Source organism: Monodon monoceros, unplaced genomic scaffold, assembly GCF_005190385.1.
Source record: "Monodon monoceros isolate NGI ecotype Baffin Bay Population unplaced genomic scaffold, NGI_Narwhal_1 Super_Scaffold_18, whole genome shotgun sequence".
In the NCBI taxonomy this organism is placed as follows: Eukaryota; Metazoa; Chordata; class Mammalia; order Artiodactyla; family Monodontidae; genus Monodon; species Monodon monoceros.
In genome coordinates this window covers 65,792,563-65,862,625 of record NW_021703774.1, presented here as the reverse complement: position 1 = coordinate 65,862,625, position 70,063 = coordinate 65,792,563, and the positions used below count along the sequence as shown (strand labels likewise).

Genomic DNA, 70,063 nt, shown 5'->3' with positions numbered 1-70,063 from the left:
CATACACAGAGGAGATTGACAACAACTCACTAGAAAAGTAGGAAGAAAATTAAAGGAGGTCAGTAGGAAATTAAAGAATTTGAAGAACTGGGATATTAACAATGTCAAATACTGCAGAAATGAAATACAATAATGTTACAGGGATGTGTTCATTGCAGCAATTTATAGAATAAGAATAAGAAACTGCTTAACAAACATGAAAAATGCACATTCATTCTAGGAATCATAGAAATATAAATTAAACAGATATTGATAATATTGCCTATCAAATTGGAAAAAAATAATTGATAGATTCCAGTGATGACAAAATTAGAAGAAACCAGGCACATACACTGTTTATGGAAGTATAAATTGGTGCAGAGTTTTTGGAGAAAAAATTGGTGTTACCTGTCAAAATTTTAATTGTTTGATACCCTTGGTACTCTGTTCTATTTGTAACAATCTGTATACACACATACTAGCACAATTGCACAAGGATAAGTGAGACATAAAACAATGTTCATTACAACATAATTCACAATGAAAGAAGTTGGAAATAATTTACAAATACCAATCAATAAGAGCTTAGGTGAATAAATTATGGTATAAACATACTATGGAACAATATGGATCTGTAATACAGAATGAGACAAAACAGATGGTATTGATCTAAAAGAAATCTGTTATATATTGTTGAAGAAAAAAATTGTAGACAAATACACATGAGAGACTCCTATTTTTTTAATTTTATTTTATAGAAATATAGTTAATTTACAATGTTGTGTTAATTTCTGCTGTACAGCAAGGTGATTCAGTTATATATATATACTTTTTAATATTTTTTCCATTATGGCTTATCACAGGATATTAAATATAGTTCCCTGTGCTATACAGTAGGACCTTGTTTTTTATCCATTCTATATATAATAGTTTGCATCTGCTAATCCCAAACTCCACTCCTGTTTTATTTCTACCTCTCTGATTCTATTTCTTGTGTTCATTTTTATTACTGGCAGTTCCCAGAATTGTGTCCTTCATCCTTTCTCTTCTCACATATGGTCCCTGAATGATTCACTCTTTTTCTGTGGCTTCATCTATCCCCTTTCATGTTATTTATGATGGAATTTTTCTAATATCAAGAAGATAAAGTTGATAGCAGTATAAGCAATTGGCATACCAGTCTAAACATGCATTGACTCTAGCTCATTCAGTTAAAACTTCACAAGGGTGGCATATTTCTTGTGCATCTGAGAATGTTCCTTCTTTTCCCTTGTACTAAATGATGACTTGAAGTGGCAATAGAGTTCTTGGGTCATCATCTGCACCTTCCTCAACTCCGTAGATGTTATTCAAGTCTTTTATTACATTTTTGCAGCAGAAAGTAGAATTTTCAGGTCTGGTGGTGCTGGTGGTTCTCCCCAATCCAGCTACCTGGCTGTGGAAATCACCACCATTTACCTCCTGGATGTATAGTTCCCTCACAGGAGAGTGAGTCTCAAGGCAGGCCTCACTCTTCCCTCACTCTTGTCTGGTCTACACAGCTTTATCGCTCTAATAAACAAGCTCAGCCAAAGATGCTTTTCCTCCAAGTCTGAGAGGTAATCTCTAAACCCTTAGAATGTCAAGCCTGATAAGAGTGTCTTTGTTTGCCAGGGGAGCTTGCACCTGCCAGATAGTAACAATGTGATTTAGGTTAAGGGATTTAAGCCACATCAAAAATGTGATTCAACGTGGGGACTTTGGGTCATATATATCAACTCAACTTCCTGAAGGGTTGAAAATCGAGATCAGTAATATTGGAGCCTGAATGATGAACCAACACTGACTCTGGACACCAAGACTGGAGTAAGCATCCCTAACTGACAATACTTCATGTATATTGTCATTCATCACTGCCAGGAAGAGTTAATGCTGTTCATGACTCCATGGGAAGAGGACAATTGGAAGATCCATGTTTAAAACCCTCCTGGACTCTTCCACAAGCATCCCTTCCTTTGGCTATTTTAATCTGTATCCTTTCCCTATAATAAATCATAACCATGAGTATAGAAGATTTTGGTGAATTTTTTTTTTAACAAATGGAGAGAGAGACCCAGAGAGGTCAGCACAGCAAAGAGCTCACACAGTGGCCAAGTGGCAGAACCAGGATTCAAACCCAAGCCCTGCTGTGTGCACTAATCCCCTGGGCCAACTCTGTTCTTGTTCACAGGGGCCTGTGAGGGTGAGGCTCATTTTGCTGCTCTCCAGAACTTCCTGGAGAGCCTGGTATTTCCACCTGGTTACAAATCTCAAACCTTTCACATGTCAGGTGAATTCTAATGAGTTATCAAAATAGAGTGTGGTTTTGGGAAGCCCCCTGAGCTTGTAATTGGTGTCAGAAGTGAAGCGGTTTTTAGGGACTGCCCCTAACTTCAGTTGGCTAACCTTCACACAGAGACTTTCTGGAGGTTGAGAAAGTGTAGACTGAAGTACCAAGAACTTCTCCCCTTTTGGAGAAAGCAGTGGTTTTCTACTTTTCTACGAATGTTCTGGGAGGCATTAAATTCCATTCATTTATCACACTATTCTCTAGTCACCCTCCACTGCTCCCATTATTTGAGTAGAACGATTTATAACACTGATTGTGCTGTTATATTCTCAGTAGGTAAATTTCTTGCATGTTCCAGTAAACATGCCATCTCCTTTTAAGATAAAATTGACAAACTTTTATCTAGACTAAGAAAAAAAGAGAGAAGACTCAAATAAATAAAAGCAGAAATGAAGGAGGAGACGTTACAACTCACACCACAGAAATACAAAACATCACAAGAGACTACTATAAACTACTATATGCCAACAAACTAGATAACCCAGAAGAAATGGTTCAATTCCCAGAAATGTGCAACCTGTCAAGACTGTATAATGAAGAGATAGAAAATTTGAACAGACCAATGACAAGAAAGGAGATTGAATCAGTAATCAAAAACTTCTCAACAAAGAAAAAGCCAGGACCAGATGGTTTCACTGGTGAATTCTACCAAACATTTAAAAAAGAATTAGCACCAGTCCTTCTCAAACTCTTCCAAAAAATTTGAAGAGGAGAGAACATCCCTAAACTCATTTTATTACGCTAGCATTACCCTGATACCAAAGCCAAATAAGGAACTACAGGAAAAGAAAACTACAGGCCAATATCCTTGATGAATATAGATGCAAAGATTCTCAACCAAATACTAGCACACTAAATTCAACCACATATTCAAAGGATTATACATCGTGATCAAGAAGAATTTATCCCTGGGATTTCAACACAGGTGAATAAATAAATGTGATAAGCCATATTAATAGAATGAAAGATAAACATCATATGATCATCTTAATAGATGCAGAAAAAGCATTTTAAAAGATTCAGCATCTTTTATAATAAAAATTCAGCAAATGGGGTATAAAAAGAATGTACCTCAACATAGTAAAGGCCATATACGACAAAACCATAGCTAACGATATACTCAGTGGTGAAAGGTTGAAAGTTTTCCTTCTAACATTAAGAAAGTGGACACAAATGTGCCCACTCTCACCACTCTCATTCAACGTAGAGCTGAAAGTCCTAGCCAGAGCCATTAAACAAGAAGAAGAAATAAAGGCATCCAATTAGAAAGCAAGAAGTAAACTTGTCTAAATAGTCATAACGACTCCACCAAAAAACCGTTAGAACTAATAAAGGAATTTAGCAAATTTGCAGGATACAAAATCAACATAAAAAATCAATTGTATTTTTTTAACTAGCCACAAGATTTTATTGTAGGGATCTATATATATCTTTCTGAGAAATGGTTTGAGCTATTCACTTGATGGTTATGAACACAACAGGATCTGTTTCATTGGTATATTTTTGGTTTGCTTGGCAAGGGAAAATCATGAGTCATTTTTATATATTAACAATGAACTAGCTGAAAAATAAAGAAAACAATCTTATTTGTAATAGCATCAAAAATAGTAAACTATTTAGGAATAAATTTAACCAAGGAGTTGAAAGATTTGTATACTGAAAATCACAAGGCTTTGATGAAAGAAATTGAAGACATAAATAAGTGAAAAAATATCCTGTGTTCATGAATTGGAAGATTTAATATTGTTAAAATATTCATACTACCTAAAGCCATCTATAGATTCAGTAAAAACTCTACCAAATTTCCAATGGCATTTTTCATAGAAATAGAAAAATTTATATGGAACCACGAAAGACCAAATGTAGCCATAGCAATCCTGAGAAAGGAGAACAAACCTGGAGGCATCACATGTTCTGATTTGAAACTTTATTTCAAAGCTATAATAATCAAAATAGTGTGGTACTGGCATAAAGACAGACACATAGACCAATGGAACAGAATTGAGAGTCCAGGAATAAACACATGTATATACAGTCAACTAATATTTGACAAGGGAGCCAAGAATACTCAATGGGAAAAGTATAGTCTTCAATAAATGGTGCTGGGAAAACTGGTTATTTACATACAAAAGAGTGAAATTAGATCCCTATCTTATACCAGTCACAAAGACTATCAAAATGGATTAAAGATTTAAGTGTAAGACCCAAAACTGTGATACTCCTAGACGAAAACATAGCTGAAAAACTCCTTGACACTGGTGTTGGTAATGGTTTTTTGAATATGACATCAATAGCACAAAAAACAAAAATAAAGAAGTGGGGCTACATCAAACTAAAAAGCTTCTGCACAGCAAAAGAAACAATTGAAAAGGTGACCTACTGAATTGGAGAAAGTATTTGCAAACCATCTGATAAAGGGTTAACATCCAAAATATATAAGAAACTCATGCAACCTGCACCCCAATGTTCATTGCAGCACTATTTACAATAGCTCAGATATGGAAGCAACCTAAACGTTTATTGACAGGGGAAAGGATAAAGAAGATGTGGTACATATATACAATGGAATATTACTCAGCCCTAAAAAAGAATGAAATCATTCCATTTGCAGCAGCATGGATGGACCAAAGATTGTCATACTGAGTAAAGTATGAAGTAAGAAAGTCACAGAAGAACAAATGTCGTATGATATCACTTATATGTAGAATCTTAAAAAAATGGTACAAACGAACTAATTTACAAAACAAATAGAGTCACAGAAGTAGAAAACAATCTTATGGTTACCAGGAGGAAAGGGGAGAGGGTTAAACTGGGAAATTGGGATTGACATATACACACCACTATATATAAAACAGATAACTAATAAGGACCTACTGTATAGCACAGGGAACTCTACTCAATACTATGTAATGACCTACATGGGTAAAGAATCTAATAAAGAGTAAATATCTATATACATATAACTGATTCACTTTGCTTTACAGCAGAAAGTAACACAACATTGTAAATCAACTATACTTCAATTTAAAAATATATATGGAACTCATGCAACTTAATAGAAAGAAATATGATTTAAAAATGGGCAGAGGACATGAATAGACATTTTTCCCAAAGAAGACATAAATGACCAACATGTCCATGACTTATTAGCTCCATGAACTTGGATGTCAAAATCTCTTTTCAGATTTGGGAAATTCTCAGCCATTATTTCTTTTTGTTTTTTGTGGTTTTTTTAGAACTTACTTTTTTTTTTTAACATCTTTATTAGAGTATAATTGCTTTACAGTGGTGTGTTAGTTTCTGCTTTATAACAAAGTGAATCAGCTATACATATAAATATATCCCCATTACTCCTCCTTCTTGTGTTTCCCTCCCACCCTCCCTATCCCACCCCTCTAGGTGGACACAGAGCACCAGGTTGATCTCCCTCTTCTATGCAGCTGCTTCCCACTAGCTATCTATTTTACATTTGGTAGTGTATATATGTCCATGCCACTCTCTCACTTTGTCACAGCTTACCCTTCTCCCTCCCTGTGTCCTCAAGTCCATTCTCTACATCTGTGTCTTTATTCCTGCCCTGCCACTAGGTTCTTCGGAAGCTTTTTTTTTTTTTTAGATTCCATATATATGTGTTAGCATACAGTATTTATTTTTCTCTTTCTGACTTACTTCACTCTGTATGACAGACTCTAGGTCCATCTACCTCACTACAAATAACTCAATTTCTTTTCTTTTTATGGCTGAGTAATATTCCATTGCATATATGTGCCACATCTTCTTTATCCATTCATCTGTCAATGGACACTTAGGTTGCTTCCATGTCCTGGCTACTGTAAATAGAGCTGCAATGAACATTGTGGTACATGACTCTTTGAATTATGGTTTTCTCAGGGTATATGCCCAGTAATGGGATTGCTGGCTCATATGGTAGTTCTATTTGTAGTTTTTTAGGGAACTTCCATGCTGTTCTCCATAGTGACTGTATCAATTCACATTCCCACCAACACTGCAAGAGGGTTCCCTTTTCTCCACACCCTCTCCAGCATTTATTGTTTCTAGATTTTTTGAAGATGGTCATTCTGATCTGTGTCAGGTGATACCTCATTGTAGTCTTGATCTGCATTTCTCTAATGATTAGTGATGTTGAACATTCTCACATGTGTTTTTTGGCAATCTGTATATCTTCTTTGGAGAAATGTCTATTTAGGTCTTCTGCCCAGTTTTTTGGATTGAGTTGTTTGTTTTTTTGACATTGAGCTGCATGAGCTGCTTGTAAATTTTGGAGATTAATCCTTTGTCAGTTGCTTCATTTGCAAACATTTTCTCCCATTCTGAGGGTTGTCTTTTTGTCTTGCTTATGGTTTCCTTTGCCGTGCAAAATCTTTTAAGTTTCATTAGGTCCCATTTATTTATTTTTGTTTTTATTTCCATTTCTCTAGGAGGTGAGTCAAAAAGGATTTTGCTCAGTCATTATTTCTTTAAGTAAGCTTTTTGCTCCTTTTTCCTCCTCTTCTCCTTCTGGGTCTCCAAACATGTGTAGATTGTTTATTTTAATGTTAACCCATAATTCACATAGGCTTTCTTTGCTCTTTTTCATTGTTTTTTCTTCTCTAAGAGAATGATTCAAAGGACCTGTCTTCTAGTTCACTAATTCTTCTGTTTGGTTGAGTCTATTGTTGAAGCTCTCTATGGACTCTTTCAGTTTAGTTACTGTATTCTGCAACATAGGATTTCTGTTCTGGGTTTTTCTGTGTGTTTTTTTTTTAATGGTTTCTATTTCTTTGTTGAACTTTTCATTTTGTTCATGCCCTGCTTTCCTAATTTTATTTAGTTGTCTCTCTGTGTTTTCTTAGAGTTCACTGAATTTCAGAAGATTATTCTGAATTCTTTGTCAAACACTTTGTAAATCTCCATTTCTTTAGCATCAGCCTTTGGAGCTTTATTAGTTTCCTTTGATGGTGTCATGTTTCCTTGATTATTCATGATCCTTGTGGCCTTGAATTGGTGTCTGCACATTTGAGGAAGTAGGCACCTCTTCCAGTCTTTAAAGACTAGCTTCAGCAGGCAAAGCCCTTTACCAGTCAGCCCATCAGAGATCCAGAGATCCTGAGTGGGCTTACTTCTTGAGTCCTTGTACTGGCAAGTATGGTGCCTGGGTCAGCAGACTGGCAGGCCTGGTGCTTGGGTTCATTTGTGCCTGGGTCCATGGGTTGGGCCCAGAGCCTGTGTTCACTTGGGTGGGTCTGATGCATAAGTCTGTAGTGGGGAGCCTGGGATCTGTGTCCAAATGGGAAGACCTGTCTTCTAGGACCACAAGGGTCAACCAAGGCTACCAAGGCTAGTCTCATAATTTGCCTGCAGATTCCTTTGGATTTTCTACATCAGCAGTAATGTGATCTAAACCAAGGCTACCAAGGTACCAGTGAGATGAGCCTGACATCTAGGTCTAAAGGGGCCAGTCAGGTGTTGGAATGGGCCAGGAACCTGGTTTTGTGGGAGCCAGCCTGGAGGCTGTGGACATGGGGATTGGCCTGGACCTAGGGTGATCCTGGAGCCTGAGGCCACAGCTGCTGGTCTGAAGGTTGGGTCTGAGGGAAGTCATCTGGCACTACTAGGAGGGCAGACTAGGAGCCTGGGTCTGTAAGAGATTATCTAAAGTCTAGGTCTGCAGGGGCCAGCCTGGCACTGGGACAGGCTGGCAGCTTGGGGTGTGGTAGCATGGGCCCAGCTGGAGTCTGGGTTCATAGAAGCGTAGATTCATGGGAGCTGGTTGGGAGCTGGGGCCACAAGAGTCATGATCTAAGGGAGCTGGCTTGCTCTGGGGTGGTCCAGCAGGCTTGGTTCACTGGAGTCCACCAGGAGCCTGCTGTCACAGAAGCTGCCTGGAGCCACTGGAGTTGTTCAAATTGATGTTTCTAGGAGGGGACAGGCACTAAAAAATCCTACACCGCCATCTTGCTCATTTTACTCCTGTCTCTTCTAAGACTGAATTTTTCTACACACTTGCTAATCACAATATCTGTGTGTTCTTTCTGTGAGTTTTTACTAACTGTAACTGCATTCATTTGCCCAATTTAGCTGTGGAGTCAATACTGACTACTTACATGAGATCAGAGCTGGCCACAGCTTGTCAGGGGCACATGGTAGCAAGTTATTCCAGTGTGCTTTCTAGTCTTAGTATCAATTTGATGTGATTTTCATCTTAATGTGCTAACACAGTCTACCTTCTTTACATCAAAATATAGTATTTTATATAAAAATCACCCTTAATTTCCACAAAATGGCTCCCAGAGTGATTTTTAAATCTGTTTATACTAATTTGCACAGCTGCTAAGTAATTGAAATATGTTGAGATTCTACCAATTCCCCCCCTTCTTTTTTTGAAAAATATTTACATTACAGTCAGCCTTCCATATCCATGTTTCTAGAACCCACAGATACAGAGGATGATTGTAAAGGACTTGAGCATCCAGGGTATCTTGGTGTGGAGTGAGCAGTCCTAGACTCAATCTCCCATGGATACCAAGGGACTACTGTATATGATTATAATGTCAGAACTTACAATTGGTGTCATGAGCTCTGTGAAAACAGAGACTAGGTGTAACAGACATCTCCATGTTTGTCAACTTACACACACCCTCCATCTCCCACCTACCTCCCCCATCCCTCTTACCTAAGCCTGGCACATGGCACACATATCTGTGCCAACAGATAACAGCAAAGAGTCAGGGAATCAGAGATGAGGTATCAGTTAGGAGTGCTATAACCTACCTGAATGAGTCAAGTGGCTTTTCTGCAGTGGGGAGGGAGCTGGAACATCAACGCAGAGGACAGAGGGCAAGTGCAGATGCACAGCAGGCATACGGCTCACCAGCATTCCTCACATAAAGACTGGGACTAGGGGACTTCCCTGATGGTCCAGCAGTTAAGACTTTGCCTTCCAATGCAGGGGGTGTGGGTTTGATCCCTGGTCAGGGAGCTAAGATTCCATATGCCTCCCGGCCAAAAAACTAAAACATAAAAACAGAAGCAATATTGTAACAAATTCAATAAAGACTTTTAAAAAAAAAGACTGGGACTTCATCTGTTTATGCTTACAGCCCAAGGTCTGGCTCTTTATAACTGATTAGAAGCTATTTTAAATGAATTATAATTAAAATAATAGCTAATATTTACTGAGGACTTACTAGGAGGTAATCTTGAACTATGTCAAGATTAGTAAACAAGTGTTAACCTGTGAGCCAAGTTAGAAAAATATCTTGTATACGATATGGTTGTTTGCTGGAGTCCTGTTCACTCCTTTATTAGCTCTCATAATTTGCCTGCAGATTCCTTTGGATATTCTACATCAGCAGTAATGTGATCTAAAAATATGATAATTTGTGTCTCCTTTTCTAATCCACATACATTTTTATTTTTCTTGTCTCATTGCTTTGGCCAAGACACCAGTTAATTAATAGATAGTAGCAGTAACTGGAGAAATTCTTGCCTTATTCCTGACTTTGATAGTATTGCTTCTAAAGGCTCACTACCTAAATATGATGTTTGCTGTAGTTTTCTACAAGTTTTTGCAGTTATGAGTGAGTACTGAATTTTACCAAGTTTTTATTAAATCTTCTGAGATTTTACCAATTAACAAGAAGTCATTTTTAAAGGTTCCACCATTATTTCCATGAGAGAAAGATAGATAGATAGATAGATAGATAGATAGATTAGAAAGGCTATAAAAACACATGATCAGACTACTCATTCCAGAGAAAATGAAGTGGGCACATTTTTCTCTACTTTTCCAAGAATCCTGGACATTATATATAAAACACAAACACAAGAAGATTCTAAAAGGTGGAGAGAAGAAGTACTGGATAGGGACCTCAAGATCCAAGGAATGACATGGTGGTTAGTTCCCTGGGTTTCCTTTTTGTCATGTATATACCTTGGGCTGTGTGTTAAACAAGTCTGTAACACAGAAATGCCAATCCCAAGAGAACTCTTCTCTCTCTTGGCAAAGGATGAGAAAAGAGATGGCCTAGCAAGATAGAAGCCTTTAGGCAATAATCACCCTATTCTGGCCAAATGCCACTGGAAAAATGTGGGACCCCACACCATCAGCAAGGCCAAGAGGAAGGCCTAGACCTCCATCTCTCTTGGCAGTAAGGAGGAATCCCTCCTCTTCCCAACTGAGGTGACATCAGAAGAGGCTGAGTGGGAAGACTGAACTTCCATTCCCACCCTGAAGTAATGAGGCACTACTTCCCTCTCTTGCTTGGGGTGTTATTGAGCAAGGACAAGGGAAAATTTGGATTTTCACAACCACCCAGTGGTAATAATATCACCTACCCTACTGCCACAGTGTCAAAAATCACTCATCATACCAAAAACCAGGAAAATATCAACTTGAATGAAGAAAAGGCAATCAATAGGCACCAAAACCAAGATGACAGATGTTGGAATTATCTGACAAGGATTTTAAAGCAGCCATCATAAAAATGCTTCAACAAGTAATTATAAAACCCTGGAAATGAAAAAAAAGACAAAACCACTAGAAAGTCTCAGCAAAAGAACAGAATATATGAAGAAGAAACAAAGGGAAGTTTTAGAAGTGAATAATGCAGTAAATGAAATTTAAAAGTCACTTGATGAGCTTAATAGCAAAACGGAGATTATAAAGGAAAGAATCAGTGTACTTGAAGATAGAAAATGCCCAACCTGAACAACAGAAAGAAAATAGACTGAAAAAAATTAACAAGAGACTCAGAGCTCTATGGGGGCAATAATAGAAGATCTAACATTCTTGTTATCAAAGTCTCAGAATGAGAGGAGAAAAAATAAGAATGCTGGGCTAAAAAAAGAAAAACTATTCAAAAAGTATTGAAATTTCTCCAAACTTGGCAAAAAGCACGAATCTACAGATTCAAGAAACTGAATGAACCCCAAAGAAACTCAAAGAAATACATACCAAGACACATAATCAGCCAGCTGAAAACTAACAAAAAAGAAAAAAAAATCTTCATAACAGAGAGAAACTACACATTAACTACAAGGGAAAACAATTTAAATGACTGCTGATTTCTCATCAGAAACCAATGTGGGCAAGAGGAGTAGCATAACATTTTTCAAGTGCTGAAAGAGAAGAACTGTCAATCTAGAATTCTATACCCAGGGTCGGCAAGATTAAGTGCCTTACAAAAGGTGGTAAAAAGGGAGCCAAGAAGAAAGTGGTTGACCCATTTTCTAAGAAAGATTGGTATGATGTGAAAGCACCAGCTATGTTCAATGTAAGAAATATTGGGAAAACACTAGTCACGAGAACTCAAGGAACCAAAATCTCATCTGATGGCCTCAAGGGTCATATTTTTGAAGTGAGCCTTGCTGATCTGCAGAATGGTGAAGTTGTATTTAGAAAATTCATGCTAATTACTGAGGATGTTCAGGGCAAAAACTGCCTGACTAATTTCCATTGCATGGATCTGACCCATGATAAAATGTGCTCCATGGTCAAAAAATGTCAGACCATGATTGAAGGTCACACTGATGTCAAGACTACCTATGGTTATTTGCTTTGTCTATTCTGTACGGGTTTTACTAAAAAACGCAACAATCAGATTCGGAAGACCTCTTATGCCCGACACCAGCAGGTCCTCCAGATCCGCAAGAAGATGATGAAAATCATGACCCAAGAGGTGTAGACAAATGACTGGAAACAGGGTAAATAAATTCATTCCAGGCAGCATTGGGAAAGACAGAAAATGTCTTCCAATCTATTTATCCACTCCATGATGCCTTTGTTAGAAAAGTAAAAATGCTGAAGAAGCCCAAGTTTGAATTGGGAAAACTCATGGAGCTACATAGTGAAGGTAGTAGTTCTGGAAAAGCTACTGGGGATGCAGCAGGTGCTAAAGTTGAATGAACTGATGGATATGAGCCACCAGTCCAATCTGTTTAAAAATCAGACTTCTAATGGTGACAAATAAAAGATCTTATTTGTGAAAAAAAATAGAATTCTATGCCCAGGAAATGAAGGTGAAATCAAGACATCCTCACTGTGAAGGAAAACTAAAAGTATTTGTCACCATCAGACCTACCCTAAAAGAATGGCTAAAGGAATATCTTGAAACAGAAAGAAAAAAGAAGGAAACTTGGAACATCAGGAATAAAGAAAGAGCAATGGAAAGAGTAAAAATATGGGTTAAATATCATGGACTATCCTTCTCCCTTCTCCTCATTTCTTTCTTTTTATTGGCTGCACCAGGTGGCTTGCAGGATTTTAGTTCCCCCACCAGGGATTTAACCCAGGCCCTGGAAGTGAAAGTACTGAGTCCTAATCACTTGACCGCCAGGGAATTCCCTATCCTTCTCCTCTTGAGTTTTCTAAATTATATTTGACAATTGAAGCAAAAATTATAACATTACCTGATATGGTTCTCAATATGTGGAGAAGATATAGTTAAGATAAGTTATTAAGGAGCGATGGTAAAGGAATCTTGTAAGGGTAATGTTTCTACATGCTAGCTGAACTGGTAAAAAGCCAACATCAGTAAACCATAAGTTACGTATGTTTAATGTAATGCCTTGAGCAGCCATTTAAAAATCTATTCAAAGAGATATACTCAAGATATACTATAGTAAATCAAAATGGAATTATTAAAAAAATATTCAAATAACCTACAGAATGGCCAGGAAAGTAAAACAGAGGAATAAAAAACAGAAGAAACAAGAAGAAAATAAACAATAAAATGGCAGACTTAAGTCATAATATATCAATAATTACATTATATAAATCAATGGAACAGAATAGGTAGCCCAGAATATACCCACACAAGTATAGTCAACTGCTTTTTGACAGAGGTATAAAAGCAATTCAAAATAGACAACTAGTGAAAACATACTGTATAGCACAGGGAATTTTACTTAATGCACTGTGGTAACCTAAATGGGAAGGAAATCCAAAAAAGAGGGAATATATGTATATGTATAGCTAATTCATTTTGCTGTACAGTAGGAACTAACACAACATTGTAAAGCAACTATACTCCAATAAAAATTAATTTTAAAATAAAAAGCAATTCAATATAGAAAGGACAGTCTTTTCAACAAATGGTGCTGGAACAATTGGACAACAATATATTATGGATATAAGCCTCTTGTGGAATAAATGTATTACAAATATGTTCTCCCACTACGTGGTTTGCCTTTTTACTATTATAATGGTTACTTTTGATTAAAAGAACTTCTTAATTTTGCTGTACTATACTCTAAGCCTTCATTTTCTCATCTGTAAACTAGGCATTATGGTAGTATTTCACTCACAGGGTTGTTATGAGGAATAAATAAAAGAATGCAGGTACTCCTGGTACTTAGCAAAGCTCAAAAGATATTATTATTATCCCCAGTGCCACCCTTTTTTCTCTGTATAATCTTTTATTTCCTTCCAGGTTCTCTATTATGAATCTCTGAAAGGTCACATGTGTAACAGAAAATGCTGGCCATATGGAGAAAATTGAGATGACTCATTCTCAATCTCATGACCCCACCTACTTAAAATCCCAGCAGGGGAAAAGATATAAGAGGGTGACTACAAAAGGGAAGTGGGTTCATTTTAGTGACTGACATCCAAAGAGCAATATGCTTTCTTCCACAGCATGCTTCACCTTCATCTTTCTCCTCTGCCAGCTCACAGGTGAGTCCGGCAAGATCTTCCTGTTTTCTGGACTGCCTACCCCATCCTGCTTGTAGCTCCAGGCTTCTGGCTCCACTCTGGGCCTCTGGCTCAACTTAGGAGGCTCTGCTCCCTCATCTAATATTGCTTTTTCTTTTAAAAAAAAACATCTTTATTGGAGTATAATTGCTTTACAATGGTGTGTTAGTTTCTACTTTATTAACAAAGTGAATCAGTTATACATATACATATGTTCCCATATCTCTTCCCTCTTGCGTCTCCCTCCCTCCCACCCTCCCTATCCCACCCCTCTAGGTTGTCACAAAGCCATGATCTCCCTGTGCTATGCGGCTGCTTCCCACTAGCTATCTATTTTACGTTTGGTAGTGTATATATGTCCATGCCACTCTCTCACTTTGTCACAGCTTACCCTTCCCCCTCCCCATATCCTCAAGTCCATTCTCTAGTAGGCCTGTGTCTTTATTCCCGTCTTACCCCTAGGTTCTTCATGACCTTTTTTTTTCTTCTTAGATTCCATATATATGTGTTAGCATATGGTATTTGTTTTTCTCTTTCTGACTTACTTCACTCTGTATGACAGACTCTAGGTCCAGCCACCTCACTACAAATATCTCAATTTCCTTTCTTTTTATGGCTGAGTAATATTCCATTGTATATATGTGCCACATCTTCTTTATCCATTCATCTGATGATGGACGCTTAGGTTGCTTCCATCCCCCGGCTATTGTAAATAGAGCTGCAATGAATATTTTGGTACATGACTCTTTTTGAATTATGGTTTTCTCAGGGTATATGCCCAGTAGTGGGATTGCTGGGTCATATGGTAGTTCTATTTGTAGCTTTTTAAGGAACCTCCATACTGTTCTCCATAGTGGCGGTATCAATTTACATTCCCACCAGCAGTGCAAGAGTGTTCCCTTTTCTCCACACCCTCTCCAGCATTTATTGTTTCTAGATTTTTTGATGATGGCCATTCTGACTGGTGTGAGATTTGCATTTTGATTTTGCATTTGCATTTTGTAATTTTGATTTGCATTTCTCTAATGATTAATGATGTTGCATTTTGTAATTTTGATTTGCATTTCTCTAATGATTAATGATGTTGAGCATTCTTTCATGTGTTTGTTGGCAATCTGTATATCTGCTTTGGAGAAATGTCTATTTAGGTCTTCCGCCCATTTTTGGATTGGGTTCTTTGTTTTTTTGTTATTGAGCTGCATGAACTGCTTGTAAATTTTGGAGATTAATCCTTTGTCAGTTGCTTCATTTGCAAATATTTTCTCCCATTCTGAGGGTTGTATTTTGATCTTGTTTATGGTTTCCTTTGCTGTGCAAAAGCTTTTACATCCTGTGGTCTCTGACTCACAGAGGGTAGGAAGAGACTGGAGGGAGAGGAGAAGGAATGACTTTGGGAGTTGACTGCCCTTCTGACTGTCCCAAGGAACAAAGGGCTGAAAGAAGTGGTGTTGGGTATCAGGAAAACCTGTGTCCTTATCTGGATTCTGCCATGAAGTAGATGAAGAATGTCATCTTCCTCGGACCTCAGCCTTCCTTCATTTTGAGGGTAATTTTAAGAACAAAATGAGATGGTACAGGTGTATATTTATTTACTTAGAAATATATATTTTAAATATTTTAATTCAAATATATTTATAACATTTATACATATACTTCTATGTTTTATATTTATGTAAATATAAATATGTATTATTTAGAAAAATATTTTAAATTATTATGCATTTAACAATCATACTGATGGCAGAGAACATTTGAATTTTCCCTCTTAACCCAAGTAACCCAATCAGTCTCTACTTAGAAAACCAACTCATAGGTAGGCATTTTATATTTAATGCCATGAAGGACTGAGGACTTTTCTATGCCTGTCACAGGTATTCTAGTCTTTCAAGATGTTACTATCTTCAGGGCTCTCAGGAAGGACCAGGAACCCCATAAGTTAGGAATATCTCTCTGGTCATCAAACTCATGGAGAACCACCATGAGGTCTCCCTCTGAGGATTTGGTGTGGCTGGTTCATTTATGTGTGCCCCAGGCCTGCCAGAAGAGAACTGCCCAAGCCCACGTAGTAAGTCAGGCCTTGCTGTCCTCTCCTCCCCACCACCTGGTGTCTTGAGCTGTTCAGCATCAACAGACTCTCACCCTCTGTGAGTTCGTTAAAAGTTTGCATTTTTAGGAAGCACCTGGTCCTGGAACTGACCCTTACTTTAAAAATCACTCCTTGAACGGAAATGGTGATCAGAAGGGGAACTTGGGGATGGTGAAATAGGGGAGGACATGGCAGGACTTTTCAAAACCCAGGTGCCCACCTGAAACATGACCTGGGGCAGCAGGGTGCAAGTTGCAAGTGTGCGCCCTGCTCCAGGAGGCTGTGGCAGCCTGCGTGCTATACCTTCCGTGATTCAAAGAATAATCTGAGATTGTCATAGAGCCTCCAGTGGGCAGGACTGTGAAAGCAGTGCTGGCCCTGGAGAAGAACTCCTGGGCTTGACTTAGTAGCTATATTATTGTGGATAAATTTCTTAGCCTCTGAACCTCGGTCTTTACAAGTATGTAAGAGAAAATGAAACTTAACTTGCAAATTATTGTCATGTTTTAAATAAGATATCAAATGCAAAACAATATAATAATAATCACCATTTATTAAGCTCCTATTACATCCAAGGCATTTTTCATACAATCTCCTCACAAATCTACAAGATAGATATTATTATCCCCAAAACTTAGGCTCTGAGAGGTCAAGTGTCTTAGGCAAGATTACACAGCTATTAGCAGGTAGAACAGAAACTGAGTTTCCAAACCTAGTGCTCATTTCATCACACCAAACTAATGGCCTAATATTGTACCCTCAGAAATAGTGCTCAATGAATGTGTATTTGAGATGAATCTTCCCCAGAGATTCCTTCCCTCTCCAGGTACATGAGGCCAAGGTAGGCAGTGGAAATGCCCAAGAAGAGTAGGGAACTCCATTTCCAGGATGTGAATGCACCAAACAAAAGTCACCCTGGCCAAATTCAGAGGGACCAAGGAACAACTCTTGCAGCCTCAGTATTCTCATCTGGAAAATGGGCACAATTTTATGATGATTATAGGATACAGTAGGGTTGAGGAGACAGTTTATAAAAGGAAATCAGAAAAAGTGGGTGAGGAGGTATTGGGGAGGTGTTGAAAAAGACCAGAAGAGACAAACAAGAGGAACGTTTCGGAGATGAGTGAGGGGCAGAACAGTAGGGAACTTGAATATGAATGTTGCAGGTTAGAACTGGAGTGTTGGCAAAGGTGGCTGGTGAATTGGGAGGCTTGTCAGCCTCTGTTCCATGTACATCTTACATGGTACTGATTGTAAATGCCCTTTCCAAGTACATTAATTAAGGGGAATTTGGGTAAAGAACAGTAGTTTCCAAAGTCGTTTTTTTCTTTTTTAAGCAGTGGTTTCCTTTTATAAAAAGAAAACTTACACAGAAACAAACAACTCTGATGCATAGAATTGAAGCCTCCCTGATGGAGGGGGGTAGTTCCATAGCCTCCACCCCATCCCCTACCCCCTTGACCTCCATCTAAGCTCCCAAGAAATACACTGAGGCACTGCCACAGACCTCAAAGGTAGCAGGGACACAGCTTGGGAAACCCTGCCTTAGGAGCCCTTGTTACTAATCCTGGCCTTCCACTCACTTGGCACACATCACTATAACCTTCAGAGCACCAGACTCTTCATCTATAAAATGGGATTGGACTAAGTCCCTAAAATTCCTCCTAGCTTTGAGATGCTCTGATCCTTGGTTTCCATGGTGAGGGTGGCATGACACGGTGGTGCATTCTGATAGAGGCACCCAGTACTGGAAGAGGTGCTCGGGGACCGGGCTGGCAAGCAGGAGGTGGGCTTTACACACTCCGCTATGCTGAGGTCTTCCTCCTAGGTCACCATTCCTTGATTCTGGCTGTACTGGTGGTGCCCCTTCCTCCTAATTTGGCTCCTTCCCTCCACTCAACACATGAGCCTCGGGGGAACAGGTTAAGGGGAGGAGGTGACAGCCAAAAGGAAAGGCACGTGGCAAAAGGGAGGAGCTGTTGTCCGTTCTTGTTATGAAGAGCATCTTAGGGCTGAATCTTCTGGTGCCAAAAATACCTGAGACTTGGCCAGGGCAGAAAGCAGAGGGTTTCCTGCCCCAGCTTCCTCAACCTCCAGAAGTAGGTTGGTGGGGATGCTTGCTGTAGGAATTATCTCCCTGCGTGGTGATTGGACTTACTCTTTTGCTGTGAATTAGCCAGTAACTGATGTATAGGCGTTAGTGTGCAGACCACCTTCTAAGAAGCTTACCTTGCTGAGAAGCCATCCAAAGAAGTTTTGGGAAATCTCACTTTTAGCCATTCTTGCAGAAATGAGACCAAAAAGTGGGAAGCTTTCTCAAAGCCTGTCTCATAACACTACTGCCTGTCGTTTCCTCTTGCCTCCTACCATGTCTCAGACTGCTCTGTACTTCTCAAAGTGTTTTCACATTTGTATTCACCCTTCATCCTTCCCTAAATCTTGGTGAATAAAGATTATTCTTTTTCTCCTATGAGAGGTAAGAACACTGAAATTCAAATTTACGTTTAGGATGTAAACTGGGGATAAGCTGAAATTCAAAGTGGTAGTGGGAGGTAGCAGTGGAAAGAATGCAGGCCTCTAGAGGAGATGGGGGAACGAACTAGCTTCTCATGTCACTTCTGCCACTTTCCAGTTTGGGGCCTTGGGAAAGTCACTCAGCATCTTGGACCCCCAATGTCTTCATCTATAAAGTGCAGCTTAACCTTTATCACGTAGAGTTGACTTGAGGATCAAGAACGGGAATACCCATTAAACCAAGTATTCATTGCTGGAGTTATTATTACAGTGGAACCAGAATGGAACCCAGGTCTCCTGACCCCCATTTAGGCCATACCTCTAACTTTTTTACACTGCTGCATGTTGCCTGGGAGAAGAGACCATCTCCACATGTCCCTGGATGAGACTCCAGACCCCATCACCAGGTGATCTGGAACCTAATGCCTGTAGATCAGTGATCCGCTAACTCACAGCAAAATGGTATGTCCAGTCACCACCCATGGGAATAGCTCCTCATGGGGAATTTCAAGTGGAAAATGAAGTGACATTCATGGTGGAATTTCAGGGGGTAGGTGTGAGAAAGTGTTGAAGACTTCCTCAGGGAAGGGCTTTGAACTAGGATTTATGGGTCTTAAATAAGACTTAGATGGACAGAGAAAAGGATAAAGCACCAATAAAAGCGTGAGTTAGGACATAAACTGGGGATAAGCTGAGGAAGGAGCCCTGGCTGCTTATCTGGTGGTAGTAAGTGGGTGGCAGTCCAAGGCTTCATATCTTCCCACAACATCAACTATTGCTGGCCTAGGAACAAAAGCCCAGATACAATCTCAGATTGTATCTCAGATACAATCAGATACAATCAACCTGGGACATGTGATACCCCTGAACTAATTACTATGCAGAGGAAGGCTACCACTTGAGTTGAGTTACCCAAACCATATGGCTGCTACAAAATGAGGAAGGACTGAAATGAATGCAGAGGAGGCAAGTTACAACATTCACCACATTGATCCAGGTAGGAGGGTAGATGAGTCTCATGGGGCCCAATCCTCCCTGGCATTGTAGATAGGTGTTAGTAGCTACTCATTCTCTAGGGCCTTCTGATCACACAGGTCATGTTACATCCCCCACCCCCATCATGTGTTCCCTAAGTACTATCATTTCCCCTTTCACAGCACATGTTGTTACTCATTTAATGACTCTCTCCCAATTCCATGAGTGCAAGGATCATGACTATCTTGCTCCCCAGTTATACCCTCAGCTCCTAAACAGTGCCAGGCACAAGTATGGAACTAAACATATTTTAGTTAAAGGAAGGAATGACTGAATGAGCAGAGCATGACTTACCTAGACATGGTAAAACCCTATAGGGTCACACATCACAGGTGGAGAAGCCATCAGAGAAAGGGGAACTTCAGTTCAGTCTTAGAAGCTGAGAAGAGAAGTGTCTTGTTTCTGGACCCCCTTTCACAGTCAACTGGGAAGAGGAAACAAAACTGGTTAGGACTTAACCAACCCAGGCCCCTAACGTCTGAGCTCACATTTAGGGAATGGCATGGAACTACTTTCTTCTTTTATGACTCTTCTCCTCACCCTGAAGATACAATAAAGATAGACCAATATCTTCCACCTAGGTTCATGTTGGCAATTTGCACTGTATTGTCCTCCAATTTCATTCTAACAAGGAACAATGAATTTGGAGATATTTTCTTATATCTCCACACAATTAACATTTCTTAAAATGTACCCTAGGAAGATAGCACCATGTATATAAAGATGTAAAAAGAACAATTAATTATTCATGGCTTAAGTGCATGCACACATGCTAAAACACTAAAACCACATCCTTACAATTTTGTCACCTCCTTGATATATACATGTCCCCCAAACCTCGCATGAAAATTAAAATACTCAAAGGTGCCCTCATCCAAGAATTGAACCTACTTGGGTGCAAGTGATATCCAATCTTTATTTGACTGCAAAATATTCACCCCTTCCATCTCATGGTTGAAGTAACAGAATGAATACATTAATTGATAAATCAAAAATTCAAATAAAACTGGTTTTGTCTATAACATTTACTGGAAATATTTTGACACCCCATGAGATGATCAAAGAGAGAGTAATGAAAAACCATCCTCCCTTAGTATTAGAGTAGCAGGAAGGGTAGCTTTTTGGAAAATCAGCTTACTTAACAGGATGATTTGATAAAGGCTTGAGTGATCCAAAGTATATATGCATATATATAAATTATAGGGGAAAACTGTTTGAAAACAGGAATCAGCTCCTAAAAGGCATTTACTCAGGAAGAGAAACAAGTACTTTTAGAGATAAATTTAGCAAAAAATTTGGTCAAGACCCAAGACCTGTTATCAAGGGGCTAGGTCAACATTTGGTAGCACCAGATTCCCTTACTCTGGGGGCACTGGTAGAGCAGCTTGTACTTGAAGGAAGGTCACCAAAGGACTTGAATGGTAAATCGGGATTCCATGAGACCCCAGGGCTTCAGAGTTGACACCTGAGCCCTTGAGGGAACTGAAGAAGGGGACTAATGGAAAGGGCTGGAGCTGGTACAAATGCCAAGGGACCTTCAAACTGAGCCATAGTGGAAAGAGTCCAGACTCCAGGGCTGGAGTGACATTGGGTTAAATCCTCAAATTATCACCTGCTAGCTTTGTGCCCTTGGAAAAGTTACTTACTTTTTTTGAATCTCAGGTTTGTTTTTGTTTTTTTAATCAAATTCAGTTAACAAACTTTTGCTGTAAAGGGCCAAATAGTAAAATTTTAAGCTTTGCAGGCAGTATGATCTCTGTCACAACTATCCAACTCAGCCTTTGTAGTGGAAAAGCAACCATAGACAATGTGCAAAGGAAAGAACATGGCTGTGTTCCAATAAAACTTTATTTTCAAAAACAGGGGGCAGGCCAGGTTTGGCCCATGGGCTATTTATTAGGTTGCTGCTCAGCTGACCACTTCTGGAAGCTTTTTCAGCAGCCATTCTTAACTGTTTTTCACCTGGAGCCACAAAATCAGTGATGGTTGTTTGCAAGTCATGCTTTCTGAGGTGAATTAAGATTGCACTGAAACAGAAATTTGGGAGGCAGGGAGCTGTAAATCCCTACTACAATTCCTGATAGTTCAGGTTAAACATCACAAGGTAGCCTGGGCATATTCCAGAGCTCCCAGTCACTCACCCTTTTCCTTTCCACTCAAGGAAGGATATTGGAATTCAAGTGGATGAGAACCTCATTTGGGGATGAGCTTGAATTCACTCCCATCCACCATAAAATAGAAAGATAAATCATCCTCAAACTTCTAAGCTATCACTATCTTTAAAGACTTACAGCTTGCCTCCCAGTGCCCTGGTTTGTGCTTAAGAACCTCTGTCCCAGGTCAGATAGACTGTTACCTTCTTCATTTGCAGCAAAATCAGCTCTCCCAGGAGCAATCTGGGAGTCCTAAATGGAGCTTGGACAGTAACCTCCCCACTTATCACCCCACAGGAACCTGTCGAGGATGCAGCCGACCTCATGGTCTACCTCAGAGCTTGGTCTTTTCAGCCAGAGATCTCTGGGAATGGGGTGGGTTTGCCTGTAGTCACCCCTTTCAGGCAGAGAGTTCTGACCTCAGTGCCTTTGTGTGAGTGAGGTTCCAAAGGGTTTCCCAGGACTGGTTGGGTTAGACTGAGAGGGTTTCTTGGGACCTTTCCAGGACCCAAAGGGAGTGAGTAATTGGTGGCAAGGTCAGGAACTCAGGTTTATTTTATGGTTCTCTGTTTCTGCAGGGCCAGCAGCCTCTGGAGTACTGAAGAAGCTAGTTGGTGCCCTTGGTGGGTCTGTGAACTTCCCACTGAATCTCTCAGTAGATCCAATTGACAGCATTATCTGGGTCTTCAACACAACCACTCTCGTCACCATACAGCCAAAGTTGGCAGACAAAAAAGCCCTTATCATAGTGACCCAACATCGTAACAAGGAAAGGGTGAATTTCCCGCATGAAGGCTACTCCCTGAAGCTCAGCAAACTGAAGAAGAATGACTCAGGTGTCTACCGTGTGGAGATACACAGCTCAACCCTCCAGGATCCCCTAACCCAGGAGTATGAGCTGCGTGTCTATGGTGAGCAGAACCAGTTCCAAAGGTGGATGACTGCCTTCTTAAAATGGTGAACTCCCTGATATTGGAGCTGTTCAGACAAAGGCTGGATAAACCCTTGGCAATAAAGTGGAAGAGGGAACTCATGCATGGATGAAGTAGATATAGCCAACCCTTGAAGTCCCCTCTTAGATATTCAGTAAGAAGGATTGTGGTGCAACAGATAGGCTTTATGAGAAGTGACAATCACGCAGGTCAAACGTTGGCTTCTCTACTTACTAGTTACATGGCCTTAGACAAGTTACTTGATCTCTTTGAAACTTAGTTTCCATATCTGTAATGGGGAGTAAAGTGATACCTATCTTAGAAAGATTATCAGGTATAGCTATCAATCACACCTCTTCCTGTGAAGATTCTAACCAAATGAGAAATAGACACAAGAATCAGAAAGGAAGATAAAAATATCAGCTTTATTTTTTCTGGTAAACCTGGATAATAAAAATACTTTCCCCCAAGTCTAGACTTTGGTGCCTATTCAGGGAAAATGAACTTATGAAACAATTACTCAACCAGCTAAAAGAATAGCTGCCTTTCTCACTGAGCTGCAATATCAGGGATACCAGGAGATGGGCCTGCAGGTTTGCATGTAGGAGGTAGACCATGCACCTTGATCCAGGTGTGTCCTCCATATAGATATAGTTGAAAAGAATGGAAGACATGCATTCTGCAGGCAAACTAGCAGGGGTGGGGGGAGGGGGGAGGGCAAACCACATTTAAACAGCAATCATAACAGCCCAAACATGTAAATAGAGAAATGTAGATGAGGGATGTCAGACTCACCATCTCAGCAACGAAACAATTGCTCATCCTCTGAAAGAGTGAGCACAAGGTCGAGAGGGGAACCAGAAGTGTTGCTCCAATACCTTTGTTCTCTCCTAGAGAGTAAAGTGAGTCTCTTCAAGGAAGCCTGAGGACAGGGGAATAGGGAGCCTCCAAAAAAGATAAAACTAATGAACATCTAAAATGCTTTTAACACAGTGCTTACCATATGCTTACCATAGTGCTTACCACAGTGCTTACCATAAATGGCAGCTCATTCTTGTTGCATTGTAATTATTTCTATTACTACTGTTGTTGTTTTATGGCTGTGGGCAATCTGACCTAGATAGTTCTCTTCCCCAGATAAGAATGAGAATTCTGCTCTGAATTGCTACTTCCTCTCCACTCTGTAGCACACCAGGGAGATTCAGGTCCAAGGTTTACAAGAATAATGCAGAAAAAATGAGGGCTATGGGCATAGTTTCCACACTTGGTTGTCTATTTCTCTTTTACAGAGCACCTGTCAAAGCCCAAAGTCATCATAGGTCTGCAGAACAATAAGAATGGCACATGTGTAACCAATCTGACATGTTCCATGGAACAGGGAGGAGAGGATGTAACTTACAGCTGGAAGTCCCTGGGACAGGCGACCAATGAGTCCCATAGTGGCTCCACCCTCCCCATATCCTGGAGGCAGGAGAAAAGGGATATGACCTTCATTTGCATGGCCAGAAACCCCATCAGCAGCAACTCCTCAAACCCCATCTTTGCCTGGAAGCTCTGTGAAGGTGACTGTCTCTCCTCTTTCTCCAGGAGCCCCTGGTCTTAGGACCTATATCTTCTTCAGCTCCTGGTCCCCTATGGGAACAAGCCCTTTGTGAAAACTGGAAGCCCTGGGGAAGTCATCAGACTGGGAGGAAGGTTGCAATTGCTCCAAAAGTTGGGTCATTTTCCCTAGCTGACTCTTCTCCCTGCCCTGTGCCTCCACCCATTCTCTCTTTAAAGGTGCTGCTGGTGGCCTGGATACCACTGTGATCCTCAAACTCCTGTTGTCACTCACCCTGCTCTGTTTCATTGCACTGGTGCTAATTATTTTGATCATACGAAGAGAAAGAAGAAAAGGTAGAGCATGAACTATTTTTGTCTTCACCCTCAATCATGCATTTTCTCCTTCACTCATTCAACAGTATGTTGGACTGTGTGCCAAGCTTGGTGTTAGGCACTAAGGATGCAGAAATGAAGAAGCCATCATCTCTGTCCTAAAGGACAGCACCAGCCATCTGTACTCCTTAATTCTGGAGTGGAGAGAATACCTAAGCCCTTAACTTCTCTCCTAAGACAAAGGTTCTCCTAGTTCCTTCTCCAATGCCTGCCCTTCTCCTTCCCCTCAGAGGGACTTACTAGTGTATCCCTCCTGCTGACACAGGTCACACACTGTTGACTCTGCTCCCCTGACTGGGAGGCCATGGCCTTCAACTCTGAGGTCCACAAACCAGCACCGTCCGTTCAGCCCATCCCTGTCAGAGCCCCCAATCCATCCCAGTTCTCTCCATTGGATCAACTCCAGAGACTTCTCTCTACTCCCCACCTCAGTCTAGATACATTACTCCTGGAGAAGCCTTTCTCTGTCTTTCTCCAGGCTGTACCCCATGCTCTGTGTCCCTAAACCCTGCTGATTTGTCTTCTCGGGTTCCCACTGATGCTGTCCACTCAGGGTATTGGGGAGGAACCTAAGCGTTCGTTGGGTACGAACTGCAAACTTTGAGATATTCTCTCCCTCCTGTAAACACTGTAAAAACATTTCTGATCTCCTCTGCTTCCTCTTTTGGCTGCCTTTGTCCAGAAATTGGGAAGTGAAGTGATGAGGGTGACCAGTTCATCTTGGGGTTCCTGGGTTTAGCACTGAAAGTCTCATGTCCTGGAAAACCCTTCAGTTACAGGGAAATCAAGATGGTTGGTCACCCTAAGTGGGTCATCCAGATGGTGGGCCAATGGGGGTGGCCAGGGGAAGGAGGAGCCAGCTCTGATTCTCTCCCAACTTGGTTTCAGAGTCCATTGAAGAGAAGAAGGGACTGAACCTTCATCCAGAAACTCTTAACTACTCCCACACTTTTGGAGAGACCTCGGAGTACGACACAATCTCTTACTTAAATGTGAGTTCTTTCCCGTCTTTCCTGGGGCCTGATTCTCCTCTCTGAGGCCCTCCTTGTTTTACTTGAGATTTTTCCATGGATTTGGGCAACATGGGAAATGAAAATGTATAACCCTTTAAACCCAATGTACCTGTGTCTCCCCCAAGTCTTCATGGATTCTCTCTTGTGCAGGAACTGGTGGCCCCTGGAGCATCTGGCTCTAACCTAGCCAGTAACGCTCACACTGTGATTTACGGAATCACTCCTTCCCCTCCACTGTTCAAAATGGCCACTCAATGGACCCAATTCCTTTTGCATAGGATGGTGGGTAGAGAAATGTGACTTTGATATGATGTTTGAGTTATGGTATCAGAAAACTGGCTTTAGAGATGCCATTTCCTCTGAGGCAACTCAAGGAAGCATCAGGAGGGGGCTCAGAGGGTCCATGGTGGCTCTGGGCCCTCACTCAAGGCTTCCCAAGTGTGGGTCGCCAAGCTGCAGTGAACAAACACAAGGTTAATTCAAAGAAAACTCTTTGAAAAGAAAATCCTAAGACTAAGGTTTAAAGAAATGCAAATAACAAGAGACAGTTTGTAGACAAGAACTAGGTAGACAGCTTCAAAAGGTCCACTGGCAAAAATCATTGCAGCCGAGGCTAGGCTTGCTCCTTAGGGTTCATAGTGCCCTTTCCACATTGGCCCACTTAATGAAGAAATAAAAGCACTTTGGAGCTTCAAAAATCTTAGTTTTACCCCAGCCTTCAGTGTCTCCTGATCAGGATGCATCTTCTTACACTTATCCACAACTTTTCCAAGAGGAGATATTATGTTTCCTCTTCGAAGTTGTTGGTGTCCTGAGAGCTCCTTCCTTCCTCACAGGGGTGACCTCTTTGTGCTTCACTCAGCCCGGCTTCTGTCAGAATCGATCACTTTGTCACCATCCTCCCTCTTCCCCTGCTCAAGACACATTCCCTGGAGACCACAAGACTGTCCTAGATGTTCAGGAATAAACTTCACTGACCCAGGATATTTTTCTCCAGCCTGGAAGGAGCTTTTGTTATTGCTGTCATTGTTTTGTTTTGTTTTGTTTTGTCCCTTTAGTCATCATTTCTGATTTGCCCCATAAGCTCTTTTGACTGATGGAAAAGTTTATTTCCAACATTGACAATATGATTTCAAATTATCCTTTAATCACCTTAGGAGGCTCATAGCTCATGGGACTTATATATCTTACATATTTATTAAGTAATTTTTTATTAAGTAATTTAAACGAGATACAGTTTAAACAAGATACAGTTTTAAAATAATGCAATTTCTTCTTTTTTAAATTTTATTTATTTTTGGCTGCATTGGGTCCTTGTTGCTGTGCACGGGCTTTCTCTAGTTGTGGTGAGCAGGGGCTACTCTTCGTTGCGGTTCACAGTCTTCTCGTTGCAGTGGCGTCACTTGTTGCAGAGCATGGGTTCTAGGCACATGGGCGTCAGTAGTTGCAGCTTGCAGGATCTAGAGCACAGGCTCAGTAGTTGTGGTGCATGGGCTTAGTTGCTCCGTGGCATGTGGGATCTTCCCAGACCAGGGCTCGAACCCGCGTCCCCTGCATTGGCAGATGGATTCTTAACCACTGTGCTACGAGGGAAGCCCGCAATTGCTTCTTGAAAAAAGTCATTAATAATTACAATAGCAGTCACTGACAAGAGCACTTCCCACTCCCCCATTCAGGCTCCAGAACCCTCTCTTCTCTCTCACCATCTCCTCCCACCTCTGTTTTCCCTTCTCTGGATTCTGGATGTCTCTTTGGCCTTGTCTATGTGACCCAGGGGTTTGGCGATGATTTCTTTTGTTTGTTTTTTGTTTTTTAACAGAGCACTGTACCAGAGGAAAATGCAGTGAATACACTTTATTCCACTGTGCAAATACCCCCAAAGGTAAGAAGCTTTAGAGCTGAGTTTTATCTTAGCTGTCCCATCCTTCTTCCTGTTTCAAGTTTAGCTAGAATTTCTTGGGCCCCAGAGATCTCATTTTCCCTGGTACTAAAAGGCGCACCAGGATACCCATTCCCTTTGCTTAAGGTTACACAAGTATGTGGGGAATAGAATTGTGTTTTAGGAGTGAAAATGGGGGTAATGTGGAACAAATAGAGTAAGAGAGAGGTTCCAGGTGGGATCTAATAGGGAAAATCAGCAGGATCCTGACTGAGGGCCTGGGAAAAGTTCCATGGCTTAGGCTGTGCCTGGGAGAAAGGGATGGCTGGGGAGACAACTCTGGCTTGTTTCTGAGCCACTAGTAAACTGGAGGCAGGAGAGCATTCCTCTTCTTTTCCATGGTCTAGCTATGTTACATGTGATTTGCAACTTCTCCCCAGTCAAGCTACTAACGTAGTAAGCTTTTAAAGCTTATTCCTTCACAGATCACACTTGGCAGAAGCCAGGAATGCCTTCCTGTCTCCTCTCCCAACCACATCAGAAAAATGAGGATGGGTAATGCACTTTGCCTAGTAATAGGAAAGGTTGGTTTGGATAGATCATTAGAAGGAAAGTTGAGTTCATTAAGCATTCAACAAGATAAATGTGGGTTAGGCTTGAGGAGTAGTTTTTCTAAGGTCAAAATGATTAAACAGTGGGAGAAAGCATAGCGAGAGGTTTAGGTTGGGTACCCTTGGCAATGAAGAGTGTCTGGGATGGTGGGGTCTCCTGGGGGGATCCATAGTTCTGCTCCTCTTCAGTGTTCTGCATCCTTATGTCTGCCCAGCAGGTGGAGAAATCCCACTCACTGCCCACGTTGCCAGACACACCAAGGAAATTTACCCATGAGAATGTCAACTAAGCAGCCATGTGCTCCAAAGAAAATGGTCAAAAGAATCCACTGACTTAATCAAAAACATCAAGGAAGAATGAAGGACACTGACTTCCTTCCAGAATAAAGTATCCCTTAGGTTCCTACAGACTTAAGAGTTCCTAATCTGGGAATTTCCTGGTGGTCCAGTGGTTAGGACTCTGTGCTTTCACTGCTGAGGTCCGGGGTTCAATCCCTGGTTGGGGAACTAAAATCCCACAAGCAGTGTGGTGAGGCCAAAAAAAAAAAAAAAAGAGAGAGAGAGAGAGTTCTTAATCCTACCCACTGCTGAGAAATCTCTTCAAATCCAGAATCCCTCCTGGAAATGTGATTGTGAATTTATCAGCCAACTCAAAGCAAGGGCTTAGAAGCATCTCTGTTGAAATGTAAATGCGGTTTCACACATTTGAATGACAGCTCCCATTCCAGGGTTTGGAGATGAGGAATATACCAAGGGTTTGGTTGCCAAGAGGGCAAGAACTTCGGAGCAGCCAGCTGACGTTCCCCGCAGAAGCAGAAGACAGCAGTCAGAAATGGATTTATTTACTGACTCATCAACGACGTGCCTGGCACTGCGCTGAGCTTACTGTGATTTTCGTCAGATGTGCTCTCTGTTCTCCTGAAACTGACCCTTCATGAATTATTTCCGTGGACAGTGGCATCAGGCCTGACCACTGATTCCCAGCACCCAGGGGGTCAGGTGTGGATTCACAGGACTTGGGAGTCAAAGAACACAAGGACAGAGAAGCCAGGTAGAAGACTCAATTTGGCTGAGTGAAAACTCAGAAGTGTGATTGACCACTGCCCCAGCTTCATTTACACTTTTGTGCTGCAAGGGAGAAACCCAGGCCTTAGGCCTATGCAGGAGCCCATCTCAGTGGAAGAACTGCCCTGAAGACATACTTTGAATCTATTTATAAGAGACTTGCAGACATTTAAAGTTGTTTAATTCATTCAATGAATATTTATTAGGAACCTCTGTTAGGTCAGTCTAGCAAATAAGACAGACATGATCCCTGCCCCCCATAGAGCTCACCTTTTTAATGAAATGAGAAATATGTGGAGGGAGAGGGCTGCTTTAGATGTCTTCCTGGACACACATCTTGAATGGAAATGTTGGAAAGGGATCTGAGGTCTCAGGTCTAGGGTTGTGAAGTGTTTCCTTTATTCAAGGGAAAACAACTTCTGCACTGGGGGAGTACAGTGCCTCACAAGCAGTGCAGCACTCTTCCTGAGGGATTTTGGACAAGAGTGAGTTTTACAGAGTTTTAGAAGAGGCAACTTAGACACAGGGCATGATCGGCTAAGAGGTGGGGATTTCCCTATAAGTTCTAGTTTCTAGGGTAAAAGGTGAGCTAGGGAAAGCTGAGTTAGAGGATTGTTATTAGTGGATGTTAGGTTCCTGGACAGGTGTTTCCCATAAGTGCAGGCTGACTTAGGCTTAGATTCGTGATGTGGACTGGACCACTAGGGCAGCTACCATTTTGTGGGTCCAAATATATGAATTATTAGAAATGAAGTGAAGAAATGTGTGTTAAAGTTTGTGAAAGGAGAAAATATCTGCTCTGTGTGGAAAGGCCCACATGGGAGAAGAGCAAGTCCACTGGCTGACAGCCAAGCTGAGCTTCCAGCCGACAGCCAGCACCAGCTGCCAGCCACGAGAGTGAAGCCATTCTGGATATTCCATCATTCTTGACACCTCAGCCAATACCACGTGAAGCAGAAGAACCAGCTAGGCAATCCAGCGAATAGTAAGAAATTTAAAAATTGTTGTTTTAAACCATGAGAGAGAGAGAGAGAGAGAGAGAAAGAGAGAGGAAATATCTAGAAAAAAAGAAACTTCCGATAGGGCTTCCCTGGTGGCGCAGTGGTTGAGAGTCCGCCTGCCGATGCAGGGGACACGGGTTCGTGCCCCGGTCCGGGAGGATCCCACACGCCGCGGAGTGGCTGGGCCCGTGAGCCATGGCCGCTGAGCCTGCGCGTCCGGAGCCTGTGCTCCGCAACGGGAGAGGCCACAACAGTGAGAGGCCCGCGTACTGCAAAAAAAAACAAAAAAAACTTTCAGATATAAAATGGCCAATGTAAGAGCTAATAAGCTGTCAAGAAAAAAACTAAAAGGGAGGGGACCAACAGAACAGTCTGAGGCTGATTTGAGGGGAAACAAAGGTTGTGAGTAGGAGGCAGTCCCCCAGCTCTGAGGAACCTGGAGGAGGGCCCAGCTGGCCTCCACGTGGAGCCGTGCAGATGTAGATGAGGAAAAAATAATTTTCCTCTGCCCTTCTGGGTTCTTGGCTGGGACCCCACAATAAAATGATTAACAGAAGAAAAACAAACACGTTTAATAACAAGTATTCCTCCTATATACATGTGAGATACCCAGGAAAACTGAATAAGCCTCCCTGAAATGGCCTCTTCCATCACCATCTCCAGACAAAAGAAGACGGAGGTGGGGGCAGTTATGGGAGGTTATCAGGCAAAGCACAGTACCACATGATTGTTATGCAGTTTTAAATCACTGCCCTCTCCGTTGATGAGTTTTTAGAGATTTAGTCACCCCCCTCCTCCTGGTACAGAGAAGGAGACACCCTTGCAAATGGAGATTTCTCTTGTAAATGTAAATGTCTCTTACAAAAGGGTAACTTCTACTCATTTTCAGAGCTCTTCCTATGTCTGTTGTTTCTTAAAAGTAATCAGCATAAAATAATCCTTATGCCAAAGAGACATATTTTTGAGGTGACAAATTCTGCTCCCCTTCACAGATGTGTCCTTTCTGAGACACCACATCAAATAGAGTGTGATTCACATATAAATATTGTAAATGTCTGTATTTATTACTACAATTACCTTTTTAATAAAATAAACATGTCTTGAGGAAGATTTTTTTTTTCTAATTCTCACAAAGATTGGTGTGGGGCGGAATGGGGTGGAGTGTAGCTATAGCAGCACTTGGAGGGGAGGGTGATCTACATTGGAGCCAGAAGGGGAAGCTACCAACTGAGTATATGTGTGACCGGCACTGATGCCACCTCAGCTGTGACACTGTACCACATCTTCACGGCCTAGGGTGAAGCCAGTGTGGCATTCATCATGGCACAAAATTTAAGGGAGCACCAAAACACTCAGCCATCAAGGTAAATAATATTTTTGTGCAATATTTAGAAAAATCAAAATTAATGCGAAAAATCCATTACGGGTGAAGGAGTGTTTCCCTTCTTTCCCCTCTTAGTTCTTTTGGCTAGCAATTAAAATGACATAAGGCAGATTAACAGGAGAAAATCAAATTTATTACATGCACAGTAGGAATCCATATAAGTATGAAGAATTTCAAAGACAGCAAGACAAGGTGAGATGTGTATGTATTCTGGGCTAAGGAGAAGGAGGTAGGAGTCTGAAGTTTCAATGGGAAGTAAGGTAACTCACAGGAAGATAAAAAGAGTTAATGTTTGGTAAACAAATGTTTACTGGGCCATCAAAAGATCATGGGACACAGGACTTTGACCAAATGGGCTTTGCTAGGTTCTACCACTGTCTGCCACTCCTAATACTTTATATAGTTTTCTATGGTGAGAGCATCTTCCTGGAGAGGCCTCCTATCTTAAAGTCTTTTAGTCGGTAAGGGGTAAGTTCAAGGTTCTTCCTGAGACACCAAGATCTGCAGCAGAGAAAAGATTTATTCTTGAGGCAGCCAAGTGGAGAGACAGGAGAACAAATCTCAAATCCACCTCCTCAAAGGTGAGGAGCTCAGGTTATTTATGGGGTAAGAAAGCAGGGTGGTCTGAAGCATGGGGAATGTGGGAAAAGGTGAATGGAAATAAGAAAAAAAAGGTGAGATAATCATCATTCTGCACACTGCAACTAAACTACAGGCTTCTTCGTAGGATGCATATTCAGAAAACGGCTGCATGCATGTCCTCAGGGTGGAGTTTTAGACCCTCTGATGTTAAAAGGTCACCGAGAGGACACTCATGCATGCCCAGTTGGAGGGTCAGAGGTCTTAACTGGCTCAAGCTCCAACTGAACAGAGCTAACTCCAAATTCCTGAAAAACAGTTAAGGCAAACATCTTATCATCTAGGCTACATGACTCTTGGAGAACATGAAAGTTTTTGTAAAAACTATTAAAGCAAGCTTGATCAGTGAAGGCAGGTTACAAGTTTAATGGATCTAACGGATGACTAACCTTGGTAATTTTCAACTCAAAATAATCTGCATGCCAGAGTGGCACATCTTGGGGTGGTCTGCTCTCTGCCCCATCACTGTGATGGACAAAATATCAAAATTTTAAATAAAGAAGTGCCATGCCAAGTCAGATTGGAGACTGAAGGAAAAGGAAAAATTAGTAATACTGATTCTGTCTTTAGTTAAAATTTTGATACTTTGTTCTCTGAGCTGCGTTGTTCTCTCTCCTTCAGCCCAAAGCCAGGTGGGTCTTTAGGCAAGAGTGTGAGTCCCCCATTATTCTAAGTGGAAAAAAATACTAATTTACAGTATTCCCTAAACTGAGATGACAACCTCTCTGGGTGTTTGCCTGACTCCACTGGAGAAAATGTGTCATTGAGATTCCACTAGCATTTTGCACCCGCCTAAACCTCCCAACAACAAGTGAGTCTTCTAAGACTCCCCTCTCTCCCCACACATCCCCAGCCTACAATCCCTTGCTAGGGACCAGTTACTTTTGTGTAAATTTTGTCCCATGGGCCCTCATATGACTCCTGTGGGACCAGCTTGTCTGGGGTATGTATGTCCAGTTTACAGATGTTGAAACTGAAACCAAGACAAACTAGGAAACTTGCCTGAAGTTTCACACTTCAGTATACAACCAAAGCTAGAACAAAAGCAGTGTCCTCTCCACCAGCCATTGTCTACTGCAGAGGAAGATGGGGCTCAAAGCTTGAGAGGGGTGGTCCCCCCCCTTCCCAACTGTAGGTGGAGGAAAAGACATAGCTTTTGAGACCGTCAGGACTGGGGTTGAGAGCCCTTACTAGCAGAGTAACCCTCACCAAAACTTCGGTTTCATGAGCTTCTAGTTTCTTATCTCTAAAACCCTTATAGGGCTTGCAATGTGAGGATTATATGAAACAAGTGCTTGGCCTGTAGTTGGAGATTCACATATGGTACATGATGCTTAGGGAAGAAGACAGTACATAAAAAATGGTTAACTTCCCAAAAGTCAACTCAGAATAAGGTAACAGAAGCATTAAAGTGGAGACTCAGCCCTTAAAAGAGAAGTATCTATTGTAGGGGAGAAAAAATTTCCCTTTTTTACCATCTAGGTTCGTTGGCTGGTATAATAATTAGATTGATGGAAGACAGAGTAACAGGAGAAAAACAAATTCAATTTTATACGTACAAGGGACCCATAAGAATATGAGACTCAAAGGCAGTCAGACAACTAAAACCTATATACCATCCTGAGCTAATGAAAGAAATGGGGGTCTGGGACTTCAGAGGGGTAGAAGACAACTCACAGGAAGATGAGAAGAGCAAATGTTTGGTTAACAGATGTTTGCCCTGCCATGCAGATAAGTGACTCATGAAAAAGTTGTCTCTGGTAGTAGCTCTCTTTCTGGCACAGACCCCATTTCTAAATTCTTTTAGTCAGTTTAAGGGATGGTAAAAAGCTTTTTCTGAGTTGGTTCCGTCTTGATTGCCTTCAGCTCAAAATAATCTACCTGCCAAAGTGGCACATTTTGGGGTGGAATATTCTCTTGTTAATCTTTGATTAAGGGGAAGGTCTCAGTCATAGAACCTAGAAAGGTAGAGGGTGGAAGATTGTTTTTCCTCCCCTACAACATCACAAGTGAAAAAAGTAGAATGTAAATTTTAATATGCTGTATAATTAAAACTGCTTTTTAAAAACGCCTATGCAAAAAATTGTCGTGAAAAAATTAATCAATAGTTGATCTAAGGAAGAAATGGAAAATTTTCTTTGAGCCAACCTGAGGATTATTACCTGGGAGACAGTCTTTCAGAAAGTTCTGAGGACTGTTCAGCCCCTTAGAGGCCAAAGCACAGTTATATATGGTTTTCAGACAAACGGGCTATAGTCAAATGATGGATTATTGACAGTTTACACAATCCAGCTCTATGCGTACAAAGCAAGTAGTGAGTCATGGGTCACGACCCCTTACAAGATTGAGAAGGAAGGTTATCTCCTAAGGAGTTATGACCCTTTATGAGATTAAAAAGGAATGTTACCTCCTAAGGAGGTCTGGTTATTGTAGATGCACAATACACAGTAACAGGGAGGAAGGAGGCCAAAATGGCAAAGAAAAATTTTATGTTTAAATTTTTCTTCTGTCTTGCCATAAAATATGAATTTATTTCATCAGAAGAGAAAAACATCAAAGTATTAACACTGGTTTTTTGGGGAGTGGGTGATAGGTGGCATGGTTTTCTTCTACTTGTCTTCATTTGTCAAATGTTCTTTAATGAGAAAGCACATATTACATAATGGAGTGGAAGAATTTTGTTTCATTTATTTATTTATTTATTTTTGGCTGTGTTGGGTCTTTGTTGCTGCACACGGGTTTTCTCTAGTCGCGGTGAGCCGGTGCTACTCGTCATTGTGGTGTGCGGGCTTCTCTTTGCGGTGGCTTCTCTTGTTGCGGAGCACAGGCTCTAGGGTGTACGGGCTTCAGTAGTTGTGGCACACGGGCTCAGTAGTTGTGACTCGCGGGCTCTAGAGAGCAGGCTCAATAGTTGTGGCGCACAGGCTCAGTTGTTCCACGGCTTGTGGAATCTTCCAGGACCAGGGCTCGGACCTGTGTCCCCTGCATTGGCAGGCAGATTCTTAACAACTGCACCACCAGGAAAGTCCAAGAGTGAAAGAAATTTTTAAAAACATTCCATGAAGAAAAACAAAGGTGTTGCCCACTATGAGGGGCAAGGGAAAGTCTGAGACCCACATGCTGGGGGTGAGGTGGAGGAGGTTGGAAAGTGCCTCCTCTGACTGAGGATGGGTGGGGAGAGGTGCGGAAGCCCCTCCACGATGATCAGAGGAAAATGTTACAGAGAGGCCGGCTTGAGGTTGGAGGAGCTTCAAAAGGGGTGAAGATTAAGAGGGGGAGAATTGTAACTGCCAGCTTTCAAATGCATCCGTTCCCCCACCCCCTCTCTCCTCTGAGCCAGTTTAGATGGTAAAACAGTTAGAATTACTCTCCCCCTTCCTCTTTTTTTTTCCCACCAGTGATGAAGTTGGGCCCAGGGATACGAATAGATCTGGAGTCTGGACACTCAAGATCTTTCCCAAGGCCAGATGCAGAAGGAGGCCTCACCTCAGTAGCTCACCCAGCAGGCAAAGGAAACCACCAGCTGGTTAGGTGAGAAGTCACACTTCACGTCAAGGTCCAACACTTGCAGCCCCCAGTGCTGTGTGGTTTGGGGCCTGTGAGCTGTAAATACCGGGTTCTCAAATACAGAAATACAGAAAAGCAGTCTACCATTTTAGGCAGGTATTCATTTGTTCATGCATGCCTTCATTATTTACTCATTCAGCAGGGCTTAATGAGCACCACTCAGTGCCAGGCACTGTGCTGAACACAGAATATAGCAGTTAGCCCAAAACAAAGTTCTCTGCCATCATGGTACTTAACATTCTAATGAAAGAGGCTGTGATATTGTGATATAATAAAAAATATATGTTGGTCTTATACTTTCTTTGCACAGAGTGCCAAAAACCCTTGAAATCTTCAAAGCGAAGTGATTTTTTTGTGTAATGAGATGACTGATGGCAAGAGGTTCCTGAATAGCCTCAGGCTGTTGGCTGGTTGCCAGGGAAACGAAGCATGTGATTAGAGGGTTGGAATTTCAGCCCCATCTTCCCCGACTCCTCTACTCGCCCACCCCGACTCCTCTACTCGCCCACCTCCAATCTCCAGGGATGGGAGAGGGGCTGGAGATAGAGTTCTGTCACCAGTGTTCAATGATTTAATCAATCATGCCTACATAATGAAGCCTCCAAAAAAAATCCCCAGCCAAGGGGGTAGAGAGCTTCCAGGTTGGTGAACACATGGAGGTTCTGGGAGAGTGGTGAGCCTGGAGAGGACATGGAAGCTTCACACTCCTTCCCACATAACTTTGCTCTGTTCATCTCTTCAATTACTTTGTTCCCGAAATGTATCTTTTACAATAAACCAGTGATGAAATAAAAATTCACATTTTAAGGTAAGACAAGAAAAAATTAAACATAAAACTTTTTCTCTGCCCTTTGGCCTCCTCCCACCCCCACCCCTAGTGTGTATTGTGCAGCGGCATTATGTGTTATATGTTAACCAGACCTCACCAATGGCAGAAATATCTACTCAACCATAAAGATCAATTTTTGTCCTTCTGGCACCAGCCATGTCACTCCTTAGAAGATAACATTATCTGGCCCCTACCCTAAAATACCTTCAGAGTCAACCATAATTTTCACCAGGCAACTTTTAAGAACCTTGTGGCTTTTTGTCTTTATAAGTCCCTGACTCTTTCTCTTCCCTGGAACACTCTTACACTCTCTTGGGGTTAACCAAATCTATGTCTCCTGAATTGCAATTCTTAAGACCCTAAATAAACTCTTTTTTTTTTCTTTTCTTTTTTTGGCTGTGCTGCGTGGCATGCCCCGCAGTGGAAATGTAGTCTTAACGACTGGACCACCAGGGAAGTCCCTTAAACTCTTTTCTTATTTGCAGGCTCCTGCATTATTTTTTGGTTGATACTAGGCAGAACAAAAACCAAGGGGTAAACTGGCTTAGAGCACCAGGGAACAAAAATAAAGGATTCTTAATTAAAAAATGAGAAAGGAAAGGAAAAGTCCATGTTCCCAAAGGTGGTTAATCACTAATCTGAATTACTTTTGCCACCCTGAAAACTGGGATGAGAGAAAGAGAGAGAACAGCTCTGAGTATTATATATCTCCTCTTGATCTTATAACCACGAGCAAGGAGCTTAGCTTCTCTGAATCTCAGTTTCCTTATCTAGAAAATATAGATAATAGTTTCTACCTCATAGGTGTGTAGTGAGATTAAAGGTTAAAGGTAATCATACATGAAAATGGTTTAGCAGAGCATTTATTACACAATAATCATTCAACAAAAGTTACCTAGTATTAAGTAGGTCACTGCCTGACCATGCACATTCCATTTGGAACTGAACCTCTACCTTTAAGTATAAAGAATAATTGAAGACCTGGGAATAGCTGTTAATCAAATAATTAAAATATTGAAGCATGTCATAAGAGGTGGCAGACCAGTGCTCACAGATCAAGTGATGTACCTAACACTCTCCAGCAAACCCCTTGCTGTTTTCTGCATTACTTGTTTTCTGGTCAAGTGCCTACTGGTCAAGCAGTGTTTTGAGGCCCTGTTCATCCCACACCCTCCATTCCTCACACCTTCCATATCACTGTGGCAGCCACAGGGCACTGGAAGTCCCCACCAGAATGTCAGCTTCATAAGGGTGTGGAATTCTTGTCTGAAGACTTCTCTGTTCTGTCCCCAGAGCCTAGATCAAAGCCAAACTTCTCCTATTTAAACCTTACACACAGAATTATGGAGCTGGAAGAGACTCTAAGGATCACTCAATGCGAACTCTTCATTTCACAGATGACAAACAAAAACAGAGAGAAAACGAGGAACCCTGGTCTGAAGTTCTGGGTGCAAGACCTCTGCATGCAGCACCCTCTGAGCAAGTGAAACTAGACTAAGCACAAAGGAAAAGAAAAAAGCTGTTCTTCAAGTGACAATTCCACTTATCAAAGTAGAACTCAGTGTGGGTGAATCTAAATTTTTCACACATACAGCAATTGGTGAACCTGAGAGTACAGATTCGTATAATTCCTCAAGGAGAGAAGATAATTTCAACACAGAGGGTAGTGGTGCAGAAGGAAGGTATTAGGTCATGATTAGCCATCTACATTGCAAATATAGAAGATGCACAGATATATCTTGTCGAGCAACAGATACCAAAGTACAGATACAGGAAGCTACTGTTGTTTTGGAAATTTACCAAAAACTCACTTTCAGAGAGGTGGTATCTCCTCAAAAGTTCAAACAGAAGAGAATGCCAAAGTGGTGTGCCAAGTTAGCAGTTCACATGCACCTGTTGTCAGCTGGTTGTATCATTACAAAGAAGTCACTGCTACTCCCAACATATCCCAGGATGAAATGATGTGAAACTGGAATTCCATCATGGTACTCTTTTCCTTGGTCCTGAAGCTTTGAACAACTTTTCTAACTGCTCTGTGCCTAATTCAGATTCTTCATCTGTAAACAATAAGTTACTATATGCATTAAAAAAAAAAAAGGACATTGGTTCAAGATGGCAGAGTAGAAGGACGTGCACTCACTTCCTCTTGTGAGAGCACTGTAATCACAACTAACTGCTGAACAATCATCAACAAGAAGACACTGGCACTCACCAAAAAAGATACCCCACATCCAAAAACAGAGGAGAAACCACAGTGAGGTGGTAGGAGGGGCGCAATCACAATAAAATCAAATCCCATAATGGCTGGGTTGGTGACTCACAAACTAGAGATCACTTATACCACAGAATTCCACCCACTGGAGTGAAGGTTCTGAGCCCCACATCAGGCTTCCCCTGGGGGTCTGGAAACGGGAGGAAGAATTCCTAGAGAATCAGACTTTAAAGGATAGCGGGACATGATTGCAGGACTTTGACAGGACAGGAGGAAACAGAGACTCCACTGTTGGAGGGCACACACAAAGTAGTGTCTGCATCGGGACTCAGGGAGAGGAGCAGTGACCCCATAGGAGACTGAACCAGACCTACCTGCTAGTGTTGGAGGGTGTCTTGCAGAGGTTGGGGGTGGCTGTGGCTCACCGTGGGGACAAGGACACTGGCCACAGAACTTCTGGAAAGTACTCCTTGGTATGAGACCTCCCAGAGTCCGCCATTAGCCCCACCAAAGAGCCAAGGTAGGCTCCATTGTTGGGTCACCTCAGGCCAAACAACCAACAGGGAGGTAACCTAGCCCCACCCATCAGCACAAAAGTGGATTAAAGTTTTACTGAGCTCTGCCCACCACCAGTCCCTCCCATCAGGAAGCTTTCTCAAACCTCTTAGATAGCCTCATTGACCAGAGGACAGACAGCAGAATCAAGAAGAACTACAATTCTGCAGCCTGTGGAAGGAAAACCACATTCACAGAAAGACAGACAAAATGAAAAGGCAGAGGACTTTGTACCAGATGAAGGAACAAGATAAAACCCCAGAAAAACAACTAAACAAAGTGGAGGTAGGCAAACTTCCAGAAAAAGAATTCAGAATAATGATAGTGAAGATGATCCAGGACCTTGGAAAAAGGCTGGAGGCAAAGATCAAAAAGATGCAAGAAATGTTTAACAAACACCTAGAAGAATTAAAGAACAAACAGCTAGAAGAATTAAAGAACAAACAAACGGGGCTTCCCTGGTGGTGCAGTGGTTGAGAGTCTGCATGCCAATGTAGGGGACAGAGGTTCATGCCCCCGTCCAGGAAGATCTCACATGCCACGGAGCAGCTGGGCCCATGAGCCATGGCCACTGAGCCTGCACGTCCAGAGCCTGTGCTCTGCAACAGGAGAGGCCACAGCAGTGAGAGGCCCATGTACCACAAAAAAAAAAAAAGAACAAACAAACAGAGATGAACAATACAATAACTGAAATGAAAAATACACTAGAAAGAATCAATAGCAAAATAACTGAGGCAGAAGAACAGATAAGTGACCTGGAAGACAGAAAGGTAGAATTCACTGCCATGGAAAAGAATAAAGAAAAAAGAGTGAAAAGAAATGAAGACAGCCTAAGAGACCTCTGGGACAACATTAAACACAAAAACATTCACATTATAGGGGTCCCAGAAGGAGAAGAGAGAGAGAAAGGACCCAAGAAAATATTTGAAGAGATTATAGTCGAAAACTTCCCTAACATGGGAAAGGAAATAGCCACCCAAGACCAGGAAGCACAGAGAGTCCCAGGCAGGAAAAACCCATGGAGAAACACCCCTAGACACATAGTAATCAAATTGACAAAAATTAAAGACAAAGAAAAATTATTGAAAGCAACAAGGGAAAAATGACAAATAACATACAAGGGAACTCCCATAAGGTTAACAGCTGATTTCTCAACAGAAATTCTACAAGCCAGAAGGGAGTGGCACAATATATTAAAAGTGATGAAAGGGAAGAACCTACAACCAAGATTACTCTACCCAGCAATGATCTCATTCAGATTCAATGGAGAAATCAAAAGCTTTACAGACAAGCAACAGCTAAGAGAATTCAGCACCACCAAACCAGCTCTACAACAAATGCTAAAGGAACTTCTCTAAGTGGGAAACACAAGAGAAGAAAAGGACCTAAACAAGAAACCCATAACAATTAAGAAAATGGTAATACATACATATCAATAATTACCTTAAACGTAAATGGATTAAATGCTCCAACCAAAAGATACAGGCTGGCTGAATGGATACAGAAACAAGACCCATATATACGCTGTCTACAAGAGACCCAATTCAGACCTAGGGACACATACAGACTGAAAGTGAGGGGATGGAAAAAGATATTCCATGAAAATGAATATCAAAATAAAGCGGGAGTAGCAGTACTAATATCAGATAAAATAGACTTTAAAATAAAGAATGTTACAAGAGACAAGGAAGGACACTACATAATGATCAAGGGATCAATCCAAGAAGAAGCTATAACATTATAAATATATATGCACCCAACATAGGAGCACCTCAATACATAAGGCAACTGCTAACAGCTATAAAAAAGGAAATTGACAGTAACACATTAATAGTGGTGGACTTCAACACCTCAATTACACCAATGGACAGATCATCCAGACAGAAAATTAATAAGGAAATACAAGCTTTAAATGACACAATAGACCAGATAGATTTAATTGATATTTATAGGACAGTCCATACAAAAGCATCAGATTACACTTTCTTCTCAAGTGCACACAGAACATTCTCCAGGATAGATCACATCTTGGGTCACAAATCAAGCCTCAGTAAATTTAAGAAAATTGAAATTATGTCAAGCATCTTTTCCGACCACAAGGTTATGAGATTAGAAATCAATTACAGGGAAAAAACCTGTGAAAAACACAGAACACATGGAGGCTAAACAATGCATTACTAAATAACCAAGAGATTATTGAAGAAATCAAAGAGGAAATCAAAAAATACCTAGAGACAAATAACAATGAAAACAGGACAATCCAAAACCTATGAGATGCAGCAAAAGCAGTTCTAAGAGGGAAGTTTATAGCAATATAAGCCTACCTCAAGAAACAAGAAAAATCTCAAATAAACAATCTAACTTTACACCTAAAGGAACAAGAGAAAGAAGAACAAACAAAACACAACGTTAGTAGAAGGAGAGAAATCATAAAGATCAGAACAGAAATAAATGAAATAGAAACAAAGAAAACAATAGCAAAGATTTGTAAAACTAAAAGATGGTTCTTTGAGAAGATAAAGAAAATTGATAAACCTTTAGTCATACTCATCAGAAAAAGAGGGAGAGGACTCAAATCAATAAATTTAGAAATGAAAAAGGAGAAGTTACAACAGACACCACAGAAATACAAAGCATCATAAGAGACTACTACAAGCAACTCTATGCCAATAAAATGGAAACCTGGAAGAAATGGACAAATTCTTAGAAAGTTATAACCTCCCGAGACTGAACCAGGAAGAAATAGAAAATATGAACAGACCAATCATGAGTAATGAAATTGAAACTGTGATTAAAAACCTTCCAACAAATAAAAGTCCAGGACCAGAAGGCTTCACAGGTGAATTCTATCAAACATTTAGAGAAGAGCTAACACCCATCCTTCTCAAACTCTTACAAAAAAATACAGAGGAAGGAACACTCCCAAACTCCTTCTATGAGGCCACCACCACGCTGATACCAAAACCAGACAAAGATACTACAAAAAAAGAAAATTACAGACCATTATCACTGATGAATATAGATGCAAAAATCCTCAACAAAATACTAGCAAACAGAATCCAACAACACATTAAAAGGGTCATACACCATGATCAAGTGGGATTTATCCCAGAGATGCAAGGATGCTTCAATATATGCAAATCAATCAATGTGATACACCATATTAACAAACAAGAATAAAAACCATATGATCATCTCAATAGATGCATAAAAACTTTTGACAAAATTCAACACCAATTTATGTTAAAAACTCTCCAGAAAGTGGGCATAGAGGGAACCTATCTCAACTTAATAAAGGCCATATATGACAAACTCACAGCAAACATCATTCTCAATGTGAAAAACTGAAAGTGTTTCGTCTAAGATTAGGGACAAGACAAGGATGTCCATTCTCACTACTATTATTCAACATAGTTTTGGAAGTCCTAGCCATGGCAATGAGAGAAGAAAAAGAAATAAAAGAAATACAAATTGGAAAAGAAGAAGTAAAACTATCACTGTTTGCAGATGACATGATACTATACATAGAGAACCCTTAAGATGCCACCAGAAAATTACTAGAGATAATCAATGAATTTGGTAAAGTAGCAGGATACAAAATTAATGAACAGAAATCTCTTGCATTCCTATACACTAACAATGAAAGATCAGAAAGAGAAATTAAGGAAACAATCCCATTCACCATTGCAACAAAAACAGTAAAATACCTAGGAATAAACCTACCTAAGGAGGTAAAAGGCCTGTATTCAGAAAACTATAAGATACTGATGAAAGAAATCAGATGACACAAACAGATGCAGAGATATACCATGTTCTTGGATTGGAAGAATCAATATTGTGAAAATGACTATACTACCCAAAGCAATCTACAGATTCAATGCAATCCTTATCAAATTACCAATGGCATTTTTCACAAAATTAGAATTAGAACAAAAAAATCTTTAAATTTTTATGGAAACACAAAAGAACCCGAATAGGCAAAACAATCTTGAGAAAGTAAAATGGAGCTGGAGGAATCAGGCTCCTTGACTTGAGACTGTACTACAAAGCTACAGTAATCAAGACAGTATGGTACTGGCACAAAAACAGAAATATAGATCAATGGAACAGGATAGAAATCCCAGAGATAAACCCATGTACCTATGGTCAACTAATCTATGACAAAGGATGCAAGGATATACAATGGAGAAAAGACAGTCTCTTCAATAAGTGGTGCTGGGAAAACTGGACAGCTACATGTAAAAGAATGAAATTAGAGCACTCCCAAACACCATACACAAAAATGAACTCAAAATGGATTAAAGACCTAAATGTAAGACTGGACACTGTAAAACTCTTTGAGGAAAACATAGGAAGAACTCTTTGACATAAATCACAGCAAGATCTTTTTTGATACACCTCCTAAAGTAATGGAAATAAAAGCTAAAATAAACAAACGGGATCTAATGAAACAAAAGCTTTCGCAAAGCAAAGGAAACTACAAACAAGACGTAAAGGTAGCCCTCAGAAGGGGAGAAAATATTTGCAAATGAATCAATGGACAAAGGATTAATCTCTAAAATATATAAACAGCTCATGCAGCTCAATATTAAAAAAACAAAAAACCCAATCCAAAATTGGGCACAAGACCTAAATAGACATTTCTCCAAAGAAGATATACAGATGGGCAAGAAGCACATGAAAAGTTGCTCAACATCACTAATCATTAGAGAAATGCAAATCAAAACTACAATGAGGTATCACCTCACACCTGTTAGAATGGCTATCATTAGAAAATCTACAAACAATAAATCTACAAACAATAAATTCTTTGCCCAACACTCCTATAAAAACCCTCCATTTTGTACAGCTCCTCAGAGCACCCTTCTATTTACTAGATGGTATGCCGATCTATTCATGAATCATTGAATAAAGACAATTAGATCTTCAAATTTACTCAGTTGGATTTTGGTTTTTTTAACACAATTGAAAAACATATGTTCTTTAGCTCTAAGGGGGAAAAATTGTATTATTTCTTTCTTAAATTTCTTCTCTCTGTTTTCTTGACTCTCTCTTTCTGGAACTTGTATTATTCAGATGTTGGGGTTGCTGGGCTGATCCTTTAACTTACCTTTTCTTGTCTTATCTTTTCTCTTTTATTTTTATCTCTTTGCCTTTTACTCTGCTTTCTGAGTTCCTCAACTTAATTTTCCAAAAATTCCATTGTTTTTTATTTATTTCTGTTATCATATATTTTTATTTTCTAGAGCGTTTCCTTATTTTCTGATTTTTTCAGTTTTTCTTATTTGGCATTCTATTCCTTTTTTTTTTTTTTTAGGTTTTATTTTATTTTTTTCTTCCAGTTTTGAGATATAATTGACATAAGCACTGTATGAGTTTAAGGTATACACCATAATGATTTGACTTACACACATCATGAGATGATTACCACAATAAGTTTAGGGAACATCCATCATCTCATATAGATATAAAATTCTATTTTATAGAAAAATATAAAATTTTCTATTTCTAAAGAGCTAGAAATTTTTTTCTAATTTGTAAAGAATTAGAAAAAAACTTTTTTCCTAGGGATGAAAACTCTTAGGATTTACTGTCTTAACAACTTTTACATACAACATACAGCAGTGTTAATTATATTTATCATGCTATATATTACATCCTTAGTATTTATTTATCTTATAACTGGAAATTTGTACTTTTTGACCACCAATTCATCCAATTCTCCCTCCCCCCACCTCACTGTCTCGGGTAACCACAAATCTGCTCTCTTTTTCTATAAGTTTGTTTGTTTGTTTTTGAGGTATAATTGACCTACAACACTATGTCAGTTCCTATTACACAGCATAGTGATTTGGTATTTCTTTACATTTCAAAATAATCACCAGGATAGGTCTAGTTACAATATGTCACCATTCAAAGATACATAGTTATTAACTATATTCTCCACACTGTACATAACTATTTATCTATCTGTGATTGTTTTAAGTTGTTGATCTCTTAAGTTCAAATACATTTTAACAACCCTGAATTTTTATCCCCTCCTCATGTTTACTGTTTTTGACATCATATTTTACATCTTTTTGTTTTGTGTATCCCTTAACTATTTATTGCAGATAGAGATGATTCTACTACTTTTGTCTTTTACCTTTCCTACTCACTTTATACATGGCTGATCTGCTACCTTTACTGTATATTTGCCTTTACCAATGAGATTTATCCTTTCATAAGTTTCATGTTTCTAGTTGTGGCCTTTCTTTTTCACTTAGTGAAGTCCCTTTAACATTTCTTATAAAGCTGGTGTGGTGTGAACTCTTTTAGCTTTTGCTTGTCTGTAACACTTTTGATTTCTCCATTAAAACTGATTGAAAGGGGCTTCCCTGGTGGCACTGTGGTTGAGAGTCCGCCTGCCAATGCAGGGGACACGGGTTCGTGCCCTGGTCCGGGAGGATCCCACATGCCGCCGAGCGGCTGGGCCCGTGCGCCATGGCCGCTGGGCCTGTGCGTCCGGGGCCTGTGCGTCCGGAGCCTGTGCTCCGCAGCGGGAGAGGCCACAACAGTGAGAGGCCCGCGTACGGCAAAAAAAACTGATTGAAAGCCTTGCTGGGTAGAGTATTCTTGGTTGTAGGTTTTTCCCTTTCATCACTTTAAATATATTGGGCCACTCCCTTTTGGCCTACAGTGTTTCTGCTGAAAAATCAGGTGATATATGGGAGTTTCCATGAATGTAATTGTTGCTTTTCCTTGCTGCTTTTTTTTTTTTTTTACATCTTTATTGGAGTATAACTGCCCTACAATTGTGTGCTAGTTTCTGCTTTATAACAAAGTGAATCAGCTATACATATACATATGTTCCCATATCTCTTCCCTCTTGCGTCTCCCTCCCTCCCACCCTCCCTATCCCACCTCTCCAGGTGGTCACAAAGCACCGAGCCCATATCCCTGCACTACGCAGCTGCTCCCCACTAGCCACCCACTCCACATTTGGCAGTGTGTATATGTCCATGCCACTCTCTCGCTTTGTCACAGCTTACCCTTCCTCCTCCCCATATCCTCAAGTCTATTCTCTAGTAGGTCTCTGTCTTTATTCCTGTCTTACCCCTAGGTTCTTCATGACATTTTTTTCCCCTTAAATTCCATATATATGTGTTAGCATAGGGTATTTGTCTTTCTCTTTCTGACTTATTTCACTCTGTATGACAGACTCTAGGCCCATCCACCTTATTACAAATAGCTCAATTTCGGGGCTTCCCTGGTGGCGCAGTGGTTGAGAGTCCGCCTGCTGATGCAGGGGACGCGGGTTCGTGCCCTGGTCCGGGAGGATCCCACATGCCGCGGAGCAGCTGGGCCCGTGAGTCATGGCCGCTGAGCCTGCGCATCCGGAGCCTGTGCTCCGCAACGGGAGAGGCCGCAACAGTGAGAGGCCTGCGTACCGCAAAAAGACAAAAACAAACAAATAGCTCAATTTCCTTTCTTTTTATAGCTGAGTAATATTCCATTGTATATATGTGCCACATCTTCTTTATCCATTCATCCGATGATGGGCACTTAGATTGTTTCCATCTCCGGGCTATTGTAAATAGAGCTGCAATTAACATTTTGGTACATGACTCTTTTTGAATTATGGTTTTCTCACGGTATATGCCCAGTAGTGGGATTGCTGGGTCATATGGTAGTTCTATTTGTAGTTTTTTAAGGAACCTCCATACTGTTCTCCATAGTGGCTATACCAATTCACATTCCCACCAGCAGTGCAAGAGTGTTCCCTTTTCTCCACACCCTCTCCAGCATTTATTGTTTCTAGAGTTTTTGATGATGGCCATTCTGACTGGTGTGAGATGATATCTCATTGTAGTTTTGATTTGCATTTCTCTAATGATTAATGATGTTTAGCATTCTTTCATGTGTTTGTTGGCAGTCTGTATATCTTCTTTGGAGAAATGTCTATTTAGGTCTTCTGCCCATTTTTGGATAGGGTTGTTAGTTTTTTTGTTATTGAGCTGCATGAGCTGCTTGTAAATTTTGGAGATTAATCCTTTGTCAGTTGCTTAATTTGCAAATATTTTCTCCCATTCTGAGGGTTGTTTTGGTCTTGTTTATGGTTTCCTTTGCTGTGCAAAAGATGCTACAAATAGATGGAGAGATAGACCATGTTCTCAGATTGGAAGAATCAACATTGTGAAAATGACTCTACTACCCAAAGCAATCTACAGATTCAATACAATCCCTATCAAACTACCACTGACATTTTTCACAGAACTAGAACAAAAAATTTCACAATTTGTATGGAAACACAAAAGACCCCGAATAGCAAAAGCAATCTTGAGAACGAAAAAAGAGCTGGAGGAATCAGGCTCCCTGACTTCAGACTATACTACAAAGCTACAGTAATCAAGACAGTATGGTACTGGCACAAAAACAGAAATATAGATCAATGGAACAGGATAGAAAGCCCAGAGATAAACCCACGCACATATGCTCACCTTATCTTTGATAAAGGAGGCAGGAATGTACAGTGGAGAAAGGACAGCCTCTTCAATAAGTGGTGCTGGGAAAACTGGATAGGTACATGGAAAAGTATGAGATTGGATCACTCCCTAACACCATACACAAAAATAAGCTCAGAATGGATTAAAGACCTAAATGTAAGGCCAGAAACTATCAAACTCTTAGAGGAAAATGTAGGCAGAACACTCTATGACATAAATCACAGCAAGATCCTTTTTGACCCACCTCCCAGAGAAATGGAAATAAAAGCAAAAATAAACAAATGGGACCTTGCTGCTTTTAATATTCTCTCTTTATCTTTAATTTTTGACATTTTCATTACAGTGCATCTTGGTGTATTCCTCTTTGGGTTGATTCTGTTTGGGACTTCCTGGACCTGTGTGTCTGTTTCCTTTCTCATGTTAGAGAGGTTTTCAGCTATTATGACTTCAAAAATGTTCTCTGCCCCTTGCTTTCTCACTTCTCCTTCTGAGACCCCTATAATGTGAATGTTAGTATGCTTGATATTGTCCCAGAGATCTCTTAAACTGCCCTCATTTCTTTTTATTCTTTTTTTTCTGTTCCTCTATACTGATTTCCCTTACTCTGTCTTCCAGATCTCTGATCCGTTCCTCTGTATCATCTAACCTATTGTTGATTCCATCTAGTGTACTTTTCATTTCAGTTATTGTATTCTTCATCTCTGTTTGGTTCTTCTTCATATTTTCTAACTCTTTGTTAAAACTTCTAACTGCTCACTCTGTTCATCTATTCTTCTCCTGAGTTCTATGATGATATTTCTTTTTTTTTTTTTTAATGTTTATTTGGCTGCATCGGGTCTTAGTTGTGGTACATGGGATCTTAGTTGTGGCACATGGGATCTTTCACTGTGGTGTATCAGCTCTCCATTGCAACACGGAGGCTCCTCTCTAGTTGCGGTGCACAGGCTCCAGAGCACACGGGCTCAGTAGTTGCAGTGTGTGGACCCTCTAGTTGTGGTGCGTGGGCTCCAGAGAGTGCAGGCTCAGTAGTTGTGGTGCACAGGTTTAGTTGCCCTGTAGCCTGTGGGAACTTAGTTCCCCAACCAGGAATAGAACTCATGTCCCCTGCATTGGGAGGTGGATTCTTAACCACTGCACCACCAGGGAAGTCCCTATGATAATATTTCTGATCATTACCTTGAACTCTTTATTGGGTAGATTGCCTATCTCCACTTCACTTACTTTTTCTGGGTTTTTATCTTGTTCCTTCATTTTGAACACATTTCTCTGTCCCCTCATTTTGCCTAATTTGTTTTTATTTCTATGTATCCAATAGATTGGCTATATTTCTTGACCTTGGAGAAGTGACCTTCTGTAGGAGACATCATGTGTGTCCCAGCAACACACTCCCTTCTGATCACTGGAGCTATATGCTTTAGGGATGTTCCCTATCTGGGCTGTGTGGGTCCTTATTGCTGTGGGCTGACTACGGTGGATGATCTGGTAGGCGTGACTGGCCCCCAGTTGATTGCCAGGTCCTGTCTTATGCAGAGGCTGCCAGCCACTGGTGGGCAGGTTTTATCATGAGGCTGCTCACTGCAGGACCCCAGGAGGTCCAGGGGCTAGTCTTGGCCCACTTAGGTAGAACTGGGTTCTGGAGTGTGTAGTTACAGAACCAGGGGTCCAAGATCTAATGTTGGCCTGCTGGTGAGTGGAGCTGGATCCTGGGGCAGCTGGCTAAGTTGTCCAAGGTCTCTTGGAGCTGGTATCAGCCTACTGGTGGGTGAAACCCGGTCCTGGGCCTAGTGCAGGCTCACTGTGGGCAGAGCTGGGTCCCAGGTCTCTGCCAGCAGGGCCCTAGGGATTCCCAGAGTTGGTGTTTCAGGTCACTGGTGGGCAGGGCTGGGGCCCAAGGGGTCCTAGAGCTGATGCCTGCCCACTGGTGGGTGAGGCTGGTCCCAGGAAGAGTGCCAGCCCACTGGTGTGAGGGGCTGGCTGGGTCTTAGGCCCTCTGGTGGAAGTGGCTATGGGCTCAGGGGGTCTTTAGGACCAGGCCTGCTGGTAGGTGGGGCTGTGTCCCTGCCCAGCTAGCTTCTTGACCTGGGGCATCCCAGTACTGTTGCCAACAGGCTGGTGGGCTGGGCCAGGTCCCTGCACTAATAAGCTAGAGGGAGGATTCCAAAATGGCACTTGCCCGCACCAGTGCCCAGGTAGTAGAACAAGTTCCCCAAAATGGCTGCCACCTGTGTCTATGTCCCCAGGGTGAGTTCCAGTGGCCTCCTGCTTCTCTGGAGGCTCTCCAAGGTCAGCAGGTAGGTCTGATCCACCCTGGGTCCCAGAGTATGTAAGATCCTCTGTGTCCACTTTAAGAGTGGAGTCTCTAAAAGGAACCCTCCTACACCATTGGTGGGAATGTAAATTGGCGCAGCCACTATGGAAAACAATATGGAAGTTCCTCAAAACACTAAAATTAGAGTTGCCATATGATCCAGTAATCCCACTCCTGGGCATATATCCAGAAAAGATAAAATTCTAATTTGAAAAGATATATGCACCCCAATGTTCATAGCAGCACTATTTACAGTAGCCAAGACATGGAAACAACCTCATCAATAGTCTCTCTGTAAACAGTTATAATTTTGCTGTGCCTGTGGGAGGAGATGAGCTCAGGGTCTTCCTACTCCTCCATTTTCCATTCTATTCCTTTTATGTGTGGGGGGCTATAGTTGTTTTACAATGTTGTGTTAGTTTCTGCTGTACAGCAAGGTGACTCAGCTATATGTATACATATATCACCTTTTTTTGGATTTTCTTCCCATTTAGGTCACCACAGAGCACTGAGTAGAGATCCCTGTGCCATACAGCAGGTTCTCATTAGTTATCTATTTTATACATAGTAGTGTAAATATGTCAGTCCCAATCTCCCAATTCATCCCAACCCCCTTTCCCCCCTTGGTGTCCATACGTTTGTTCTCAACATCTGTGTCTCTATTTCTGCCTTGCAAGCAAGTTCATCTGTATGATTTTTCTAGAATCCATATATATGCATTAATATACGAAATTTGTTTTTCGCTTTCTGACTTACTTTGCTCTGTATGACAGTCTCTAGGTCCATCTACGTCCCTACAAATGACCCAGTTTTGTTCCTTTTTATGGCTGAGTAATATTCCATTGCATATATATACACCATATCTTCTTTATCCATTAGTCAGTTGATGAGCATTTAGGTTGCTTCCATGACCTGGCTATTGTAAATAGTGCTTCAGTGAACATTGGGGTTCATGTGTCTTTTTGAATTATGGTTTTCTCAGGATATATGCCCAGTACTGGGATTGCTGAGTCATATGGTAATTCTATTTTTAGTTTATTAAGGAACCTCCATACTGTTCTCCATAGTGGCTGTATGAATTTACATTCCTACCAACAGTGCAAGAGGGTACCCTTTTCTCCACACCCTCTCCAGCATTTGTTGTTTGTAGATTTTTTGATTATGGCCATTCTGACTGGTATGAGGTGATGATACCTCATTGTAGTTTTGATTTGCATTTCTCTAATAATTAGTGATCTTTTCCAGTGCCTGTGGCCAACTGTATGTTTTCTTTGGAGAAATGTCCTTTTAGGTCTTCAGCCCATTTCTTGATTGGGTTGTTTGTTTTTTTGGTATTGAGCTGTATGAGCTGTTTGTATATTTTGGAGATTAATCCCTTGTCAGTTGATTTGTTTCCAGATATTTTCTCCCATTCTGAGGGTTGTTTTTTCTTCTTGTTTATAGTTTCCTTTGCTGTGCAAAAGCTTTTAAGTTTCATTAAGTTCCATTTATTTATTTTTGTTTTTATTCTCATTATTCTAGGAGGTGGGTCAAAAAAGGTCTTGCTGTGATTTATGTCAAAGAGTGTTCTGCCTATGTTTTCCTCCAAGAGTTTGATAGTGTCCAGTTTTACATTTAGGTATTTATTGCATTTTGAGTTATTTTTGTGTATGGGGTTAGGGATTGTTCTAATTTCATTCTTTTACCTGTAGCTGTCCAGTTTTCCCAGCACCACTTATTGAAGAGACTGTCTTTTCTCCATTGTATGTTATTGCCTCCTTTGTCATAGATTAGTTGACCATAGGTGTGTGGGTTTACTTCTGGGCTTTCTATCCTGTTCCATTGATCTATACTTCTGTTTTTGTGCCAGTACCATACTGTCTTGATTACTGTAGCTTTGTAGTACAGTCTCAAGTCAAGGAGCCTGATTCCTCCAGCTCCATTTTTCTTTCTGAAGATTGTTTTGCCTATTCGGGTTCTTTTGTGTTTCCATAAAAAATTTAAGATTTTTTTGTTCTAGTTCTGTGAAAAATACCATTGGTAATTTGATAGGGATTGCATTGAATCTGTAGATTGCTTTGGGTAGTATAGTCATTTTCACAATATTGATTCTTCCAATCCAAGAACATGGTATATCTCTGCATCTGTTTGTGTCTTCTGATTTCTTTCAGCAGTATCTTATAGTTTTCTGAGTATAGGTCTTTTACCTCCTTAGGTAAGTTTATTTCTAGGTATTTTACTGTTTTTGTTGCAATGGTGAATGGGATTGTTTCCTTAATTTCTCTTTCTGATCTTTCATTGTTAGTGTATAGGAATGCAAGAGATTTCTGTTCATTAATTTTGTATCCTGCAACTTTATCAAATTCATTGATTAGTAATTTTCTGGTGGCGTCTTTAGGATTTTCTATGTATAGTATCATGTCATCTGCAAAGTGTGACAGTTTTACTTCTTTTCCAATTTTGATTCATTTTATTTCTTTTCTTCTCTGATTGCTGTGGCTAGGACTGCCAAAACTATGTTGAATACTAGTGGCCAGAGTGGACATCCTTGTCTTGTTCCTGATCTTAGAAGAAATGCTTTCAGTTTTTCACCATTAAGAATGATGTTTGCTGTGGGTTTGTCATATATGGCCTATATTATTATTTATTATGTTGAGATAGGTTCCCTCTATGCCCAGTTTCTGGAGGGGTTTTATCATAAATTGTTGCTGAATTTTGTCGAAAGGTTTTTCTGCATCTATTGAGATGGTCATATGGTTTTTATTGTTCAATTTGTTAATATGGTGTATCACATTGATTGATTTGCGTATACTGAAGAATCCTTGCACTCCTGGAATAAATCCCGCTTGATCATTGTGTGTGATCCTTTTAATGTGTTGTTGGATTCAGAGGCTAGTATTTTGTTGAGGATATTTGCATCTATGTTCATCAGTGATATTGGCCTGTAATTTTCTTTTTTTGTGACACCTTTGTCTGGTTTTGGTATCAGGGTGATGATGGACTCGTAGAATGAGTTTGGGAGTGCTCCCCTCTCTGCAATTTTTTGGAAGAGTTTGAGAAGGAAGGGTGTTATCTCTTCTCTAAATGTTTGATAGAATTCACCTGTGAAGCCATCTTGTCCTGGACTTTTATTTGTTGGAAGATTTTTAATCACAGTTTCAATTTCATTACTCATGATTGGTCTGTTCATATTTTCTATTTCCTCCTGGTTCAGTCTTGGAAGGTTGTACCTTTCTAAGAATTTGTCCATTTCTTCCAGGTTGTCCATTTTATTGACATATAACTATATGTAGTAGTCTCTTATGATTCTTTGTATTTCTGCACTGTCAGTGGTAACTTCTCCTTTTTCATTTCTAATTTTATTGATTTGAGTTCTCTCCCTATTTTTCTTGATGAATCTGGCTAAAAGTTTATCAATTTTTCTTATCTTCTCAAAGAACCAGCTTTTAGTTTCACTATCTTTGCTAGCATTTCCTTCATTTCTTTTTCATTTATTTCTGCTCTGATCTTTATGATTTATTTCATTCTGCTAACTTTGGGGTTTGTTTGCTCTTCTTTCTCTTATTGCTTTAGGTGTAAGGTTAGGTTGGTTATTTGAGATTTTTCTTGTTTCTTGAGGTAGGTTTGTATTGCTATAAACTTCCCTCTTAGAACTGATTTTGCTGCATCTCATACGTTTTGGGTCGTTGTGTTTTCATTGTCATTTGTTTCTAGGTATTTTTTGATTTCCTCTGATTTCTTCCATGATCTCTTGGTTATTTAGTAGCATATTGTTTAGCCTCCATGTGTTTGAATTTTTCACATTTTTTCCAGTAATTGATATCTAGTCTCACAGTGTTGCAGTCAGAAAAGATACTTGATACAATTTCAATTTTCATAAATTAACCAAGACTTGATTTATGACCCAAGATATGATCTATCCTGGAGAATGTTTCATGAGCACTTGAGAAGAAAATGTATTCTGTTGCTTTTGGATGGAATATCCTCTAAATATCAATTAAATCTATCTGGTCTATTGTGTCAATTAAAGCTTGTGTTTCCTTATTTATTTTCTGTCTGGATGATCTGTCCATTGGTGTAAGTGGGGGCATTAAAGTCCCCCACTATTATTGTGTTACTGTTGATTTCCCCTTTTATGGGTGTTAGCATTTGCCTTATGTTTTGAGGTGCTCCTATGTTGGGTGCATCTATATTTATAACTGTTTTATCTTCTTCTTGGATTGATCCCTTGATCATTATGTAGTGTCCTTCCTTGTCTCTTATAACAGTCTTTATTTTAAAGTCTATTTTGTCTGATATAAGTATTGCTTCTTCAGCTTTTTTTTTTTTTGCATGGAATATCATTTTCCAATCCGTCACATTCAGTCTGTATGTGTCCCTAGGTCTGAAGTGGACCTCTTGTAGACAGCATATATATGGGTCTTGTTTTTTTGTCCATTCAGCCAGTCTGTGTCTTTTGGTTGGAGCATTTAATCCATTTATATTTAAGGTAATTATCAATATGTATGTTCCTATTACCATTTTCTAAATTGTTTTGGGTTTGTTTTTGTAGGTCTTTTTCTTCTCTTGTGTTTCCAACTTAGGGAAGTTCCTTTAGCATTTGTTGTAGAACTGGTTTTGTGGTGCTGAATTCTCTTAGTTTTTGCTTGTCTGTAAAGCTTTTGTTTTCTCTGTCAAATCTGAATGAGAGCTGCTGGGTAGAGTAATCTTGGTTGTAGGTTTTTCCCTTTCATCAATTTAAATATATCCTGCCACTCCCCTCTGGCCTGCAGAGTTTCTGCTGAAAAAGCTGCTGATGACTTTACGGGGATTCCCTTGTATGTTATTTGTTGCTGTTTTAATATTTTTTCTTTTTATTTAATTTTTGTTAGTGTGATTAATATGTGTCTCAGCCTATTTCTCCTTGAGTTTATCCTGTATGTGACTCTCTGCGCTTCCTGGACTTGATTATTTCCTTTTCCATGCTAGGGAAGTTTTCAACTATAATCTCCTCAAATATTTTCTCAGACCCTCTCTCTCTCTCTTCTTCTTCTGGGACCCCTATAATTCGAATATCGGTGCATTTAATGCTGTTCCAGAGGTCTCTGAGACTGTCCCCAATTCTTTTCATTGTTTTATCTTTACTCTGCTCCATGGCAATTATTTCTACCATTCTATCTTCCAGCTCATTTATCCATTCTTCTGCCTCAGTTATTCTGCTATTGATTCCTTCTAGAGTATTTTTAATTTCAGTTATTGTGTTGTTCATCACTGTTTGTTTGTTCTTTAGTTCTTCTAGGTCCTTGTTAAACATTTTTTGTATTTTCTCCATTCTATTTCCAATATTTTGGATCATCTTTACTACCATTACTCTGAATACTTTTTCAGGTAGATTATCTATCTGCTCTTCATTTATTTGATCTTGTGGGGTTTTACCATGTTCCTTTGTCTGCAACATATTTCTCTGTCTTCTCATTTTGTTTAACTTGTTGTGTTTGGGGTCTCCTTTCTGCAGGCAGCTGGGTCGTAGTTCCTCTTTCTTCTGGTGTCTGCCTCCAGTGGGTGAGGCTGGTCTGGTGGCTTGTATAGGCTTCCTGGTGGGAGGACTGGTGTCTCTGTTCTGGTGGGTGGAGCTGGATCTTGTCCCTCTGATGGACAGGGCCACATCAGGTTGTGTGTTTTGGGGTGTCTGTGAGCTTAGTATGGCTTTCAGCATCCTGACTTCTAATGGGTGGGATTGTGTTCCTGTCTTGCTAGTTGTTTGGTGTGGGGCATCCAGCACTGGAGCTTGCTGCCCCTTGGGTGGAGCCGGGTTTTAGTGTTGAGATGGAGACCTCTGGGAGAGCTCTCACTAATTAATATTCCCTGGGACCAGGGGTTCTCTGGTGGTCCAGCGTCCTGGACTTGGCTGTCGTACCTCAGAGGTTCAGGCCCAAAGCCTGGCCAGAGAACTAAGATCCCACAAGCCACGTGGCTTGGAAGGAAAAAAAGGAAGAAAGAAAGAAAACGAACAGACAAACAAAACCCCAAGTCAAATGGTAAAAGCAAAACCAAACAGACAAAAACACACAAAGAGACACACAGACACACAAAAACAGAAAATAAAGGGAAAGAGAGATGACTGAAAAGCAGAGAGCAACCAAACAGCAAATGAACCTGAAAACGAAAACAAACAATACAAATGAAACTAACAAAGACAAAAAACAAATCAAAAGCAGAAAGTAAAGTAAAAAAAAGGCAAAAAAGCATAAAACAAACACAAAATGATCAAAAAAATAAAAACAAAATAAAAGAAATAAGAAAATAAAAGGAAAAAACCCAAAACAAAAGTAAAGTAAAAATAGAAAATATAGTTTAAAAAAGATAAAATCAAAGCCAAACGAAGAAAAAAAACAAAAACAAGGAAAAAACACAATATAACAAAAAAGTAAAGTAAAAATAGAAAAAAATTAGAATATATTAAAAATAAAAGCATAAAAAATAAAAGAAAAATATGTAAAAAATAAAAGAATAAGAAAAAGGACAATGACAGAAAAAACCCAACAACAACAACAACAAAAATAATTGTAAAAATGATAACATTTTCCTGAGGCTTCAGCTGTCAGTGTCCTTGCCCCCTCAGTGAGCCACAGTGAATCCCTGCCTCTACCTGAAGTCCTCCAAAATCTCTAGGTAGTTCTCTGGACCAGCTGTAGGCGCTTTGGGGCCAGCTCAGACTCTGAACTGTCCCAACTCCTGTGTGTCCTTGCCTCCAAAGTCCACAGTTACCTACAAAGTCCACAGCCTTAATTGTGGGAACACTTGTCTATTCAGATATTCTATAGATGCAAGGTTTACCAAGCAGATTGCAGGGATTTAATCGGCTGCTCCTGAGGCTGCACAGAGAGATTTCCCTTCCTCTTTGGTTGCACTGCCCCTGGGGCTTAGCTTTGGTTTTGGCGCCACCTCTGCTTGTGGGCCACCCTCAGGCATCTGTGCCCCGCCCAGGCAAGAAGGGTCGAAAGCAGTGGCTGATTTGGGCTCACTTGCTCACTCAGGCCAGGGAGAGGGAGGGATACGGCAGTCACAACTGGGATGTGTGAGGACTGCCTGTGGCGGCAGGGACCAGCAGGAAGTTGCAACAGCCTGAGGCGTGCTGTGAGCTCTCCTGGGGAATTTGGCCCCAGATTGCAGGGCCCTCGGCAGTGGTGGGCTGCACAGGCTCCTGGAAACGTGTGGGCAGTGACCTGCTCTTGCTCACAGGACCTTTGGTGGTAGGGGCAGCAGCAGACCTGCCTCTGGGGTCCAAGATAGCAGCCGCAGCTCACTCCTGCCTCTGGAGCTTGTGTAGGTTGTGCCCTGCCACCTGTGAGTGCACAGAGATAGAAGCTCCTATGGCAGGCCTGCTCCTCTCCTTGCGCACCCCCCAACAGTGGTCTCTTGCCTCTCTGGCAGGCCCAGGTTTCTTCCCAGACTCCCTCAGCTGTGGTGCATTAAGCCCCCTCAGGCTGTCTTCACACGGCCAACCTCAGACCTCCGAAGCCCGAGCCTCAGCATTCAGCCACCACCCACCCCAGCGGGCGAGCAGACAAGCGTCTCAGGCTGGGAAGTGCTGGTCAGCACTGACCCTCTGTGCAGGAGTCTCTCTGCTTTGCCCTCCACATACCTGTTGCTGTGCTCTCTTCCGAGGCTCTGAAGCTCCCCACCAATCCCCGCCAGTGAGGGCACTTCCTAGTGAGTGGAGACTTTTCCTCCTTCACAGCTCCCTCCCAAAGGTGCAGGTCATATCCCGATTCCTATGTCTCTTTCTTTTTTTTCTTTTTTCCTTTGCCCTACCTGGTTACATGGAGATTTTCTTGCCTTTTTGGAAGTCTGAGGGCTTCTGCCAGCTTTCAATGGAGGTTCTGTGGGAGTCGTTCCACATATAGATGTATTTTTGATATATCTGTGGGGAGAAGGTGATCGCCACATCTTACTCCTTTGCCATCTTGAGAAGCTCCCCACTCCTTTTTAAAAATGTAATGTTCTCTCATGTGTTTCTAGGAATATTAAATACAGGTTTAGGGGCTTTTATTTCATTTTCTCTTGTTCCCTGCATTCTCTCTCTTCCAGGTTCCTTTTTTGTTTTGTTTTTTTTAATTGATTCTGTTTGTTTGGAGGCTGTCTTTCTCAACTGAGGTTTTCCTCAAATATCTTGTGATTCCAGCACCCCATTTACATTTCAGAATAAATCACTAACTACTTGGCTAGAAGATTTGTGTGTAATGGGTGGAGTTTGTCAATCCTCATTCTAAGTGAAATGGGAACCAAGGTAATCAGCTGAGAGTGAAAAAAGAGAAGGAGATGTTCAAGTCCTCTCTCACACCTAAATTATGATTTTGGCTCCATTGTTTATATATGGTTCAAACTCTAGATCAACCTATTTAGCACTTCAGAGCAGCTTCCTGTCAGAACCTCGTAGAAGAGACTTTCTTCTTATTTTAGCTTCTTTCTTTTGCTAGCTGTTGAGCACTCAAGGAAATTTTAAGCTAAAGATCCCATTTTCTTCTTCCTTTATCAAAAGCAGAAAGAAAAACACACACACACAATGGTATAGGTCCCAGATTTTTACGAAACTTCCTGATAGTCTTCAAATCTTAAAAAGAATGTTCTCAACTCTAATCCAACTAGTTATTCATGCATTAAAAAAATATTGAAATATCTACCACAAGCCAAGAACTCTATTACCCTTTGGGTTTACAGTTGTAAACAAAATAGATACAGTTCTTGTCCTCATGGGCTGAATGTCTTGTGGGGGAGAGAGACAATAAACAAGTAAACTAACGTGGTGCTCCAAGGACAATGATGCTTCAAGGATAAAGGACGACGTTGCCTGAAAAAGTGTCAGCATTACACCCCCTACTGGACTCTTAATTGCCCTCCCCACCATGTTGTAATGGTTACAAAATTCCTGAGCCCACCTGGGAAACAGGACCTGTCCCAACTAAGGAAAGGCATATGTCCTGTCCCGCTCCCACTCTATAGAAGGAAGGTATATGTGCCTTGACCAATCAGTAAACGAAATTTTCACCTTGGACCATTCCTTTGTTTTCTGGCTATAAAAACTGAGCAATAGCACATGTTCAGGCTTGAGTGTTCCAGACTACTAGGAAGTCAACACGCTGTTCTGGCAGCGACCCTGCCCTCCAATAAATTCTATCTTCTTTACATTCTGCCTTGTGTCTAGAAATTATTTTCCAACCCTCATTCAGACCACGACAACTAACAAATAAATATATATTTACAAATTGTGATAATTTGACAAAACTGAACTGGGTACAATGACTATGAATAAGTAAGGCCCGCTTCAATAAGGTGGTCAAAGGCTGCTCCAAGGAGATGAAATTTAAGTTGAATCTGGGTCCTCTGAGACCATTTACTTAATTTTTAACAAAAAATAATGTATATGCACAAAATTTAATAGTTTTGTTAATTACGTATTATCATTATATATTAACTATGCTTCAAACCATTCAATTTTTCTTATGTGAATAAGCCCTCTTTTCTTTCTGAACACTTTAAAACAGTTAAGACATAAACAGATTATTTTAAACTGAAGATATGTAGCAGTTTCTTGCTTGTTTTGAGCTCAGTTTGCAAAAGAAATCAGTTTTCCACTTAATCAGAATCGATGTCTCTCTCTCACTCACACCAGGAGATGCTGGTATCAGGTCACACTCCTCTCTCTCTGTGTAGACTTCCTTATCTCTGTGTCTCACAGGGTGACCCTCTTCTCACATTCTTCCTCTTGGCTTCTCCACATGTCAAGGTGAAATCTATTTAATCTGCAAAGCTCCCAGGATCAAAAAGAGAAGAAACTCTTTCCTCAAGGAGCAGAGTAGGAAGGAACCTGAATAAACAATGATCACAGGTTAGGAACTGGGTAAAAGGAAGAGAAGAAAAGAATTGGGAAGACAGGGAAACAGGAGAAGGAGTATTCCAGGAAGAAAAGTCAGAGGTGTGAGTGGGCTGGAGACCCCTTGAGGAAGCTGGATCTGGGGATGGAGCTGAAATGTCCTCCAGGCCCCATAGAGAAGGAGGGAGAATGTTAATGTCTGAAGCCAATTATCCTGTTTCCTTGTGTCCCATTACACCCAGCCTAGGCTGCCCCTTAGAATCTTGTCAGATTCACACTTCAGACACCTATTATTACATGCTGTGTATTGGAGATGCAGAGAAGGGTAAGCATGGGCTTTGTCATGGTTCAGTGGAGAAGACAGACACATGCACAAAGGCCATTATACAGCACGCTCAGTGCTCTCCTAAAGTCATTTACTAGGGTTAGCCGCAGATCGTGATGATTGTAACCGTGAGTTCCCCAAGGGGTGGGAATATATCCAGACCTCTTCTTCACTGTATCTTCAATGACTAGAACAACACAGGGTGCCTTAAAAATGCTCTGTAAATGCGTGTTGCTTAATGAAGAAAGAGGTGCAAAAATATTTATACCTTAGATAGTGGGCAGACATCATAGGGTTTTAAGCGAAAAGAAACACTAGCATGGCTGTCATTTAGAATTAATCCCCTAGCAGCACAGTCAGGAGGATGATTGGGAGGGGAGGGGAGTTAGGAGACCAGGTGAGGAATACGTGAAGTGAGGAAGGTGTGAGCAAGGGCTGGTAGCGTGAGGAAGATGAGGGCTCTAAATAACCAGCTTTCTGCCTTTGGCAACAGGAAGAAAACAAGGGGCGTGGGGAGAGGCATGGGCATGGGGCAACATCAGTCCTGGGAAGGACTGTGACCCGAGAGAAGAGGTCCAGGAGAGAAAAGCCCACATGGCTGAGGAGAGCAGGTCGAGGGTAACAGAATTGAGGAGTAGCCCCTGAGCTTACCTATCAGGATGCTACAAGGGCAAACCAGCCACAAGGGGTTGAGGAGTGAATAGCTGGTGAGGAACCAGAGACAGGGAGCAGAGACAGCTGTTTCAGAAGTCAGTGGAGAAGAGGAGAGGAACAGGTGTGCTTGGACCGAGGCAGTTTCCTGTCATGGCCTGTGGAACCCAGGAGAGGCCACCCTTGCCCACCAGAGGAGCACAGCCCTGTTACCCTCTCGGAGCAGCTCTAGGCAGGAGTAGGGGCTGAGGCTTCTCTGAGGACACAGGCAAGAAGGTCTGGGACCCATCCTCAGTGGGCTCTGCAGGACTGAGTGAGGATGGGGGAAGCACCTTCCCTCAGGGAGTGCCGGGAATGAGCCAATACCCAGCTGAGTCTGCTGCAAGTCCAGGCATGGGGGTCTGGGGCCGACAGAAGGTGGGCAGAGTGGGATGGTAGTGCCAGAACCCTCATCTCCTGCCACCCCAGAGATGCTCCCTCCTGCAAACTAATCCTGCCCTATTTTTCTTTAACCACTCCTAGAACCCTGAGGAAGGCAGGCAGGGATGCTGTGAATCTGGACCGAGTCTGCAGTGAAAGGTTCTCAGAAGGAAGCAGTTACCTGAGCAGAGGGGCCTGACAGGGATGGAGTGGAGCTCTGGCTGATGGGGTTCTTGGCAGTACAGCGATACCTGTCACTGACCCCAGATCTCCAGTACACGCTGAGAGTGGCCCCCCGTGAGACACAACTGCCCCCTGGCCTTGGGGGTCCCAGCTATACTTAACATCCTCTCCAGCCTTGTCCATCCAGCAAGCCAGGGTGATGAAGCAGGTCCCATCCTTCATGATCTGAGAGCTGGCCGTGATATTGGGCTCTTGCAGACTCTCTGTTCCAAGAAGGGATAGTTCAAGCTATGAGAAGGCTCTGGCTTGGCCAAGCAGAGGAGAAGAAAGGTCAGAGTTCAAACGTAGGCCCTCTACCCCCCACCCCCACCATAGCCGCGCAGGGTGAAATCCTTGGTGTTGTTGATCGGGGGACTCTGCAGAGTTATCCAGGCTTTACAGGAGCCAGAGTCCTGCAGCCTCAGGGAGCTGATCTGAAGAGAGTAGTTGTGGCGGAGGACACTCACTCTCCTGCTCTTGGGTCCCTGCATCCCAGCAACAAGGATTGGTTTGCCTGCCGGTCCTGGTTGCAAAATAGCCACAAGCCCTGGAGAGCTCCAGGTAACCTTTTCAACCTCCTGCCCCACCGGGACTTCCAGGGGCAGAGTGGCCGACTTCCCAAGGGTGCTGATCACTATCTCCCCTACTGATTCCCCTCCCAGGATTCCTGGTCCTGCAGATGGAGAGAGAAAACCACAGCTTCAGCGTCAGGGTCTCCCTGGCCACTTGGGCCAGCCATAGGTCCCATCCAGCCCCTCCTGCCCAGACCCCTCCAGCCTCCCCATCAGGTCCAGCGGGTCTCCTTCCTCTCCCCTGACCACACAGACCAACCCTGGCCCCCCCACTCTCTCAAGGGTGTTCGCCCCTCTCCTCGGGGCCTGAAGGGGACAAGACTCCTTCCTCCAGCTTCCGTCCACTCCAGAGCTGCCAAGCAGGGTGTGTGCTTGGGTTTCAGGTACCTGTGCATGAGGGTGGCACCAAGACAGGGAGGGAGCTGTTGTTACTAACTGGGTTCTTGACCACACAGGTAAAGTTCAGAGCACTGTTCCCAGGTCTCAGGGAGACACTGAGGACAGACCCTCCATGGGACACAACAGTCCGGGGCCCCAGGGGTATCCCGCTGTAGGTCACAGTGCCTCCTCTGCTTTCTGCCATGCATGTTAGGATGACGAGGCAGTGTCCATTCCCACTCATCCTAGAGCTCATTGTGACACGGGGCCGGGCCAGCTGCTCTTTGTGTGCAACAAAGAACCAACGGAAGACTGGAAAACTGCTCTGGACCTTCCCTTCACAGGGCAGAAGCAGGAGGCGTGGCTGCCAAGACCCTGCACCACCGTGAATATACATAAGGAACAACAGAGGCAGAAGCTGGCCACGTCTATTCTCAAGCTTTGGGCTTTATAAGGCATGTCACTTAATATCTCCTCAGATTCCCAGAACAATCTTATGAAGTAGGTAGGGAAGGTGTTATATCTACTCTATTAAGTTACTTGCCCAGAGTCTCATCGATCCTAAATCCAATGGATCTGACCTCAAAGCTGAATTCCCACCGTGCACTGAGTAGATGAAGGCTGTCTGTACTGGCAAACAAGGAACCGTGTTGTAATTACATCTTCCTCCAGTAGGGGGCTCTGCAGTATACACTGAGCTTCCAGATGCTGAACCAGGCTCCCAGAGGACGTGGCCCTATGCCTTTGAGGTTTCTCCTACGTCCTTGCATTCCCTTCCACCTCCACTCCATCCCTTCTCACCCCGGGACCAGGCACCCAGATGCTCTCCTTAATGTATCCAGAGTCTCGTTATTTGCCCACCTGGCTCCCCAGGCCAGAATCAGGACGGTTTGAGGGCAGCAGCAAGAGCAGTTGCAGACAACAGACAATCAGGACAGGCAACAAAGCCACAAGGCTTGGGAGAAGACTGCTCTGCTATTGGGCCTCTGCCCTGGGGTCCACCTGACAGTAGCCCCAGGGGCAACTCAACTGTGCAAAATAGGACAACACAGCCCGGAATGTCCCCCAGGAGAAGGCAAGCTGGACATGTCCACTGCTGGGTAACTTCCTGCTGCCTCACTCCAGTGTGTCTTCCATAGACCAGGCCCTGGGATCCAAACCCTTCCCCTGCGACCTCTCCTGCAGGCCCTTGTCTCCTCAGTGTCCTCTCAAGCTCAGGAAGATAAATACAGGGACATATGAGAAATCCAGGGTGTGGCATTGGGGTACCTGAGTTCTATTCCCAGCTCTCTGCATCTTTCTAGCTCTCTGTCACGGATATGTCATTTTTTTCTCTCTGAGACTCAGTCTCCTTAGCCTAGAAATCAAAACCCCTTTCCTGCCTGTTAGCAAGGCTGTCACGAACCGCCACTGACTTGGGAAATACCCTGTGAAGGATGAAAGCCTGGCCCCTTATCATCACTCTTGCCCCAGGAGCCCTCTCTGGAAGACCCCACCTCTGATTGGTTAGCACAGCTTTATATCCTGCCCAGAACGCGCACTGAGCTCATCTTCCCAGAATGACCATCAGCATAGTGAGAGGGCTCTCCCACCACCCCTGGGGTGAACAGTCCTACCCCAGGTCCCAGCAGCCCCTCACCCAGTGTTCCCTCGCCCTGTCTGAGGAACAGGCCACAGCCATTCCAGGCCAATTTATGGCAGAAATGCTTTCTCCCCAACCATGTGAACCTGACCTTGGCAATTCCATCATCCCCGACTTAAAAAAAAAAAAAAATGCCTTCACCTAATAGGAATATTTCCTGTCACATAACCCAGGAAGATGTCTGAGAAGGATATCCACTTTCTCTCCATCACTTAGCTTCCTGTGTTCATCCTCACTCCTCATTGGTACCTTTCCTGCTACCCACTGTAGAGGAACAGCTCTGCCATGGCATCATGGTGACCTTGCCTGGTGAACTTGCCATCCATGGCCTCCTTGCTCCTCAAGCAAAGACTAGAATCATGGCTAATCCGAGTCTTGCAAAAGGCCTTGTGATCCTCCCAGAACACGACAGGAGGGTGGCCTGTGAGGAATTACCTTGAAGCCATCTCCCACAGGCCTCCCACTGGTCCCTCCTGGGAGGCTGTCATGAGCAGTTTGTCATGGGGTTCAGGGCTTCCTGCTCCACCCTCGCAGAACAGAGCTGTTGACTACAAAACCTCTTCTCTGAAGTCTAGAATTTATTTCTCAGCAACCCCCGTTATGTTCATCTGGTTCCTTTTTTCTCAGTGTCATCATTTCTGGGGTGTGGGATGAGGAGCTTTGGCCCCTCTCCTTCTCACTACCTATATAAGTAATAAGCTGTTTGAATCTAAAAGTACCTGACTGTGTCTTCACTGGCCGATCTTGCTGCTGCGTATGCCTGACACGCCCCCCCCCCCCCCCCGCCGACTCCTTGTCTCCTTTGTAGTTTCCCCTGCCAAAACAATCGTTTAAATTTCCTTAAATGAATATGATAATAGTGTTCTCGTACATCTGTACAGTGCTTTACAAAGTTCTTTCCCATGAATTTCATTCTCACAGAAGGTAGCGTTCCTATTTTAGCAAGGAGGAAGCTCAAGGCCACACAAGTAGGTTGTGGCAGAAGCCAGTTCTCAGGGCCTGAAATACCATTCTCTGCCCAGACCCAGCGGTTCTGCTGCAACTGGTCTGGGACACGTCCTGGGCCCCGAGATTTTTCAGGATATTCTCCCAGGTAACTCTATTTTCCATGTTTTTCCTCAGTGAGCACGTGTTAGCCTTTTAATTAGAAAGAAAATGATAAATGTAACCAAAGTGGGAAAGGCTATAAAAATGACTGAAAGACAGTCACCACACACACCCACCTGTTGTCGTTCCCCAGACACTCACCATAGACGTGCAGGCTGTACTCCCAGGCGTGGGTGATGCGGGAACTCCACAGATTAACGTGGGCTCGGTAAGACCCTGCACCCTCCCAGCTCAGGTGGCTGATCTGCAGGGAGCAGCCTGGGCCCACCACACTCAAACGACCCCAGTACTGTGTTTCTGCCTGGTAAAAGGTGTCTGGCCCTCCAGCTTCTACCAAGGTTACCGTGGCTATTACCCCGGGGACCAAACGACACATCCAGTAGATGCTCTCCACCTGCTGTCCATCCTGCAGCTGCAGGGGCAAAATGACAGACCCCCCTAGGGTCCCAGTTACCACCATGGGGGCTGAGTCCTCTCTGGAAGCCCCTGGTCCTGCAAACACAGAACAGAGGCTTCAGAGGCAGCCTATTACATTGGAGGCCACAACAGGCCTGAGAGAGTCAGGGCCATGATTATTATTCCTATTTTAGAGGTGAGAAAACAGAGACCCACAGAATTTAGGTGCCTTGCTCAAGACTGCATAGCTAGTTAGGGATAGAACTAGAACACAACTTGGTCACTCCTCCACACCAAAGTGGTCTCCTTCAGCATTTACATTAATTAACATAGAAGGAAATAATCAATGAAGGCTGTCCTAAGGGTTGCAGGTACTAAGTGTCATGGAGAGTAAGCAAAATTCTTGGGAGGGGCCTATGGGTTCGATGATCTCTGCTGTTTCTGTGAGTCACTCTCTTGCCCATTCAGGGAAAAGGACCAGAACTCACTTAGCCCAGCTCCATCCACAGCAGGAACTGCTTTCCAGCATCCCCCATAATTGCTTATTTGGCCACTTCTGAAACAAAAGCCAGCTCCTCTGAGGCCCAGCCAGGAATCTGGGAACATATCTTTCCAGAGCAGGAGGGATGGTGCTGTGCTAGCCAAGCCAGGTTAAGCGTGGTCCGTGGGACAGTCATTTGGATACCAGCCTATACTGCCCTTGAGAGAAGAGTGTAACACCGGGGCACTAGTCAGACTGCCCAAGTTCAAGCCATTGCTCTACCAGGTGCTAGCTGTGTGATCTTTGGCAGGTTACTTAACCTCTCTGAGTCCTGGTTTTCTCACCTGTGAAACAGGGAGTGCCATCTTCCAGGATTTTGTGAGTGTTAAATGAGATAATGCAAGTAAATGCCTCACTATGGTATTATTAAGACACTTAACGTCACTGAAATAAGTTGGTGACTGCATCTTGTTTGCATCCTTACCAAAACTAGTCAGTGCTCTTGCAGAGAAATGTAAAAAAAAACCACTCCTAAGTAGTGCGACCCACCTCTATTTTTGCAACACCGACACAGTCCCAGGAGGCAGAAAGTCTGAAACTGACTCAGGTCTGCTGCATAGCTGTTTAAAGAGAAGAGGTTGCCTGGCCCAGGGAGGGATGCAGGTCCTGATTCAAACTGGAATCTAGAAGCACTGGCTGCATCACTGATTCCTAGGCCTGGTGGTAAGGTTTTTCTGCTGAAAGTTGAACTGAGAAGTCCTGTGATAGTAGTTGTGGAGAAAAGGGGTAGGAGAGTGGTTGCTGTCTTGTGGGAGTGGGGATTCCACACTGTGGGGATGTACAACATCCTGTGTGCCCACCAGAGAATCCACTTGACGGCCTGGTGTTCATTTCTTCCATGGAGCTGTTCTGGCTCCACTTGGAGGACTGTGCAAATCGGCTGGAAGCATGCCAAGGCAGTGCTGGCACCACCAGATGGATCTTTCTCATCCCAAGTTGGCCCAGGACCTAAAGTCTGGCCTGGAGGAATTCCACCTTGACCAAGCAGCTATGGTCACCCTTGCACCCTTGAGTGCAGTAACTCGTTAAGCCTAGTTCAAGTGCTACTTCCTTTCTGGAGCCTTAGCTGAGCTCCATACTTCCGGTCTGGCCATGCTTTCCTCCTAGTTTCCTTCAGCCTGTGCTTTTGTTGGCTTGTTTTCTTTAAAGCTTTTACTTCATTCTGCCTCATACAACTAGCTGGGTTGTTTGTGTTTCCCCATAGTTCATGAGCTCCCCAAGGACAGGAGAAGGTAGAAGGGAATTAGTATCTGAGCAATAAAGTAAAGTAAGGCTGATGGTTTAGCCACGTGGTTAGGTGCAGTGGGATGTGTGTAGAGCTTCCCTTTCTGAATCCTGTTTCTGGATTCAATGAGGGAAAGAGACACAAAGGGATCAGATCAGTACATGAAACGCCAGTGCCAGACACTGCTGAGGACGTTAAGCACATTATTTTATTTAACTTTCCCAGCAAACTAGTAAGGCCCGTATTTTTATTCCCACTTCACAGATGAAGACCATGAGACTCAAAGAGCTTAAGAAAATTACTTGCCCAGAGTCACCAGCTAGGAAGCAATAGAGGTCACATGAAACCCAAGTTCGCCTGACCCTGAAGCTTATGCTCTGTTGACTACACCGTGCTGTCAGCAGCAGAATTGCACCACACCTAATTCCTCCCTGTGTGCCACTGACCCCTTTCCCCACCACACACACACAGCACAGGACCAGCACACAAGAGGCCTCAATAAATGTTTCTGGAATTGAACCGAAGAAATATGAACACTTTTTAAGGCAGGACCTGTCTCACCCATTCTTTTGCCACGTGCCCTAGGGATGTCCCTGTGAACAGTGACCTCCAAGGGCCTGGCCTGGATGCCCCAGAGGAAGGGAAGCTCACAGATGTGCTTGTTGCTTCATGGAGGGATATGAAAGTGGAGAAAAGGGGAAGCTTCCAGGAATCCGACATCTGAGTTTCAATTCTGTGACTTTGGTTGGGGACACTGTGGCTCTCTGAGTTTCCTTGCTGCTGCTGCATTCCCACCGCTGGGCCGTGCTGACTTCCATTCTCACAGATCACCAGCTGTGTGCCAGAAGATGTCACCTAAGCTCTCAGTCCATCGTCTGTAAAATATGCTTAATACTACCTGCCTTATCTATATCACAAGATTGTTGTGATATAGATCAGATCAGATAGGGATCAGATTATTTAATTTCTTTCTTTCTTTAATAAATTTATTTAATTTTTTATATTTGGCTGAGTTGGGTCTTCGTTGCTGCGTGCGGGCTTTCACTAGTTGCAGTGAGTGGGGGCTGCTCTTCGTTGCGGTGCGCGGGCTTCTCACTGTGGTGACTCCTTTTGTTGTGGAGCACGGGCTCTAGGTGCATGGGCTTCAGTAGTCGTGGCGCATGGGCCTAGTTGCTCCGCGGCATGTGGGATCTTCCTGGACCAGGGCTCAAACCTGTGTCCCCTTCATTGGCAGGTGGATTCTTAACCACTGCACCACCAGGGAAGCCGGGGATCAGATTATTTTAAATTTGAGTAAAAGTTCTTTATAAACTGCCAAGTTTTAAACACATTTAAAGGATTCTACAGCAGGCTTAGGGGACACCCTAAAGGCTGGGGTGGTGGCCACCCTGAAAGCATGTGACCCTGATAACCAGTGCAAGCTGGTTTTCTCCTAAATGAGGATGAAAGCAAAAGACTGAAACCCTGGAAACTAAAAGCAGAACCTGGCCCCTCACCATGGGTTTCTTAAGAGCTCTGTTCCTCTGGCCTCCAGTTCTCAAGCCTGTTTCCTGCCACCACCCAGGTCCTTGGGACCATGGGAGTGAGCAGTAAGAACCCAGAGGGACAGGAACAGCCACAAGGTGCCAGGTTTGAGATCCCCTACTGGAGTCATTTATGCGACAGGAAAGCCCAATTCACAATAAAGGTGACTCTCAGAGGCTTGGGGGAGAGAGCATAAGAGGATCATGCTTGAAATGGCAAGATGCAGGTGAGGTCCTGAAACTGGCTGTGGCAGATCTCCTATCTCATGCCTCCACCATCGGTCTGTCTGGGGACTTCCAGGGTCCTTGTGACTCACCAGCAGAAGAAGTGTGAAAGTGACAGGACACGATCTGGGTTTGCATGGTCTGAGATGATAGCACACACACCCCTCATACGCACGCGCGCACACACACACACACACACACACACACACACACAGAGTCTGGCTCCCAGTGAGGCAGCATCTTCAGTGAAAATGACCCATTGCTGGAGAAACCCAACATGCAGGCAGATAGAGGTGCCTGGGAGGCAGTGGCAAGGACAGACTTACCAATGAAAAGACCTAGGAGGAGCAAGGACCACAGTAGAGAAAGGCCCATAATATGCAGCAGACTGGCCTGCCTCACGACAGCTGACAGGCTGTGTGCATGTAAATATCAGCCCACGAACATTTCCCATTTTTAGACTTCACTGCTTTAATCACATGTAGTTTTTGAGTCACATGCTATGAAAATAAGGGGATATGAAAGAAAGAAGTGTGAGAGGCAGCAGAGTGAGCTATTTAAAAGCCAAAGCTGACGATGTCGCAGCCTTGCTTTAAATCCTTCTAAGGTCCCCCATCCCCTACAAGGTAAAGTCCAGGGTCACAGTCCTGACAGATGAAATCCTTCAGGATCTGCTGGCTTCCCTACATGAGCTCGGCCTCATGTTGTCACCGAGCCTCACGCTTGGTCTCCCACCTCACATACCTTACGATTTCTCA

General features: G+C 42.2%; 2 protein-coding genes and 1 pseudogene across 5 annotated transcripts; 2 read left to right on the top strand and 1 right to left on the bottom strand.

The window, feature by feature from the left end:
* The first annotated feature begins 7,818 nt into the window (after window positions 1–7,818).
* Window positions 7,819–12,290, top strand: LOC114897871 (annotated as a pseudogene).
* Window positions 12,291–13,963: 1,673 nt separating this feature from the next.
* SLAMF7 (SLAM family member 7) lies at window positions 13,964–30,718 on the top strand. 4 transcript variants are annotated; one of them, XM_029229720.1, is made up of 7 exons: window positions 13,964–14,024; window positions 22,409–22,741; window positions 24,052–24,324; window positions 24,542–24,658; window positions 25,586–25,689; window positions 27,530–27,592; window positions 28,419–30,718. In XM_029229720.1, exons 1-7 carry the CDS (start codon window positions 13,970–13,972, stop codon window positions 28,488–28,490), a joined length of 1,017 nt encoding a protein of 338 aa, XP_029085553.1. In that variant the 5' UTR covers window positions 13,964–13,969; the 3' UTR covers window positions 28,491–30,718. The 4 variants fall into 4 exon arrangements, with proteins under 4 accessions (XP_029085553.1, XP_029085552.1, XP_029085554.1 ...); XM_029229719.1 differs by having other exon boundaries at window positions 28,416–30,718; XM_029229721.1 differs by having other exon boundaries at window positions 27,530–27,599; window positions 28,416–30,718.
* Window positions 30,719–58,724: 28,006 nt separating this feature from the next.
* Window positions 58,725–69,731, bottom strand: LOC114899153 (T-lymphocyte surface antigen Ly-9-like; the record flags this gene model as incomplete). Its single annotated transcript, XM_029229613.1, is given in 7 exon segments — window positions 58,725–60,072; window positions 61,656–61,685; window positions 61,688–61,765; window positions 61,768–61,920; window positions 62,656–62,928; window positions 65,537–65,887; window positions 69,632–69,731. Coding segments are annotated over 7 exon segments (1,059 nt in total), but the record flags the coding sequence as incomplete, so codon positions are not given.
* Between the last annotated feature and the right edge of the window lie 332 nt (window positions 69,732–70,063).

Coding starts and splice junctions, on each gene's coding strand:
- SLAMF7 (XM_029229719.1), top strand. CDS start 13,970: ATGCTTTCTTCCACAGCATGCTTCACCTTCATCTTTCTCCTCTGCCAG. Junction 25,690..27,529: donor ACACAATCTCTTACTTAAAT/GTGAGTTCTTTC, acceptor GTTTTTTAACAG/AGCACTGTACCAGAGGAAAA. Junction 27,593..28,415: donor CTGTGCAAATACCCCCAAAG/GTAAGAAGCTTT, acceptor ATGTCTGCCCAG/CAGGTGGAGAAATCCCACTC.